General features: G+C 32.6%; 5 protein-coding genes and 1 pseudogene across 5 annotated transcripts in view; 5 read left to right on the forward strand and 1 right to left on the reverse strand.

The window, feature by feature from the left end:
- Nucleotides 1–5,437: 5,437 nt before the first annotated feature.
- On the forward strand, nt 5,438–8,007 carry LOC114754865 (cysteine proteinase COT44-like). The gene is made up of 4 exons (XM_028943704.1): nt 5,438–5,449; nt 5,804–6,013; nt 7,075–7,218; nt 7,690–8,007. The coding sequence occupies exons 1-4, from the start codon at nt 5,438–5,440 to the stop codon at nt 7,909–7,911; spliced, it is 588 nt and encodes a 195-aa protein (XP_028799537.1). The 3' UTR covers nt 7,912–8,007.
- Nucleotides 8,008–19,199: 11,192 nt separating this feature from the next.
- Nucleotides 19,200–21,050, forward strand: LOC114754866 (ervatamin-B-like). The gene is made up of 4 exons (XM_028943705.1): nt 19,200–19,665; nt 20,019–20,248; nt 20,339–20,473; nt 20,662–21,050. Exons 1-4 carry the CDS (start codon nt 19,200–19,202, stop codon nt 20,881–20,883), a joined length of 1,053 nt encoding a protein of 350 aa, XP_028799538.1. The 3' UTR covers nt 20,884–21,050.
- Nucleotides 21,051–28,183: 7,133 nt separating this feature from the next.
- LOC114754867 (uncharacterized) lies at nt 28,184–28,620 on the reverse strand. Its single transcript, XM_028943706.1, has 2 exons — nt 28,540–28,620; nt 28,184–28,405 (listed from the first exon to the last, which is right to left on the reverse strand). The coding sequence occupies exons 1-2, from the start codon at nt 28,618–28,620 to the stop codon at nt 28,184–28,186; spliced, it is 303 nt and encodes a 100-aa protein (XP_028799539.1).
- A 13,326-nt stretch (nt 28,621–41,946) lies between these two features.
- LOC114754871 (ervatamin-B-like) lies at nt 41,947–43,957 on the forward strand (annotated as a pseudogene).
- Nucleotides 43,958–66,520: 22,563 nt separating this feature from the next.
- LOC114754872 (zingipain-2-like) lies at nt 66,521–68,195 on the forward strand. The gene is made up of 4 exons (XM_028943710.1): nt 66,521–67,016; nt 67,110–67,339; nt 67,456–67,599; nt 67,772–68,195. The coding sequence occupies exons 1-4, from the start codon at nt 66,539–66,541 to the stop codon at nt 68,033–68,035; spliced, it is 1,116 nt and encodes a 371-aa protein (XP_028799543.1). The 5' UTR covers nt 66,521–66,538; the 3' UTR covers nt 68,036–68,195.
- Nucleotides 68,196–71,474: 3,279 nt separating this feature from the next.
- Nucleotides 71,475–72,089, forward strand: part of LOC114754869 (ervatamin-B-like) — a 1,097-nt gene continuing 482 nt past the window's right edge. The window contains exons 1-2 of the mRNA XM_028943707.1: nt 71,475–71,646; nt 71,736–71,968. Coding sequence (XP_028799540.1) covers nt 71,475–71,646; nt 71,736–71,968 — 405 coding nt within the window. The remainder of the gene's footprint in view (nt 71,647–71,735; nt 71,969–72,089) is intronic.

Genomic DNA, 72,089 nt, shown 5'->3' on the forward strand with positions numbered 1-72,089 from the left:
TGGCCTTCACTATTTAAAGATGCATATGCCTTTGTGATCCGATGTGATCGGTGTCAACGAGTGGGAAACATATCAAGAAGGAATGAAATGCCTCTGAATAATATTCTGGAAGTTGAACTCTTTGATGTATGGGGAATTGACTTCATGGGCCCGTTTCCAAAGTCTCTCAATCAAGAGTACATTCTGGTTGCTGTGGATTATGTCTCGAAATGGGTTGAAGCTACTGCATGTGTATCCAGTGATGCTAAAACGGTGATCAAATTCTTAAAGAAAAACATCTTCACGAGATTTGGAGCACCTCGGCTATTATTAGTGATGGCGGTTCTCACTTTTGCAATCATCAATTTCAAGCTCTGATGAAGAAATATGGTGTAAAGCACAGGGTAACTTTGGCTTATCATCCTCAGTCAAATGGCCAAGCAGAAATATCCAACCGAGAGATCAAAAGCATTCTTGAGAAGGTAGTAGGTGCAACAAGAAAGGATTGGTCATTAAAACTGGATGATGCTCTTTGGGCCTACAGGACAGCATATAAAACTCCGATTGGGATGTCTCCCTATCGGTTGGTGTTTGGAAAAGCATGTCATCTTTGTAGAATTGGAACATGGAGCTTACTGGGCCATAAAAAAGCTCAACTTTGACTTTCAAGCTGCTGGTGCAAAAAGGCTCCTTCAACTGAATGAATTGGAGGAATTTCGCCTTAATGCCTATGAAAGTGCAAGGCTCTATAAGGAACGAACCAAGAAGTATCATGATCAGAAAATTATCCCTAAGGTCTTTGAAGCGGGGCAAAAGGTGTTACTTCATAATTCCAAATTGAGATTATTTCCGGGCAAACTCAAATCACGTTGGTCAGGGCCATTCACTGTGGTACAAGCTGCTAACCATGGTGCGGTGGAGCTGGAAAATGAAAAAGGTGAAAGATTTCATGCAAATGGCCATCGTTTGAAGCATTATTGGGGTGGAAAGGTGGATCGTCAAGTTTCTACGATCTACTTTGCTGAACAATCATAACAGAGTGAAGAGTCAAGCTGAAGACTATAAACCAAGCGCTACTTGGGAGGCAACCCAAGCTCTAAACTTGCCTTTGATGTGTTTCTTTCATTTCGGTTTTGTTTTAGTGGATTTACGGTTGATCTTTGTTTTTGTAGGCCTTTTGGTTTATTCCTCAAACTTTGGAGCTTAGCAGGAGTGGTTGATTTCTAATTAGCGCAACCAGGGAAGTGCACCTAACCTTAATCTCCAGCAGTGGCATTGACCTTGATTGGTTTAAATTTGTGTTAAATTGAGACTTGTGGGTTTTGCTTTTATGTGGTTGTTTGTGTTGTGTTTGTTTTTATGCTTGTGCTTGTGTTTAGTCTTGTTTTATTGTGTGTAGGGTGTTTGATTGTGGTAGGTCCAGTTGTGTTCATTAATTTTTCATTTAGGCCTTCTCTGTGTGAGGCGCCGCGGCGCATTTGATCAGAAGCCGCGGTGCCTCGTCTGTTTCAGAATGCCCTTTCTGTAATAGGCGCCGCGGCCCCTGCGTTAATCCGCCGCGGCGCCTTCGTCCGTGGCTTTCGGTCCCCCTCGGTAAAAACCGCCGCGGCGTTTGGACATAGACGCCGCGGCGCGCTTACTTCAACTAGGTCTGCAGTTCTGTAAAAGGCGCCGCGGCGCCTTACTGAATCCGCCGCGGCGCCTTCTCGCAATTTCTCTGATGTTCCCCGTTTTAGCCTTACTCATTTGTCTCAATACCCACTTTGCCCTTAGTATCTGACCGGTTTTGAGGGTAGATTCATTGTTTTAATTTTAAAACCCTAACCCTTTGGTCTTTTCACTCCCCATCCCAAATTTCAAATCCCCCCTCCCCATTCGGTTTCCCCATCAGATAATCCCCTCCCCATTCGGTTCCCCCCATTCCTATTTGATAACTCCCTACCACTCCGTCTCCAGTCACCGGTCGTTTCACCTTCTCTCCCACCGTCGCCGGTCATCACCTTATCGCCGCACCAGTCATCGCCTCTCAGTCTCACCACCGTTCGCCTTTTCCCTCTCCCTTGTGAAACCAACCGCCTTTCTTTCTCTCCCTCAACGTCGGTGCCCTTCTTCTGTGTTTGTTTCGGCGTTTTCTCTCCCTTCTTCGTACATGGTAAGTGTGTTCTCCCTTATTTATTTATTTATTTTCTTCTAGTTTAGTTTTGCTGGAGATGGGTAATGCTAGGGTTGAGCATTGTAGTTAGATGATTTTAGAACTCTAGATGGGGGGATTTTGATTCTCTGAGGTTACATTGTGGTTAGGTGATAATTCCTTATTGCCCAACTATCTGTGAACATGTACTGATAAAAATGTGATACTTGTGAAATTGAGTGATCATAGCTTGGACCTATTTTGAGAAAATGAGGTCCTTGTCTAAATTTTCAAATAACACCGGTTCATTACCCAAGTTATGTTGTTCTTTTTCACTTGTAACTGATTTAGAAATGTTATTCTGATTTAGTGAAATTAGTTTAAATTGGTAGCCACTGATGATTGTCTGATTTTGAAATTAAAAGATAAAAGAGAACCTTTGTGAACTTGGTTTGAATTGGGAGTATTTTATAACTCAGGTTTAGAAAGGGATTAGGTAATGGTGAGATGGTGTTCTGGCTCCTTGATTTAAGTTTGGGGGATAGTTTTTCTTTATTTTTAGGTTAGTTTCCTTCTTTTTCTTTGTCGGTTGTTTCGTGATTGTGGTGTGTTATTTGCTTAGTTTGTGTGTGGTGTGCTTTGCTTTCTCTTTGCAGGTAACAATCCAATGGCCCCCAGGAAGAAAGCCCGTGCTACCTCCCCTGATCCTCCAATTAAAAGCTTATTGAAAAAAGAGGTTTGCATCAAGAAAGAGAATTTCCGTGCACAAATAAATTTGGATTTTATAAAAAAGCAAGAAAGCTCAACCTCTTAAATCTGATTGGTCCCAAAGGTGAAGGGAATGAGAAGCTGGTCAGAAAATTCTATGTTAGGGTGGCAACAAACTTGAGTAATGAGATGTTTATACGGTACCAGGTTTCCTCATTACTCCGGTGCGCATTAGAGATCACTATGAGCTTCCCGAGGTGGAAAAGTGCCAATATCAGTGGTATCTCAACAATCAGAAAGAGATTCCCCTCGATGCCATCTCAGCAACACTCACCGGTTCTGATGAGATGTGGGTGCGGCCTAAGAGGGGCCAGGCATATATTATGAGAAAAGACATGATACCAGAGGCCAGAATCTGGTTGCATATTGTCACAAGAAACATTATGCCAACCACGCATCTCAGTGAAGCCCCAAGGAATCTGGCACTCCTGATATATCTGTTTATGATCAAGGCGACAGTAGATGTAGGGAAATTGATTTTTGATGCCATCTGGGATGCCTGCAGAGCCCACAACACAAATCTCGTCATGCCTCATCATCTCGGATCTGCTATCTAAAGTGGGGGTAGAATGGAAAGACAAAGACCGAAAGTTCAAGCTGTTTCACCATTCAACTACTCTAATCTGGTTCCTGAACGAGAACAGCAAAGGATCACTGAAGCCATGTTTGCTGAACAGTTCCCCGAGGAATATAGGAGGCAACAGGAAGCTCAGCCAGTGCCAGTGTTGACCCTACCACTCAAAGCTTGGATCTCCTCCACGAGAAATTGGACAGAGAGATACGTCACAGGAGACGTAGACAAAGGCGCATGGAGGAACTATTAGTCCAGATTGCAAGGAAATTGACATTGATGCGCCGGATGTGGAAGATACAAGCACTGAGGCAGAGTCACCAGGAGATGAACATGAAGCTGGAACTTCTGGGGCTGGTATTGGCTCGGGCGATGATATGGCCGTCGATCCATTTGCAGAGGGTGATGAGGATCAGGGGGATCAGCATTCTGAGGAGGAGGATGACTAGTTGGGGCCGTTTCTGCTGCTGTTGTTGCTTGCTTTGTTGCTTTTGTCTTTATGTGTGTTTTTGCATTTTCTTGCATTTTTGGTCTATTTTTGTGTGTTGTTTTCTTCTATGATTCTGGCAAGGCTACTGATGGCCTATTGAACTGATTCTGACTGTTGAGCATTTTCTATCTTTGTTGATTTTCACTGTGTTAACTATTGCGAAATGATTGAACATGTGAATGGTTAACAGATCTTTTGATTGATTAATTTGTGGATGCGTTTAGTAATTGATGATTTCATTATGATTATCTGATGACGATACTATTGATAGTTGTGCATACTGATATACTTGTACAGGAAGAAAAGCGAAATTTTGACCTTTCATGCCCTGATCTTTACTTCCTCTTGTTGACAATGAGGAGACTGTCAATTTTAAGTTTGGGGGTGAGGATTGAAATTTTTGGATAATAGGATTTTTGTGGATAAGAGGATTAAATTTGAAAATTTTGTGGATAACAGGGTTATATTTGAAAATTTTTTTGAAAGGTCATTTTTTTGAGAAAATTTTGAAACAGCTGAAACAGTAGAAATTTTGTCAGCTTAAATTTTTGCTCAGTTGATTTTATGAAATATGAGCTGAAGTGGCAAGTTGTTAGTTGAGAATGTATGAATGGTCCAATGATTGAACAAAATGCTTAGTTACTATGCTTGATAGGAAGTTTTGATTTGCTCTTTGATGCTTGAATTGTGAGGTTAAAACCTATGTTTCTTTAATTTTGGAGAAACTAACGCACTAAAAGGGTCAAGACATTTCAAGTGGTTATGTTGAGGTGGAGTGGATAATTTAGCCTCTATACTTCTGTTTCAACTAAATTGTTTCAGAACCTTCTTCTGATTTCTCAAAGTTTATAGTTTGTTCTATATGAATTTGAAAAAGGATTAGGGCAGTTCTTAAATGCGTTTGAGCCTTTCAAGCTGACCTTATAAGTTTTGTCCTTTGAACCCAAGCTTTGAGCTTTGAAAAAAAGAAAAAAAAAAGAGTATATATGTTCAAGTTTTGTTTCAAACCCTAGCCTCTTCCTAACCCAAAACCAATTGAGAAAAACCATGAAATCCCTAGCTTTGAGATAAATGGAAGTTGAAAGGATAAGGGGTTTGATGAAATGTGGAGATTTTGAAAGGTTGGCAAGGGTAGTCAATTATTCTGAAAATTTAAAGTGCTAGGAGCTAAGCTGTAAATTTTTGTTTTCAGTGTTTTTGAAACAAAAAAAAACAAAAAAGAAGAAGGAAAAAAAAAGAAAAAAAAAGAAAATAATATATATATACATGTCTATATATAGATAATTGTGGTACAAGTTTGGGAGAATGAAAGTGGTTGAAGTAAGTTCTGATTATTGAATATCTATTTATCTCAAAGTATTTGTATGATCTATTTTCCCCTTTCTTTCCTAAGCCATTACCTCTTGGCCATGTTATAAGCCGAAAAGTCCCTTTGATTTCAAATGTATATGGGGTGAGTTGTAGACAGAGAGAGAGAAGAAATTAGGCTTATGAAAGGATGCGGTTGAAGGTTAGTATGTTAGCTAAAGTCTCTCATTCCACTGAAACAATATCTTAAGAGATGCTCATTGACTCTATACACACACTCACACTCCAAAATCATTGAAAGTTTGTTTTAAGTTCATGAAACTTGTTTCTTTGGGTGATTCAGTAATTTCCTATCCTGTATAGTTTCTTGAGCATTTGATGAGGATACAACTGTTCCTACAATCTTTAATGTGCAATTTGTTACTTAGTCGCTGGTTTGTTGTTTTACTCAGGACGAGCAAAAGTGTAAGTTTGGGGGTGTGATAACCTCTCAAAATTCCTACTGAGTTAAGCTGATTTAATGCTCTTTTATTAGGTTTAAAAGTCAATTTTGCAGGAAACAAAGCCTGAAGAGAGTAAAGAATGGAGAAAAGCTGAAAAGAAGTCATCCGCTGCAGCCTCTAGGATAAAATGCCGCGGCGGATCAAACAGAAAGGGAGGAGTGCGCCTCTGTGAAATTCGCCACGGCGCCTTGCTGAATCCGCCGCGGTGCCCAAGCTATCTCGGAGAAAACTGTTTGGTAAAATCCGCCGCGGCCGATTGTCACGTGCGCCGCGGCGCCTGAGCCTCAAAGTCATTCTGTAATAGGCGCTGCGGCGCTTGAAGGAATCCGCCGCGGCGCCTGGCCCTTTCGCAGCTGTGCGTTTTACGTTGTAACTTAAAAAATTAGGGCATATAGAGGTGGATACTCGGTTTTTCTGGAGAGTTCGACTTTTGGAGCAATTTTGGAGGCTGGCTCTGCTAGGGTTTGGAGTTTTGGAGGCTTAGAACCTTTGGGCTTGAAGCTAGAAGAGATTCAAAGCTTGTAACTCGAATTTTTTGGGTTTCCTTCTTCTTCCCTTCTTGTTTCTGCTATGACTACTAGATACTCTTATAGTTGTAGTTCTTTACTCGATATGTATAGCTAAATCCTTTTTTCTAGGGTTATTTTGATCTATTGTATGGATTGAGACTGGGTTTTACTATCTCTTTAGTGTTAATGATAATATTCAGTTGTTTTTACTTTGAGCTTAATACTTCCTTTTGTCTGGCCATCATTTGGATTGATTGATTGATTAGTTTAACTTGAGAAAGTTAAACTAATTCGTGAACTTTGGTAAAAACATGCTAGTCCAGAAATTTAATTGAGTAAATAGATGGTTTGTTGATGGAGCAGAGATGTATCTGTTGACCTAGCATAGACTAAATGGGTTTTGGTTTTTAAAGTGCAACCTTTTCAAACAAGTGCAAGAGATTGCTGTGTTTTAATCGTGATTGCAAACATTTGGTTTTGACTTGAGAAAGCTTAATCAATTCTGTAAACCCAGGCTAACTGAACTTTTTGTAAAGCACTACTTGAGAAGTAATTAATCCAGTTTCATGAAGTACTTTAGGGAAGAATAACCTTAGTCTCTTAATTGTTTCGAGGTCGATTTGATTTATTACTGCTTTAAACCATTGTTTTCTTAACTTTCATTTCACAAACTCTTTTACAACAATTGTTTCACTTGACCTAATCAAATACACAATTATGATTTTTCAACTCATCTAGCCTTAGTCTCTGAGGGAAAGATACTTTTTATATTACTTGCGACCCGTCCACTTGCGGTCAAGTTATTTGGTGAACAGTTTGTTAAGCAAAATGGAAGCAGAGTGGTGAAAATTAATAGCTATGGAAAGGTGCCTAAATCAGATGCGGCTCTCTTATGTGCCGCTACTCAGCAGCCCGTTACGGTGTCGTTGGATGCAACATATCTTCAACACTATCGGGATGTAAGTCTTTTTTTCTCTGTCCAGTCTGTAGTCTGTGTTTCTTGTTTGGTTTTATTATTCTACTTGATTGTTTTATTGAATTGATCTTTTGGGGCTTTCTAATATATGCTTCCTTTGGTCTTAGCCAGTTAGTTAACTAATGTGGAGAGATCAAAGAAGTTACTAAATTATTTAATTATAATATATGTTATATTATCTCTTTGAAATACTTATGTGTCTCATCAGATTATATGTCAATTTATGACTGAGGCAAATTAGTCTAGAGAAAAATAACAAATATAAATATTTTAAAGTAATTTAATAATTTTCTTAATTTATCTCAGTCAATTAGATTTTATATTAAGAACAGGAAGTAGTATAATTTTTTTTTTAATTTGCGTCCAAATATTTTTGGGTATAATTTAAGCCCACTATAAATTATCAATCATGATTTTGAATTTTTTCCCAATTAAATTTATTGTATTTTGCTAGGGAATTTTCGATGGAGGGGATTGCGAAAAGGATTCAACTTACACAAATCATGCAGTTTTGATTGTTGGATATGGTTCAAAAGATAGAAAAGATTATTGGATTGTGAAGAATTCATGGGGTGCAAATTGGGGAATGGACGGATACTTCTTGATGAAGAGGAATACAGATTCACCAAATCGAGTTTGTTCTATCAATACCAAGGCTTACTTCCCCTCCATATAGACTTCTGCATTAGCTAGCGAATCTATACTCAATCTCCCAGTGTTATATTATGATGAACTCAAGTCCATTATAAAGTTTAAATAAAAAGTCATGAATTATTAACTATAGTAAAAATATGTTGCTGTTATTTAGATTTATTAGCACAACTATAATAATTATAGTCAATTTATTAGCACAGCTATCATTGAACATTGACTCCACCGGATCAAAATGACATTGGGATTAGTATTCTGCGCATGACCCCAAAGTGTAATGCAAGTATATACGCGGGTTGGCTCAACATCAATTCGTTTCAATCACAGATAACGATTCTTCTGTTTTATTGAAAATGAATATAAGCTAAATAAATAGTTTATAAATATTAATTAAATTAGTTAAGTTAGTTTTTTGAAAAATGTATATTGGTTTTTCTAAAATAACTCATTTAATTGTTGCCCCTCCGCGCCATAGTAGAATTCAATCTTCTATTTTATGGACACATGACACATATTAAAAATTTAGGATCAGAAAAGGCACTATATATCATGTGGAGGGTTCCCCCTACCAAAACAAGAACGATATTCTCTTTATGATATACTACCTCTGGTCCTGATTGTACGAGCTAGTTAACTAATTCGAGGAGATTAAAGAAAGAAGTTAAGTTAGTTATTTGTTATAAATAGTTGTTGTCTTTCTTAAAATATCCTTGCTAATTAAGTGTATTGGCTAGTACTATTATTATTAGAAGAACTATCTTAGAAAAAATGCATAAATATTAGAGACAAAGTGGATTGGGGTCTTATATTTAGGACCAAAATAAAAGTCAAACAAGGTCCTATATTAAGGACTGGAGGTAGTATGTTAAATATTAGTATATATTGATATCTTCTCTTTGTCTAATGTAAGGTAGAAACAGGCATGCAGCAAGTTAATTACAAGAAAAATCAATAAAAACACTTTCACTCATAATAAATCATGGTATATATTGGAGCAAAATCACTAGGTGAGCTTATGTTACCGCTCAAATTATGAGATTTCCATACACACATACACGCTGCTTTTAAAAATCAGCAAAGCCCAATTGTGGTTTCATAGATTAAGGATGATAAAAAAAGGCATCAAACATGTTCGCATCATCTGATAATATAGATTATGGCAACATAAGTTCTATAAAATGAAATGAAAACTTGCGTGCCAACTAGGATTGGATTAATACACTTTCCTTTTAATTAAGCTCTAATTAATGGAATGCACCTAACATTAATATGCCACATCCTGATCTTTTAATGATCCTAATTAATGAAATATGTGTCAATACCCATTTTCGAGCAAGCACAATTCATAGAATTATTTCATAATAACATGCTAAATAGTAAATAACTCAATACAAATTAACTCAACTGAAATAGTGCATTAACATATTATAATCCTCAGAGAGTTGCCTTCAGCCATACCAAATCCAAATAGATGAAAGTTAGCTCAACAACACAAATGAAGTTTACTGCTCAGTTTCAACAATATATATAGACACATTCATGACAGGGAAAATATGAAAATATACTAGAGAACAAAACATAAATGGAACTAGAAACTCTTCTAATAAAAGATCATTGCTGAACCACCGCCTATCACCAAGAGATGATAAACTCAACCACGCACAGTCATGGAGGAAACTCTAGATAGCAGTATCACGTCCACCGCAGACATGGGTGGAGGAGGTGGGAAACAAAAGTGATGCCCATTTAGTAGCATGGAATTGGGGAAGGTGTGAAGTGAAAGTGCAACTAGAATCCAAAATTTTTTTTGTTTGGTATGGCTGAAGGCAACTCTCTGAGGAATTGAGTTCCATCAAAAATGATGGAAGTAGGTCCCATAGCCCCCCGAGAACTGGGTTCCACTTCTATGGAACTCCATTCTTTTACCATTTTACCCATGACTCCCCCCTCCCTCCCTAGAAAAATGAGGCTGACGAAGGACGACGACGAAGGCTGACGACAGTGATGGAGGATGACGACGAAGGCGAACGACATAATGGAGAAGTATTCAGCCTTGTTCAACTCAAATGAAGACTGAAGGCGAATGATGGAGGAGGACTCAGATCTGTGATGCCAAGTCATTTGAAACTCCATTGATCTTGGGTCTTTGGATTTGACTTTTTGGTTTCTTTTCTTGATTCATTGATCTTGGGTCTTTGATCATCGATGAAGATGGCGTTCACTCTTCAGGGAAGAGTTTTTTTTTTTCCTTTTGTTTTTAAGTTTCCTAATTCCTTGACGACCAAGATCTTTTAATTTTGGTCTTTCTGGTTATTTTTCCCTTTGGTCTCAATTTCACCTTAGTTCCTGTTCTTTATTTGCATAAAAATGCGCATCGATTTTCTTCAAGAAAAATGAAAAATGATTTAATAGAACCGAAGCATGAGTTCTGGTGTCATCTCCGGCAAAGGTGGGTGGGCAGTTGTGGGCAGGGTTGCGATTTTTGGGGAAAGGGCAAACTGGTAATTCAAAACAATAAATACAATTATTTAATAAAATAAATACCATACTTCCATGATCCCCACACCAGATATAAAACTAAGTACAATCAGTCGTGAAATTGAGGAGTAAAAATCAATTAATACTAGCTCAGATCCTTAATATAAGAGCTAGTTTGACTTTTAATTTAGTTCTAAATATAAGACTACAATCCACTTTGTCTTCAATATTTATCCATTTTTTCTCAAATAATCCCTATAGTAGTTTCATATGTTACGGAGTTACTATTAATTTGTAATTCAAACACACATGATTAATAAGGACATTTTAGAAAAAATAATATAGATTTATTACAAATAATTAATTTAATTAAATTCTTTTAATTTTTTCAAATTAGTCAATTAAGTTTTATATTAAGAAGCGGAGGTAGTATCTTATATTAAATGTATACACTCGCATCACGTGAAATCAAATGATAGACTCATTATGAGTTTATCTTTATTAGAAAAATAATTACTAATGTATGTAAATTTTAAAATTTATCCTTTGCTTCCATTTTATATATTATTATGATGACTTTTCTGTGCAAAATTAGCTCTTTTTCTTTTTTCATAATAAAATAAATCTTTTCTATTAATCTCATTTGAATAAAGAATATTATTTTAATATATATTTCGGTCGATAAGGTAGTCGGAAAAAGCTTTGGGAAATATAATATATTCTTGGCCACTTGAAAATCTAACCATATTAAAAGACTAAAATCTCATAAAATATATTAAATAACATAAACGTAATGAACAATATTTTATTATCAAAAAGGAAATAATCATTTTAAAGTCATGTTAAATTTTATAGTTTTTATAAAAGATAAAATAAAATATATTAACCACCCTTCTGTTTTAACCTAAATATATAAACCTCCCATAAAATTAAAATGTATGTTACACAAACCTATTTTATATTTTTAAGATTCTATTTTCATCTATTCACCTATTAGTCGACCATAAAGTTTAATTTTCAAACTTTTATTCTGACCAAAATATCCCTCTTAAAACGTTATTTAAACATTTATATCTATTAAAAAATAATTTTTGATAGCAAAAATAATTTATATACATGTATTTTCAAAATTTTCAATATCTTATAAAATTTTTAATTTTGATTATATTATAGAATTATATAATTTTAATTCTTCATGACATATTGGAACTTAAGGTTTCTTTTAAATGGCTAGAGAATATTTTAAATGCTTATTTTTTCATCATATAATATAAATTATGTGATTTTAGAAAATACATAAATCGTTTAAATTTATAATTAATTTTTTTGGAAAAAATTGTTGCAAACATTTATAACTTATTTAATTAATTTGACTGATTATACATTTATTTAAAGAATTAATCAAATTTCTATTCAATTTTTTTTATGTTTACATTAACTAAATTAATTAATTTTCTGGCCCAGTATGATAAAAACATAAAACAAACAACAATTTGTAACAATGAAAAATAAAATTAAGGTAAAGGAGAAAATCTTTTATTTAGTCAAAATTTAGGGATTTAGTATTATGAGGGGTAAATTAGTAAATCAAAAGTATTTCAACATAAATTTTAATTAATAAAAAATATTTTAGAATATTAATTCTTAATGGAATTAATGGTTTGGACTTAAGTATATCTTTTCCAAATAAAAGAGAAGTCCGTGTAATTAAGACAAAATATAAGGAAAGTTAGAGTATTTTACTTTTAAAGATAAGAATAGTATAAAAAACTAAAATCAACCTGTGGGGTTTTGAAAAAGTGGAGTTTAGGGTCGTCGCCCACCTCTCACATATGAGACCATGCAGGGATTACTTCATTATTAGTGGCCTTGGCTTCATTGTGTAGGTTCGAACTTTCGTAAGTGGAGGTTTTGGAAATAGATGTATCCATCAATTGTGGGTTTGAAAAATTTTTAAGTGGGCTTTTCCTGAAATAATTAATGCATCCATAAACTTTGATCATGTTTGAATTTATTATCATGTCCTCGTAATGCAGCTCATCCTACTCGCACTGAGATTTTGGATTTAAGGGATTCCAACTGAGTTTGTTTGAGTTAGTAAAGCATGCAAGCCTATCTAAGCTAGCCAATTGGTTTTCTTGTGCGCTTCAAGGTGGTGTTTTTTAATAGGAAAAATTCAAATACACACACACACATATCCTTGGATTTCAAAGTTTGGAATCCATTTTGTTTACTATACTTTAATAGCAATTGACTACATTAGAAAAGCAAATGAGTAAACAATGACACAGTTTTGTAGCAATTCACTACAAAAAAAAACTTATTATTGACGGAATTAATGATGAAAAATTATTCAGTCACTAATTTTTGATGAATTATGGATAAAAATTTTGTCACTAAATTTAGTAATAGATTAGGTATGGAGTATATCCGATGAAAAATTCGTCAGTAAATATTTAACGACAGAATTTTTTTCAGTCAAAAATTTCTATTGCTAATTGTAATTATAAAATTTTCAGCAATGGAATTAGCGATAGAAAATTCCATTGCTAATTTTTATTGCTAATCCGATCGCTAAATTGTTTGTCGTGAAAATTTTCATCACTAATTTTGTCGCTAAGTCTCTTTCATCATAATTCTGTCACTAATTTTAAATTCATTATTTTAGATTATAATCGTACAACAATTTATATAATAACATAATTAAGAATATAATAATTTAAATATACTTTTAATTATAAAATAAATTGATATATTTATAAAGTGTTAATGAAGGTATTATTATCATTCATCTCATCATTAGATACATACTAAAGAATAGGAAGACAATTTTTCAGATTGTTTATATCTCATTAAAATCAATTTCTCTTTATTATTGATAATAATTAAACAAATAAGATGAGAATATTAATAACTTTCTTATACAAATTGATATAAGAAAGAAATAATCCTATTACATGTACAATATATTGAAAAACCTAATATATGATAGAAAGTAAAGATGAATTTATATGAACACCTCAATTTATGATTATAAATCAAACTAATATTGAGGTGAATTTTGAATTTTAATCATTAAACAATAAAATTTAATCATGATATAATTAATACCCATGATATAGATTGATTTTGGTCTTCAACGCAAAAACAAATGATATATACACAAAATTTTAAGAAAATAAATTATATAGGATACATATATAAATAGGAGAATGTTGTTTATCATAATCTATTCAAATCATTAAAATTTCTTTTATAGAATAATTTATTAGATTTTATTATAATAGTTATTTTTTGAATAACAAGGTTTTTTTTTACTAATTATAAATAATTTTCATTAAATATATAAAACACATAAACATAATATAATGTAATCTAATAGATATATAATTAAATTATATATGTTATCAATGTTAACTGAAAAATTAAATTTAAAAAATATATTTATGAAAAAATTATTTACGATTTAAAATTCAAAATTAGTGTCATTGGAAATTAATATTAAATTAAAAATATTTTTTAAAAATAAAAAATTACAAAATAAATAGTAAAATAGATATTTAAAAATTATTTTGTCATAAAAATAGTTATGATTAAAATTATCATATAATTTTTTTTAATAAAATATATATGTGTGTCTATATAATTATTTGTGTAAAAGAATATTATATATATTTAATTTTGTGTAATAAGTCAACAGGTTTATTACAACTTAACTGATAAAACCTTGAGTGCATACAAATGAAGTCCTTAGTTTGAGCCATAGAGAAGTCACTTTGACAAGAAATTATGGCAACACGTGGCAGGTGGAGGTGAGGTGGTAGCGACACGTGAAGGTGAGGTGGTAGTGACATGGGGTGATGGAGGTGATGTGGTAGCGACACGTGGAGATAGCCAGTAATCATCAACAACGATGAGGTGATGGCTAGTGGAGGTGCCACGTGGCATTTATATTGTTTTAAAAAATCAGATTAGCAACAGAATCTTTGCTTCGCTGATTTGTGACGGAAAATTTCTATCACCGATTAGCAACGAATTAGCAATGAAAAATTTCCATCAGTAACTAGTGACGAAAAAATTTCATCGCTAATTAGCAACAAAATTCAAATTCCATCATTAATCCACTTAGTAACGGAAGAATTAATGTGATTTTGTCGCTAATTTGTCATTGATTCCGTCGCTAAATAAAAATTTCGTCACTAATTGCATTTTTTTTTGTAATGATTCCTCATTTGAGATTATGAAATTTAAGAGATATATATATATATATATATACATATTTGGGAATTTTTCCTTTCGGATATGCATTTTCCTTATAAGGATGTTAATGTAACAAAGACTTGAGTTAATGTAGAAAATTTCATATATGATGAATTAGATTTTTTTTTTTTGGTAAAATATGATGAATTAGATTTGATAATAGGTATATAATAGAGTGAGATTGCCTACTTAAATACTACTTCTGATCCTTAATATACTATTTAGTTGACTAATTTGAGAAAATTAAGGAGGTTACAAGATTGTTTAATTATAGCATATGTTACAAGATCTTTCTGAAATACTATCTCCGGGCCTTAATATGTGAACTTGTTTAATTTTTATTTTGGTTCTAAATATAAAACCCCAATTCACTTTATTTCTCATATTTATTCATTTTTTTCAAAATAATCCTTTTAATAATAGTAGTTCTAGCTAATAAACTTGATCAGCAAAGATATTTTAGGAAAATTAACACCTATTTATTACAAATAACTAGTTTAACTTATTTTTTTAATGTACTCAAATTAGGCAACTAACTCTTATATTTAGGACATGAGGTAATATTTATATATATTATCAGATTATATATTAATTTATAAGTTAGACAAATTAGTTTGGAGAAAAATATTAAATAGAAATACTTTTAAGTAATTTTTTTAATTTTCTTAATCTTTCCAAATTAGTTAATTAGGTAATATATTAAGAAGTAGAAGTAATATAAATTTGAATCTTTAATGTTTTGAGGTAAGATATGGTGCAAATTCTATCTGCTTTCTTCCCATGAGTGTTTCTCCCCAGTCCTCACACATCTCATCCAACTCAAATGCCAATAAACTTGGGTTGACTATACTAATCAACCAAAACATAATTGCGGGTTCTACATTGTTGGAGCTCGTGTGTTGGTCAAACTTGGTTGGCTGTGGAGTGTTCTTAAAAATGCCAAGAATTTTTCTATATTTTCAATGCTATCCAACCCACCACACTATCTCCATTTTCAATGCTATCTTCCACATACCCATATAAGTGTCTGTATCTCTGTTTACTTTCAAAATTATATTTTCATTTAAATATATATTTTAAAATAATCTTTTTAGATTAATATTTTAATTAAGACTATCTACAGGCCAGGCAGTTGAAACTTTAAATTCCTATTTGAAAAAAATTTCATAAATCAAACGGGAAGGCAACAGGGTTAATTAGGGAATTTCATAGTTTGAAAAACATCTAGTTTTCTTTTTATCTTTTTAAAACCCAATTCAGTATATATATGTGTATATGATTGGAACTTGGAAGGAGCAATTTATTAATTTCATCTGGTTTCTAAAGTGCTCATGGTTTTTTCTTCTTTTTTTAATGATCAAAACCTTATAATTTCACTTGATTTTAATTAAGTCCTTACAGTTATTTTTCCTTTTTATTTAGTCCTTATAATTTTATTTAATTTTTAATAAGTCTTTATGGTTATTGATAGCAAAAAGAAAAATCTAGAGAAACATGATTAAAAATGAGATAAAACAACTAAATTTGGTCATTAATATAAAAACTAGTCAAGAGGTTGAATTTAATCATATTTATAAAATTTTAATTTATTTTTTCTCTTATTTTACCTAAAATATTTCCATTCCTATTAATTAATTATAAATTATTCCTACCAAAAGATATCCCAGCGTATATAATTAAAGAGAATATCAGGCAAGGGGACCTTATATTAAAATTTTCCCGTACAAACATATACACACGCTTTGCACGACATGTGGACCCCACAAGCCTCTTCTCTGATAAAGTTATTTTAAGAGCACTTGAGTTGAAGTCTTCCTTTCTTTATTCATTTGCTTTTTGGGGGCCAATGCATTAAGCAATAATAGTGGCGTGTGTCCCCCCCCCCCCCAAGGAGACAATAGAGCTATTTGGAATAATTTATAAATAATTTTTCAGTCATGATTTACGGAATACGAAATAAGTATGTGAGAGAAGTTTTGTTTTGATTTACGTGAAATATGTTTATAATTGATTTCAATGTCGATGACAAATAGGGCTAGAGACTTCTTTCATTGGTTAGTGTCTTCATAAGGAATTTCATGCCATAATTTATTATGTGGTACATAAAACCCAGTTTATTAATAACCATTAACTGCAAGTTAATTGTTGTTTATTATCCCCCTGTCCCGTCTTATATATAAGAATTATTTTTAGACATGGTCTATTTTGCTTATAAAGGACATGAATAGTCTGTTTAAATGTTTTAGTATCATTTTTTATTTTTGTCCTCATTAATTATTGATTAGATTCAGTATATTAATTATCATACTTGCAACCCCTTTGGTAGATTGGAATTGAGTTTGATGGAAATTAAATGAATAGGAAGATGGACATGGAAATGAAAATAAATACAGAAATAGTGATTAAAATCATGTTTGGTGTTAGTATGAAAATCTAATTTAATTTTTAATCTGTATATATATTTAAAATGTGTAAATTCTAAAATACCCCCCAAAATTTAAGAAGTGGAAGAAGACGGAATCGGAGAATAAAGTGAAGATGGATCTACGAAGAATATGAAGTTGGAGATTCATGGAAATGTCACATTCATAATCATCATCGCATTTGAGAGCATAAGTCGCCAGGAGATCTCGCCGGTAGCTGAAGGACGAGGGAGAGGGAGATGGTATGGCATGACAGGAAGGAGAGAGGTAGAGGCTGAGAACGTAAACTGAAATATGAAATTAGAAATCTTGGGATCTCAACATGGAAGCCATTTCCATTTGTTTTGATAGATATGAGAATGGAATTCCATTCTGCCAAACAAGCTCAAAGCATGGAATTGGGTTCCATTTCCGTTTCCATGCTACCAAGCGGGACCTAATATTTGCTCATTCTCTTTCAGTCACTCACTTTCTCTCAGGTTGCATTTTTTTTTAAAGATAAGTTGTAATTTTTGTGTGTGTGAATGATAAGTTGTATTTTAATTTTAACTAACTCTGTAATTTTGATAACCTAGTTATTTTTTCTTCTAAAAAGAATAATAGAGAATAAGTCAAAATACATATATAGACAAGTTTTTTAAACAACTACTTTAAAGGGGGTCACGCTTTAGACTGGCTCTAAATGATTATTTCTGTTTGGATTGATTCCATGACAGGGATTACATGTAATCCTAATTTTGTGATGCTGCTTAATTACCTTAAATTACATTGTTGAGACATATAAATAGAGATAGAGACCTCTTGTAATCAAATGCAAAAGACACTTCTGCTTAATTATTTAATATAATACACATACAATTTTAATTCATAATAGATGTGCATATAGAGGATAATTTTATCTTTTAATTTATTATTTCTATTTATCCACACGTTCTCTGTAATCTAATCAAATATTTTTATACACATGCATCACCTTTTCATAATGGTATGCCCCATAAAATTATGTAAACATCCGGTCAAAGGAAAAAAATGTAAACATCACTACATTGCATTTTCCTATGATTCAACTAACCAAACGCGATATTAATAAAGACTGATATTATATGGACGACACAGTTATTCTTATCTGTCAACACATGATAGTCTAAACACAATAATGAGATGTCGACTATGCACGATTCCATTAGTCTATTCTTCTCGTCAATGTGATGGATTATGTTAATCAATAATGCTAAAGTCTGCCCAAGAATATGATTATTCAAATTCCCACATGGTTTGACTCCGAGGCTGTGTTTGGATGGAGCGGAAAACTAAAATAGGAGGATGAAATACTAGGAAGGGAAACTTTCAAAAATTGTCAAAAATAACTAATTTTGAGAGTTTTTCCTCCTGGTATTATTTTCTCCCCATCTAAACATACGTTAAGTTCCTCAAATTTCTTAAGCATCCATTAAGTGAACGCAAGAACTAATAGGTGGCTAATAGCTAGACTAGAACCATTATGAAATAAAATCAACGTGATCATATCCTGAATAATAAATATAAGGGGAAATACGTGTTCAATATATACAGGAGTCTAAGATAATCCTAAAAATAAGAGTTTAGCTAGTGAGGAAGAACAAGAAGATAGTGAAGGGAGGAACAAAAACAAACTTCAAATTTGGAGCCCCCAATGTCGTCGAGCCTTCAATATTCTCGCGTCGCAAAATTCACTTTTCCCAAGCCTCAGCATAAGTGGGCTGAAATTATCAATATAAAATATATGGTCAAAATATGAATCATTCCGATCAAAAATAAATGGGTTAATATTATTATTGTGATTTTGAATTCAGAACAAAATCTTTATAAAATTATAAGAACCAAGACCAATGATTTGAACCTGCATGGATCAAAATCAAAATTTGATTGAATTATAATAACTACCATTGTGACTAACCCAAAATAAATTCTATGGTGTTGCTGGGAAGATATATTTACATGAAATACAAAGGCATATATATTTCGTCTTTTTCCTTCACACCTAACATGAATCACGCTATTTGTTAAAAAAAAAAAAACATGAATCACGCTATAAATACCACATCGCTGGTCTCACTTCCATGCAAGCTTATTTGAAGTTTCATCTCTCGGTATCGGAAACTCCAAAACAAGCATGGCTCTCTCCATTTCTTCTAAAACACTGTTCCTTCATCTCTTGATCTTTTGTTCCATTCTCATGTATCTCTCTTCAGGATTTCGCACTGAAGAATCCGTTCTCCCTTCAAAAGGAGAACAAGAATTTGGAATATTCCGACAGTGGATGAAGGAGCATGGGAAAAAATACCCAAACTCTGAAACAACTGAAACCAGATACCAGATATTTCGAAAGAATCTCAAGTACATTGCTGAGACGAATTCCAAGAGATCTGGGTATCGTTTGGGACTCAACAAGTTTGCTGATATGAGTCCTGATGAGTTCAGGAAAGTGTACCTCCGTCAGCTACCGACACCGACCACCAACGACTCTGCCGCCGCCGCGACGTCCGGTTATGTGCAGAAGAAATATTGCGCACCACCTGCTTCTGTGGATTGGAGACAGAAAGGAGTGGTGACTCCAGTTAAAGACCAAGAGCAATGTGGTAAGTTGCTTCTATTCAAATTAATTGGCGCAATGCAAACAATAATGGTATAAAATCATCTTATTAATCAAAGAATTAATGATTATAAGAGAACAAAACAACGTTCTAGTGAGTGATTTACCCAAAAATTTTGCAGTAGTACATGAGTTGAGGACCTATATATGTTAACCTCCCTCTTCAGCGAGGATTAAAGCATTGCGCCCACTAGAATTAAACATATCCACAACCGAATCTTTACACTTGAGGCATACATAGTACACGCATATTACTGTCATTTACATCGTACGCGCATATTAGTCAAAAGTTTCTGGAACCTCAGTGGACTAATGGATTAATTTTTTCATGGTTCATAGGAAGTTGCTGGGCATTTGGAACCGTTGGAGCTATTGAATCAATAAATGCAATAGGCACAGGAAAACTTGTTTCCCTTTCAGAACAAGAACTCGTAGATTGTGACTCTGCAAGCGATGGTTGTTCAGGTGGATATACCGAAAGTGCCTTTGAATGGGTCATAAAAAATGGTGGCATTACTGAAGAAGCTAATTATCCTTATAGAGCTCGGGATGGTGTTTGCAAAGTTAAGGTTTGTTTCTCTCTCTCTCTCTCTCTCAAACTATAACAATGCTATCTTCTATATTGTCTAATTTGAGGTTTCTTATATGTGTTTGTTAAGCAAAATGGAGGCAGAGTCGTGAAAATTAATAGCTATGCAAAAGTACCTAAATCAGATGGTGCTCTTTTATGTGCCACTGCTAAGCACCCAATTACCGTGGCGTTCGATGCAACATATCTTCAATTCTATGAGGATGTAAGGCTCTTTATCTTACTTTATTATTTTGTTGAATTAATCTTTTGGGGTTTTCAAGTATATATAAAATCTTTCTTTAATTTGTATCTCCAAAAAGTTGTGTGTACATTCAAGCTTTTTGAAAAGTACCGCATAACGTTATGATAATGTGGTATATCTTTTAACTACTCCTATTTCTATGTTGTTAGGGAATTTTCGATGGAGGGAATTGTAAGAGGCGTTCAACTTATACAAACCACGCGGTTTTGATTGTTGGATATGGTTCAAAAGATGGAAAAGATTATTGGATTGTCAAGAATTCATGGGGAAAAGACTGGGGAAAGAATGGATACTTCCTGATAGAGAGGAATAAAAATTGGCCAAATGGAGTGTGTGCTATTAATTCCTGGGCTTCCTTTCCCACCATCTAGATTATGGAGACCAGAGCGCTCACTAGCATATCTATAGTAAACTTCTGATTCCAAGTTGTTATGAACTCATGGCCATTATAAATCTTAAATAAGAAGTCAAGAATTATTACCATAGTAAAAATCTTTGCACGTACGTGGACTTGCTCAATCCACGGACTCCTGTACCAAATTAGTGATCGTGTGAAAAACAAACTGTATACTACATTCAGTGTCTAATATATGAGTTAGTTATAATATCTCAGTTTATTTTGTTTTTCTTATTTATTATTTTTCATCAAATTAATTTACCTAATTTATAAACTTATGTATAACTTGATTTTATATATAGGTATTTTAGAAAAACATGTCATATTTGTTATAGTGAACTGTCTTACTAGTCCTCATATATATTTTCATGTTACTACATTTTGAAACCATATAATTTAGAGAAAAATATTTTTTTCAAGGTAAACAAAATAAAAAGTGAATAAAATTTTGAAATTAGATATTGCAAAAGAAAATAAATAATTAATACATTATTTAACATTATTAATAAATGTTAAAAATATAATATATAAAAATAAAAGATGGAGGGCATGAAGGTAAAATGAGTTTTCACTTTATTTTCTCTTCACACATGGAGAAAAAGGTTGGAGAGAAAATGGGACGGGTCTGAAACCCCATTTTTTCTCCAACTTTTCTTTCATTTTTTTTTCACCTTCTTTCCAAACAAGAAAAAACTCACTTTTCTTTCTTTTTTTTCCTTCTGATCTTCTTTCCTCCCTCATTTTCTCTCAAGGAACAAAAAAAGGGGACCAAGCACTAAATCGGTCTGCATAATAGTTCAAGAGTTAATGGGTTAGATCGGGATCAAACTATGGTCAGACTGGTAGTAATTAAAATAATGTAATTTAGTTAAAATAGGTACAAATATTCATATTTTCATGATAAAAATAATATTTAATTTTTTGATTGGTAGTCATGTTTTAAAAAATTAATATAATTATCAATTTCATGAAATTTAAATGTTAATTTCATATAGGGTTAAGATTTGTCCGACACTCTAAAGTATTTTCTTAAATGCATCCAGCACGTTAAAGTATTTTGTGATGCATTTAGTATTTTGAAGTATTTTTCAGATGCGTTCACAATCTTGAAATTTTTTTTTGTGTTAGATACACCAAAAAAATATTTTCCGATACTAGAATCACATCAAAAAATGCTCAAGGGTATTGGATACTCCAAAAAATACTTAAAAGTGTTGGTCGCACTTAAAAAACACTTCAAGTTTTTAAAGATACCACAAAATACTTTAGATTGTTAAATACACACACAAAAATATTTCAGAGCTTGATCCTTTTATACATACTGGATTTTTTTTTTATAGCTTGATGCTAAGGTTTATGGAAATGGCAAGGGACCGGGATAGCCCTTGCCCGTGTTCAGATTCATCTCGCAAACGTAAAGGGAGATAGGATGAGAATTCTGATCCAAAGCGCGTGTGTGTGATCTTGCCATTTGGAATTGATTTTTTTTTTTTTAATGTGGAGTGGGAAGGGACGAGAGATGGAAAAATATAGGAACATGTAAGAGGAGTTTTGTCTTGACTTACATGAAAAGTATTTATAAGTGATTTCAGTCATGATAGCAAACAGGGCCAGAGACTTCTTTCATTGGTTAGTTTCTTTATGAGGAATTTCATGCCATAATCTATTTATGTACTACATAAAACCCAGTTTATCAATAACCATTAACTGCAAGTTAATTGTTGTTTATTATCCCTCCTGTCCTGTCTTATATACAAGAAATTTTGTTTAGGCATGGTCTATTTTGCTTATAAAGGACATTAATAGTCTGTTTAAATGTTTTAGTATCATTTTTTATTTTTGTCCTCATTAATTATTGATTAGATTCAGTATATTAATTATCATACTTGCAACCCCTTTGGTACATCGGAATTGATTTTGATGGAAATTAAATGAATAGGAAGATGGACGTGGAAATGAAAATAAATATGGAAATAGTGATTAGAATCATGTTTGGAATGAGTATGAAAATCTAATTTAATTTTTAATTAGTATATATATTTAAAATGTGTAAATACTAAAATAACCCCCAAAATTTAAGAAGTGGAAGACGAAATTGGAGAATAAAGTGAAGATGAATCTACAAAGAAGTTGAAGATGGAGATTCATGGAAATATCGCGGTCACAATCATCATCGCATTTGCGAGCATAAGTCGCCTGTAGATCTCGCTGGTAATGGAAAGATGAGGGAGATGGAGATGATATGGCATGACAGGAAGGGGAGAGGTAGAGGCTGAGAATGTAAACTGAAATATGAAATTAGAAATCTTGGGATCTCAACATGGAAGCCATTTCCATTTGTTTCGGTAGATATGAGAATGGAATTCCATTCTGCCAAACAAGCTCATTCTCTTTCAGTCACTCACTTTCTCTCAGGTTGCTTTTTTTTTTCTCTAAAGATAAGTTGTAATTTTTTTTTGAATGATAAGTTGTCTTTTAATTTTAACTAACTCTGTAATTTTGATAACCTAGTTATTTGTTTCTTATAAAAAGAATAATAGAAAATAACTCATAATATATATAGACAATTTTTTTAAAATAGCTACTTTAAAGGGAAGTCCCCCTTTAGACTGGCTTTAAATGATTATTTCTGTTTGGATATTGATTCCATGAGAGGAATTAAATGTAATCATAATTTTGTGATGCTGCTTAATTACCTTAAATTACATTGTTGAGACATATAAATAGAGATAGAGACCTCTTGTAATCAAATGCAAAAGACACTTTTGCTTAATTATTTAATATAATACATATAAATATATAAAATTTTAATCCATAATATATGTGTATAGACAGGATAATTTTATCTTTTAATTTATCATTTCTATTTATCCACACGTTCTCTGTAATCTAATCAAATATTTTTATACACATGCATCACCTTTTCATAATGGTATGCCCAATAAAATCATGTAAACATCCGGTCAAAGAGAAAAAAAATGTAAACATCGCTACATTGCATTTTCCTATGATTCAACTAACCAAACGCGATATTAATAAAGACTGATATTATATGGACGACACAGTTATTCTTATCTGTCAACGCACGATAGTCTAAACACAATAATGAGTTGTAGACTATCACAATTCCATTAGTCTATTCTTCTCGTCAATGTGATGGATTATGTTAATCAATAATGCTAAAGTCTGCCCAAGAATATGATTATTCAAAAACTAAAATAGGACGATGAAATAATTGGAAGGGAAATTTTCAAAAATAGTCAAAAAAGTTACTAATTTTGAGAGTTTTTCCTCCTAGTATTATTTTCTCCCTAATTTTCTACCCATCTAAACATAGGGTAGGTTCCTCAAATTTCTCAAGCATCTATTAAGTGAACACAAGAACTAACAGGTGGCTAATAGCTAGACTAGAACCATTATGAAATAAAATCAACGTGATCATATCTTGAATAATAAATATAAGGGCAAATGCGTGTTCAATATATACAGGAGGGGAAGACTAAAATAGGAGGATGAAATACTAGGAAGGGAAACTTTCAAAAATAGTAAAAAAAAAACTAATTTTGAGGGTTTTGCCTCCTAGTATTATTTTCTCCCCATCTAAACATACGGTAAGTTCCTCAAATTTCTTAAGCATCCATTAAGTGAACGCAAGAACTAATAGGTGGCTAATTGCTAGACTAGAACCATTATGAAATAAAATCAACATGATCATGAAGTTAATTGCCTTTAATTTGTCGCTTTGGGGTTACTCCAAAAATTAACCGAATTAATGCAATATAGTGTACAATCCGGGTTGTATTCACTTTGAGGAGCCGAAAATAAAATTAAATCATAGTAAATAAATGCAAGTAACCTAAACTATAAAAAGAATTTTTGATTTGGTAATTTCTAATTAAACACCATGAATTAAATTGAAATTAAAATACTTTTTTTTTTTTATATAAAAATGATCAAAATGAATGAAGATTAAAGAAATGAAAATGAAACACACAAATAACAATGATAATAATCAATCCTCTCATTCAACAACGCAAGCAATCCTCACTCCAAAAGATACGAGAGTTAAAATAATGAATTAAGAATTATAATTAAGCTTTTAATCCAACAACCGAGCCACCTCGAATTGTCACAAAATATTTTCCTAAAATCCCAACTTACTAACTGCAACCAGAATAATAAAATGGGATTAAGGATGCTAAAAACCAATGCTTAATTAGAACTCTTAAATCCAAAACAATAGAATTAAAGTTAACAAGAGACAATATGATCCAAGATGCCAAGTCACCTTAGAAAATCACAATATATTAACTCCAAAATCAATACAAATGTCATAACCACAACATTATAATTGAAATTAAGGCTATAAACAGTCCAATGTCAAATGCTAAACAATAATCCAGTCACAATAATCTCCAAATATAAGCAGATTAAATAATAAAAATTTTCTAATAATCAGAATAACTATCCTAAGACCTAGGAATTGCTAAAGAACTATTAGACAGGAAATTAAAGCAACTAAAACTCCCCTTTGATGATCCGAGCTCTTGCCATTATTGTTGAATTAGAGAATTATGAAGTTAGCCACGGCTTGCCATCAAAAATGCCATAATCAATATTCTGTTACGAGCTTCCATAGAGAAGACAATGAAGACGCTACTGTCGCTCCAGGTCCCTTAGCGCTCGTGCTTCCTCTGCTTGTCTCTCTTGTGCCTGTGTTATGCCGAGAAGGGAAGGAAGAAGATGATGAGTGATGCCGTCGAGCTCCTGCTTCTCTTCCTCTGGCTCGTCGTCCAGCTCCCCTCTTCGCCCCTGTTTAGTGTTTCTATTTTGTCTCCCCCTCGTCAGCTCTCTCTTCTCTGTCATTCTTCTGTGTTGCTCGCACCTCTCTCGCCGTTCTCTTCTCACTGCCACCAATAAGAAGTCGATAATGATGATGGTTTTGAACGGAGATGGGAGAGGTGATGATAGGGATGGATGAGTCTGCCTCTCCACACCGTCGAGCTCCTGTTCTCGCATCTGCCTTGCCCCTCTCTGTTTTTTTCCTTCTGCCGCCCCTCAGCTCACTGGCGTCCTCGTCACCAAATGATGATCATGTGAATAATAGGTTATTAGTGGGGTGGGGGTGCCCCCTTCTTTTTAATTATCTTTTTATTATATTTTTTTCTTTTCTTTTTTTTATTTTTCATTTTCATTTTTAAATATTTCAAAAACTTGCAAATAAAATTAAAGAATAAGGTAGCATTAATTGTCCTAAAAAAATCTATTACTCACAATTAAACCAAAATATGACAATTTTGCCCCTATAAAATAATAATTCAAAATAAAATATATTAAATCAATTAACAATCAATTAAGGTCAAAAGGGACTAATTAAGTTGACAAAACCCATATAAAAGATATCAAAATATATATAAATAATTGAGTTTGTCAACTCCCCCACATTTAGCCTTTTGCACTCCTGGGCAAAACATCAATAAAGAAGAATCTAATAGAGAGACTCAATACAAGCAAACATAAAACTAACTAAGCATGAATGTACAATTAACTCAAGCAACCTTTATTCCTAATCAATCAACATTACAGAATACTTCAGTGCAAAGAAATTAACACAAGAAATATAGTAGGATAAAGGAAGAGAAACACAATAGAGCTCACATAGGGTACAAGTGTTTCACTTATCTCTCAAATGGGAAAAATTTCACTCAATCCACCTAGATTAGCACCTACCATAAGCTTGTAGAGATTCTAATATCTCCACCACTAGCATACCTTAGATTCATGATCAAGGGGACTTGAAGGGTTGTAATGTCGAAAAACAAGGCCAAATGAATGCAATGGACTAATAAGTGAAATGCATGAGTAAGAAAGTATCAACTCAAAGTGAGCTAAAGTACAATCATGAACAATACCAATGTGCAGATTTTACCTTTTGAGATAGAAATCCTTGCTCTTCAAACCACCATTGAATGCCTCATTTCAAATTTATTCTTTTATTGCAACTTATTTTCTTTTCTTTTTTTTCTATAACTTTCTTTCTTTGGCTTTTTCTAAACATTTTCTTCTCTTTATTGCCTTTTTCTATTTCTTTTTTTTTTGCTTTTTTTTCTTTGGCATCCAAACCCAAGAAGGCAAAGTTATGGACATTAATGATGTACTTTTCAAAATGAAAAACCAAATGTAACTCATGCAAAACACTTGCTAAAAAGCAATGAATGGAATGAAAGTGAAGGCTCAAAGGGGTGAATAAAGGTTAAATGAAGTGATTTGTGTTTGGGTAAAGGTTTAGAAATGAGTGCCCCTATCATCTTCATAAACCTAGGTATTAAAGTAGCTTTGAAAAAGAATCTAGACAAGTTCTAGAGATTAACCAAAACTAGGTGAAAATCACACAAGATGAGAAAGAATACATGGCTCAATAATCCTTCTATGAAGGCTTTCTCCAAGATGTTTCCTCCTTAAGGATCAAGCTATGAAACAAGGTTAATAACATTGCACCAAAGGAATTCTACTATGCTAACCAACTAAGAATAGAAATCACTCAAATCAAATGCAGTCAAACTCAACCGTGCAACATTCACAGGCATTGTGCAAAAGGATTTTAAAAGAAATGCCCAAGGATTACAAAAGTCAAAAGTCAGCAACAAAGAAAACAGCAACTCGCCCATACAGCAGTGCAGAACACTAAGGCGAATGAAAGCAAGAGGACGAAGAAACTAGCAGCAAAATTCCTAAGCAAGAATCACTCTCAAATCATGCATGCAATTCAGAAATCAACCAATAAGGCAAAGAAGAGAGCAATTATAGCAGCAATACTTAGGAAAAGGCGCAAATCCAAAGGCAATTTTTTTTTCAAAAAAAAAAACTCAACTCAACAACTCAACAACAATCCCTCCCCCACACTTGATCAATACATTGTCCTCAATGTAAGAAAAACAACATTATCTTAACTTAAACTCTCGGGTGAAGTGGAAGTTGTGAAATCCGATTTGAAATCAGAGCACAACACATCACTATCACGAAGAAGAGAGAAGGAAGAGATAGGATAAGATAATGTGAAAAGAAAATGGACAAGCATAAATCAAGTGATCAAAAGAGATGGCAGAATCAAAAGGAAACAAAACAAACAACTACTAAACAGAAATAAACAGCTACAACTACAACTACTAGAGAAGTTCCCTCCCCCACACTTACTCCTAACTATCTTAGCAACAGATATCACCAGCAATACAACAGAAAGTAAAAGAGTAGGGTGGAAGGGAACAACCGTGTGATCAAGAAGGTCTTTGATTCTCGTGGTAGTGCTTCAGCAAATGGCTGTTGACTTGTGAAGTTATATCGGTCTCCTCATCTATGACCTCTATCATGCCAAAGGGATATACTTTAGTAACCCTAAACAGACCTTCCCACTTGGCGACAAACTTCCCAAGCATCAGCTTTAACCAGGCTTTAAACTTTAGAACCTTGTCACCTTCATGAAACTGCTTCCTCAGAATCTGTTGTCATGAATAATTTTCAGCTTGTCTTTGTAGATTCTGGCATTGTCATAGGATTCAAGTCTCATTTCTTCAAGTTCTTGGAGTTGCATCTTCTGATTGACTAGTAAAGATTCGAGATCTGCATCACATGCCTTGATTGCCCAATAAGGTTTATGCTCGATCTCCATAGGTAGATGGCAAGCCTTGCCATAGAGCAACCGGAAGGGGGACATGCCTATAAGGGTCTTGTAGGAAGTCCTATGAGCCCAAAGAGCTTCCTCAAGCCTTTCACTCCAGTCCTTACGGGATGGTTTCACGATCTTCTCAAGTATTCGTTTCACTCCCAGTTAGAGACTTCAGCTAACCCATTCGTCTGAGGGTGATAAGGAATGGCCAGCTTGTGATTGACTCCATGTTTAGCCAATAGAGACTTGATGGTCCTGTTGCAGAAGTGTGTTCCTTGGTCACTGATGATTGCTCTTGGAATTCCATACCTGTAAAAGATATGAGAACGTAAAAACTTAACAACAGTAGAAGCATCATCTTTCCTAGTTGGCACTGCCTCTACCCATCGAGACACATAATCTACTGCAAGTAATATGTACGAAAACCCAAAAGACAAAGGGAAGGGACCCATAAAATCCATACCCCATACATCAAAGATTTCACAAAAATGCATAGGTCTTAAAGGCATCTCATGCTTCCTACCCAAACTCCCAAACCTCTGACACTTATCACAAGACTTGTAGAAAGAATAAGCATCCTTAAATAGAGAAGGCCAATAAAAAAACATACTCTAAAACCCTCTTAGCAGTCCTATTAGCACTAAAATGCCCCCCGTAAGATAAAAATGTGCAAAGGTAATGATAGAGTGGATCTCATTATTTGGAACACAACATTGATAATCTAGTCGTTGCATTGCTTCCACAAGATTGGAGTATCCCAGATATAGTATCTTGCCTCCCTCTTCAGCTTATCAATCTGAAATTTAGACATAGAAGGAGGTACAAGGTCAGTGACAAGATAATTAACTATATTAGAGTACCAAGGCTTATGAACAGCCAAGGCAAAAGTGCAGAATCAGGAAATGAGTCAATAACAAGATCAAAAGAGTCAACTCCCTGTGTGCCTTCAGGTAACCGACTAAGGTGGTCAGCTACATGATTCTCCACTCCAGCTTTGTCTCTAATCTCAATATCAAACTCTTGTAGCAGTAAAGCTCATCTCAGCAGTCTAGGTTTAGACTGAGGCTTCTTAAATAGGTACCAAACCGCTGCATGATCTGTAAAAACAACCACTCGATAGTTTATTAGATATTGTCTAAACTTATCCAAAGCAAAAATAATAGCAAACAGTTCCTTCTCTGTGGTGGTGTAATTCACTTGAGCAGAATCAAGTGTCTTGGAGGCATATGAGATGACTCTAGACTGTTTCTCCTACCTCTGTCCAAGCATGGCACCTACTGCAAAGTTAGAAGCATCACAAGATAACTCAAAATGTAAATTCCAGTTAGGTGCAGTGAGAATAGGAGGTGAAACAAGCATAGATTTCAAAGTGTCAAAAGCATGCCTACACTTGTCATCAAATTTAAATTCAACATCTTTCTTCAACAAGGTAGAAAGAAGTAAAGCAACTTTACTAAAATCCTTAATAAAGCACCGATAGAAACCTGCATGCCCTAAGAAAAACCTCAAATCCTTTAAACAAGTAGGATAAGAAAGGGATGAAATAAGTTCAATTTTGGCTCTATCAACCTCAACCCCTTTTTGAGAGATGAGGTGACTTAAGACTATCCCTTTATCAACCATGAAATGACATTTTTCAAAGTTTAAAACCAATTTCTTATCGATACACCTCTCAAGAGCCTGCTCTAGGCTATTCAAGCACTCGTAAAAAATCTTACCGTAAATAGTGAAGTTATCCATAAAAACCTCCACGTTTTGCTCTAGAAGATCACTAAATATCACCATCATACACCTTTGAAAGGTGCCTAAAGCGTTACACAACCCAAATGGCATCCTTTGACAAGCAAAGGTACCAAAAGGGCATGTAAAAGTAGTTTTGTCCTGATACTTAAGAGCAATAGGCACTTGAAAATAGCCAGAAAAACTATCCAGAAAACAATAGTGAGACTTTCCTGAAATTCTCTCCAACATTTGATCTATAAAAGGTAATGAAAAGTGGTCCTTTCTCATGGCATCATTCAACTTCCTATAATCTATACACACTCTCCAAGCATTTTGAACCCTAGTTGGAATCAGTTCATCATTTTCATTTCTCACTACTGTGATATTGCTCTTATTTGGTACTACTTGTACTGGACTTACCCACTCGCTATCTGATATGGGATAGATGATCACAGCACTCAACAACTTTGAGACTTCCTTCTTAACCACATCCAAAATGAGAGGATTCAATCTCCTCTGTGGTTGCCTAACTGGCTTGGACCCTTCATTCAAAAGGATCCTGTGTGTGCAAACTGATGGATAATTCCCTGGAATGTCCCCTAAAGACCATCCTATAGCCCCTTTATGACTCTTCAACACAGAAATCAATCTTTCTTCTTTAGAACTACTCAAAGAACTGGAAATAATAACAGGCAATTCAGAATCAGCAGCAAGAAAGACATATTTCAAATTAGGGGGGAGGGGTTTCAGCTCTAAATCAAGAGGTTGCACAACAGAAGGAACTAATTCTTTTATGTCAAGTGCATTCAATACAAGTGGCATGTCCATGTGGCTTGGGGAAGGAGATATAAGCTCATCATGATGTGTGTGTCCTCCACTTTCCAGCTCAGTGCCATTCTTGGATGACCTATAAAAAAGAGGATCGGTATCAATTTTATCATTAGAAACATTAAGAAAATCACAAGGAAGAGTGGGATTAGAAGTGACTAAGTGAGTAGCAATCTTGTTGCTAGCCTCTTCTAATGTTCCAGCACCACTCAAAGGAGAAGCTACTAGTGTAGCTTGCGTAACAACTCTTTTATCATCAGTACCTACAGAATCAGCAAACTCGCCTTTCTCAAGGCTATCGTCAAGTGTAACGTTCAAGGTAGAATCACAGTTAAGACAAGATGATGCATCAAAATCATAAGAGATGGAAAGGAGGTGATCAACTTCTAAACAATTAACACACACCACGTCACCATAACATGCGCAAAAAGAAGAAGAATGAGGGGTAGATAAACAAGTAAATGCATCATCATACTTAGCAATCTCGTCATACCAGTCATGTTCATGCATCTCAGATTTATACAAATCATCAACATCATTAATAGCACAATCAATCAAATTAACACCCCAAGTACGAGCAATCTGCATAACCTTGACTCATAGCATCAGAAATGTTGAGGGTAATCTGTTGGTCCCCAAAGCCCATGGTAATGACCTTGTCTTTCACATTAATTATGGTTTGGGCTGTTCTATGAAAAGGTCTTCCTAGAATCAAAGTGCTATCAGCTTTAATCTCATCAGTCATATCTAGCACATAGAAGTCAGCTGGGAACACAAGACCCTTCACTTGCACAAGAACGTCCTCAAGAAAGCCTTAGGATGTCTCATAGTCCTATCAGCTAGACCTAGCACACACTAGAGGTAGGCATAACATTTATGGCTGCACCTAAGTCTAGTAAGGCATGTGAAATGCTTGTTTTGCCCATGGTACAGGGAATAGTGTAAGAACTCGGGTCTTTACACTTAATAGGTAGCTGTGGCTTAAAGATAGCACTAACACTAGATCTCAGTTGGATTCTCTCACTATGCCTATACTTCCTCTTGTTTGTACATAGATCTTTCAGAAACTTGGCACACTTAGGCATCTTCTTAATCAAATCAAGTAATGGCACATTAACCTTAAGTTTGCTAAACATTTCAAAAAACTCATCATTATCTTTTTTTTCAACAACTTTCTTACTTGTGAGATATGAATAAGGAAAAGGCAAGTCAGAAATCTTTATCTTATCACCTTTGGAAGGTGATCCTTTCTCTATTGGCTCTTTGGATTGAATGGAGGTCTCTTGAGTAGCCTTAGGAATGTCTTGAGTGGTTTTAGAAGGAGAAGACTCAACTTCTATCTCTTCATTTCTTCATCCTCTTCATCTTTTTTGAATTGTACTTTCTTAGCACCAATTTCCTTACTGCTTCTCAATGTAATTGCATTTAAAGATTTAGGATTTATCACCGTGTTGGAAAGCATTGAACCACTAGCCTTAGCTTGCTGTTCACTCATACCATTTGACAACTTAGTGACATAAGAAGTCAAATTAGAGGTTCTAGTTTCCCATTGCTCCATCCTATTCTCTAGGGCTGCAAATCTAGCTTCAGATTTAGCTTCAGACTTAGATATGTGCTCAGTCATTGCCTCAATGCCCTTGAGTATTGGAGAGAATCGCTCATCATCCTTAGACTGTGGTTGTTGTGGGGTAGACATGGCTCTAGAAGATTCTTCTTGTAACCCTCCATGATAAGATTGCCCTTGAGGAACCATATTCCCTTGAAACCCCTTCTGAACTTGCCTATTGTCACCTTCTTCCCATCAGAAATTTGGATGAGCTTTCCATCCTTCATTATATGTGTTTGAGTATGGTTCCATTGCTTAGATTAATTGGCCCTTCCTTGATACATGGTAGAAACTTCCTTATATCTATGAGGGCAAGCAGCAGAGATGTGCATAACAGAGTTACAATGCTCACAACTAGGTATAGTCATCTCCATAGAATTAGGATTCTGAGTGTCAATAGGGGGAGTGTGAGATGCAAGCTTATTCAATTGTGTAGTCAAAGCAGCAATTTGAGAAATGAATGTGTCCAATTGAGGAATGTGGATTGGAGAAGGATTAGTATGCATTGCATTGACATTTTTAGACTCCCTGATGTTATACTGTTGATGGTTCAAGGCCATTTTCTTGATAAGTTCCCATGCCTCCTCAGCAGTTAAATCAATAAAAGAACCTCTAGAAGCAGCATCCAACATCCCCTTGTCTTGGGTCTTAAGTCCGTCATAAAAGTATTGGACTAACTGCTTATCTAGAATCTGATGGTGTGGACATCTAGAAAGTAAGTCCTGAAAACAGTTCCAGTAGTCATAAAGTGACTCATCATAATCTTGCTTTGCAGAGTAGATCTCTTTTCTCAATGTGGAAGTTCGAGAAGCAGGGAAATACTTCTCCAAGAATGCTTTTATGAGGTTGTTCTAGTTATGGTAGGCATCTGCCATATGCCTAGGCAAGCTCATCTACCATTCTCGCGCTTTACCCTCCAGAGACAAGTGGAATACCTTCCAAAGAACCTCATCCAGATTAGTCCCAACCAGCTTTATGCTAGAACATACCATAGAGAGAGATTTTAGATGATTGTACGGGTCCTCACCTATCAAACCATAGAATTTAGGCAAATAATTAAGCAGTGGACCTTTAATCTCAAAATTGACATTAACATTAGGGCATGCAACATTAAAAGGATCATAATTTGCGTCAGAAGTAGTGGCTTCCCTAATAGTTCTTCTTCTAGGGTTACCTCCATTATTTTCTCCTACTCTATCATATTCCCCATTATGTCCATTGCCCCCTCTATCATTACCACCATTGTTGTTACCGTTAGGATTGTTAACAGTTTCCATTATGTCACCTAAGTCAACCATCAAATTTAGACCAATTAAATTGTCTAGTTCAACCTCACTAGTCCTTTCTACCCTTTGGTCTTGTCTAACTTCCCTTAAAAAACTTTGAAGCTCAGGATTGAAAGGAACTAGGGTTTTAGACCTATCCCTTCTTGGCATAAACAATCAACCAACCAAAAGCAATTAAGCAAAAGAAAACAAATGAATGCAGTGCAATGCAAGTGTATGTGTATGAGAATGAAAATGCAAGAGGTAAAATGAAAATGAAAATGAAAAATGCAATGAATGAAAGAACCTATATGCTTCTTTATTTAAGTTTTCAATGCAATTATATGATGCCAAACACTAAAACTATGCAATACTAGTTAAAATGCAAATGAAGGACAAATCAAGATATTTAGTTGTGTTTTTGAAAAAATTTCTATGCAAATTGAAGAAATGCCATGAAAAACCAAAGACAAATCCAAACTATTAAAAAAATGCAAAAACTAATAAAAATAAAAACTAAAAAGACTCAACAAATGAACCCCAGTCAACGTTACTTGACACTTAATTACTAGGGAACCAATTTCTTGGCTCCACGGCAACGGCGCCACTTGAAGTTAATTGCCCTTAATTTGTCGCTTTGGAGTTACTCCAAAAATTAACCGAATTAATGCAATATAATGCACAATCCGGGTCGTATTCACTTTGAGGAGCTGAAAACGAAATTAAATCCTAGTAAATAAATGCAAGTAACCTAATCTATAAAAAGAATTTGATTTGATAATTTCTAATTAAACACCATGAATTGAATTGAAATTAAAATACTTTTTTGTTTTTATATAAAATGATCAAAATGAATGAAGATTAAAGAAATGAAAATGAAACACACAAATAACAATGATAACAATCAATCCTCTCATTCAACAACGCAAGCAATCCTCACTCCAAAAGATACGGGAGTTAAAATAATGAATTAAGAATTATAATTAAGCTTTTAATCCAACAACCGAGCCACCTCGAATTGTCACAAAATATTTTCCTAAAATCACAACTTACTAACTGCAACCAGAACAATAAAATGGGATTAAGGATGCTAAAAACCAATGCTTAATTAGAACTCTTAAATCCAAAACAACAGAATTAAAGTTAACAAGAGACAATATGATCCAAGATTCCAAGCCACCTTAGAAAATCACAATATATTAACTCCAAAATCAATACAAATGTCATAACCACAACATTATAATTGAAATTAAAGCTATAAATAGTCCAATGTCAAATGCTAAACAATAATCCAGTCACAATAATCTCCAAATATAATCAGATTAAACAATAAAAATTTCCTAATAATCAGAATAACTATCCTAAGACCTAGGAATTGCTAAACAACTATGAGACAGGAAATTAAAGCAACTAAAACTCCCTTTTGATGATCCGAGCTCTTGCCATTATTGTTGAATTAGAGAATTATGAAGTTAGCCACAGCTTGCCATCAAAAATACCACAATCAATATTCTGTTGCGAGCTTCCATGGAGAAGACAATGAAGACGCTATTGTCACTCCTGGTCCCTCAGCGCTTGTGCTTCCTCTACTATTTTCTCTCCAACCTTTCTCTCTATGTGTGAAGAAAAGTGAGTTTTTTCTTGTTTGGATAGAAGGTTAAAAAAAAAAAAGAGGAAAGAAAAGTGAGAGAAAAAATGGGATTTCAGACCCGTACTATTTTCTCTCCAACCTTTCTCTCCATGTGTGAAGAGAAAATGAAGCAAAAACTCATTTTACCTTCATGCCCTCCATCTTTTATTTTTATATTATATTTTTAAAATTTATTAATAATGTTAAATAATGTATTAATAATTTATTTTCTTTTTCTCTATCTAATTTTAAAAATTTATTCACTTTTTATTTTGTTTACCTTGAAAAAACATTTTTCTCTAAATTATATGGTTTCAAAATGTAGTAACATGAAAATATATATTAGGACTAGTAAGTCAATTAGCTATAACAAATATGACATGCTTTTCTAAAATACCCATATATAACATAAAATTTTACATAAGTTTATAAATTAGATAAATTAATTTGGTGAAAAATGATAAATAAGAAAAACAAAATAAACTGAGATATTATAACTAATATATTAGGCACTGAATATTAAGGTTTCTATCTTTTCCTAGCATCACACATCTCAACCGAATTTCTCAGAATTTTCCAGCATTTTCCCAAACAAAAATCCTTGTTTAATTAATGTAAATCTTAGAGATATTGATGCTTGGACATGCCTTAGTGTTTTCTTGAAGTAAGTTGGATGATTCCTTGCCTAAAACTCCTCAAAATTTCGTGCAAGAGTGGCTGGATGAGCAGTAGCAGAGTTTCCCCTTATTATTCCCAATTTTCTAGCATTTTCTTTGTATTTTCAAGGGGTGTTTATAGAAAAATTCCATCTGCCCTCTCCCTCCTGATTTGCACGCCCAAATGATAGATAAGGAGGTGTGTTGGCAGCCATCAAGTGTCTCAAATCTTCATATCTCACCGTGTGGCATTTCTCTAGATTTTCCCACACAAATATCTCTTAATTTTGCATTTTATTTAATAAAAACAGTGAAATCTGAAAAGTGCATGAAATTAGGCCTTTAATGGGTCCATTGTGGGCCCCAAAAATGGTTTGGTCTAGCCCAAAAATATGGCTCACAAACCAAATCACTATCCCAAACCGATTTGAAACTTTATCGGTTACTATTCACTAGTAAGATTTCATAATTTTTCCAGACCTCCAAAAATTCATTCTCTCCATGATAATTCACCTTTTAATATAAAATCATGATCTGGAAAGTTTCAGAATTTTTCACTAACTCTAGGTATTTATTTTGAATTTTCTCCGATTAGGCCTTTATCGTAAATTTGAGGGAAAATAAATTCTCTAAAATTAATTCCTAAGCCTCCAAGCCTAAAAAAACATTTTATAAATTCAAAAAACACATTTAGATGAATTTTACATTAATCTCCAAATTTATTGAGGCCTCTAAACTCATTAAAATAATTATTTTCTTTATCTCCAATAATTTCCTGAAAAGCCTCCGTTTACGGAAAATTCCGTAATAATTCATTTTCACCAAAATTCCACCTTTTGGGCCTCACCTAGTTTTCAAAACTTCTACTCTATACTTTTTCTATTTTTCAGGTATTTTATGGAATTTTTCTCAAATTTTTTCCGGTTTGCCCTTCCTAGACCGACAATTACGAAAATGCTAGTCTGGACCTTTTCGGGGTTTCATATCAAAGTTGTTTCATCTTCCCGTCTATTTCCTACATTGACCCTCATCCCAATTGTGAAGAGAAAATGAAGCAAAAACTCATTTTACCTTCATGCCCTCCATCTTTTATTTTTATATTATATTTTAAAATTTATTAATAATGTTAAATAATGTATTAATAATTTATTTTCTTTTGCTCTATCTAATTTTAAAAATTTATTCACTTTTTATTTTGTTTACCTTGAAAAAACATTTTTCTCTAAATTATATGGTTTCAAAATGTAGTAACATGAAAATATATATTAGGACTAGTAAGTCAATTAGCTATAACAAATATGACATGCTTTTCTAAAATACCCATATATAACATAAAATTTTACATAAGTTTATAAATTAGATAAATTAATTTGGTGAAAAATGATAAATAAGAAAAACAAAATAAACTGAGATATTATAACTAATATATTAGGCGCTGAATATTAAGGTTTCTATCCTTTCCTAGCATCACACATCTCAACCGAATTTCTCAGAATTTTCCAGCATTTTCCCAAACAAAAATCCTTGTTTAATTAATGTAAATCTTAGATATATTGATGCTTGGACATGCCTTAGTGTTTTCTTGAAGTAAGTTGGATGATTCCTTGCCTAAAACTCCTCAAAATTTCGTGCAAGAGTGGTTGGATGAGCAGTAGCAGAGTTTTCCCTTATTATTCCCAATTTTATAGCATTTTCTTTGTATTTTCAAGGGGTGTTTATAGAAAAATTCCATCTGCCCTCTCCCTCCTGATTTGCACGCCCAAATGATAGATAAGGAGGTGTGTTGGCAGCCATCAAGTGTCTCAAATCTTCATATCTCACCATGTGGCATTTCTCTAGATTTTCCCACACCAAATATCTCTTAATTTTGCATTTTATTTAATAAAAATAGTGAAATCTGAAAAGTGCATGAAATTAGGCCTTTAATGGGTCCATTGTGGGCCCCAAAAATGGTTTGTTCTAGCCCAAAAATATGGCTCACAAACCAAATCACTATCCCAAACCGATTTGAAACTTTATCGGTTACTATTCACTAGTAAGATTTCATAATTTTTCCAGACCTCCAAAAATTCATTTCTCTCCATGATAATTCACCTTTTAATATAAAATCATGATCTGGAAAGTTTCAGAATTTTTCACTAACTCTAGGTATTTATTTTGAATTTTCTCCGATTAGGCCTTTATCGTAAATTTGAGGGAAAATAAATTCTCTAAAATTAATTCCTAAGCCTCCAAGGCCTAAAAACAATTTTATAAATTCAAAAACACATTTAGATGAATTTTACATTAATCTCCCAAATTTATTGAGGCCTCTAACTCATTAAAATAATTATTTTTCTTTATTTCTCCAATAATTTCCTAAAAAGCCTCTCGTTTACGGAAAATTCCGTAATAATTCATTTTTACCAAAATTCCACCTTTTGGGCCTCAACCTAGTTTTCAAAACTTCTACTCTATACTTTTTCTATTTTTTCAGGTATTTTATGGAATTTTTCTCAAATTTTTCCAGTTTGCCCTTCCTAGACCGACAATTACGAAAATGCTAGTCTGGACCTTTCGGGGTTTCATATCAAAAGTTGTTTCATCTTCCCATCTAGTTCCTACATTGACCCTCATCCCAATTTTTGATCCTTTATTGCAAATGAAAATTTTTGGGACGTGACAGCAAGCATTCAAGAGTTAGATTATATGGTCAACTGCAAAATCTATGTCGTGAGAGAGAGGTAAATATAATTGAAACCAAATTTATATTGATTAAAAATCTAAACAAATAGTTATGACAGAAAAGTAGAAGTTTAGTCCCTCTCAGTTAGGCAACATTTCGCTATAATCCCAAATGATGAATTATAAATCACAAGGAAACTAATAAATATATATCTTGTTAAAACTTCTATTAAATATGTGCACCCGTAGTATAAACTCATATGGTAAGCTTTTATAACTTTATCTTTATTACAAAATAACTCATAAAATATAAAATTTTTAAAATTTATCCTTTGCTTCCATTTTTATACGATGATTTTCTATGCCAAATAACTCTTTTTCTGGTAATTAATCTCATTTGAATAAAGACATATCCAATTTAACATATTTACCGTCGGTAAAGAAGTCCGAAAAACTTTGGGCAAGACATAAGTAATCTTTAATAAAAGCTAAATAACTAATTTTCAGATATTAAAAAAAATTAATTAAATTAGTTATTTGTAATAAATATGTGTTAGTTTTCTTATAATATTTGTTGGTTTTCTTATAATATTATTTCTAATCATGTGCATGATAACAACCTGTTGATAAAAACACCTTCCTATTTGTCATGAATAGGAATACCTTGAAAAACAATTATAAAATTAAATAACAAATAATATTAAACAAAAAAGAGAACCAGGTGTAGTATAATATTTAGGACGGTAGTATGACTATGTTGCTCATAAAAATAAAAATAAAAAATGAAGTATGACTATATTATATTGTTAGCCACTTAAAAACTAACCACATTAAAATAATACAATCCTATATTAAATAATATAAACGTAACGAACGATATTTTATAACTAAAAATTAAATAAACATTTTAACTTCACGTTAAACTTAATTATTATTTTTCTTAAACAAATAAGAATAGAAAAAAATTAGAATCAACTGTGTGGTTTCGAACTTTGACTTAATTGGAATTTATGGTTGGCCACCTCTGACATATGAGAGCATATGGGCATTAGTGGCCTTTTGCTTCTATGAATCACGTGTTAAGTGGAGATTTTGGAAATCAATGCATCCATCAATCGTCGCGGGTTTGAACATGTTTAAGTGTTTTTTTTTAAATTAATTAATAAATGCGTCCATCACCTTTTGATCATGTTTGAATTTCTTATTGTGTCTTCATAATGCAGCTTGTCCTACTCGCACTTAGAATTTTAATTTAAGCTACTCCAAAACCGAGTTAAGTCTCTGCTAAAGCATATACTCCTTTAGTTTTAAATGTAAGACTCATTTTATATTATAGTATAATTTATATTAAGAGCCAAAGGAAGACAACTCCAAAAGCTAGCCAACTTGTTTCTTATACCCAAGGATGTGGATTTGGTTGACTCAACAACTAACTCGCGTTTTTTAAGTGGAGTTTTTGGATACACATTTTCCTTGTAAAACAACTTATTAGGGCACATATATCTATTTCCTAATCAATGGGAATTGATATATTAAAAGTCTCAATCAGATGAATTGAATTTAATAATAAATATATAATATGATGAAAATACTTCTAAATTTAAATTTTAAAATTTGAAGTTGAGATATGATGTCTATTTAATTATTCATTCTCCATTTATTTTCTTCCCACGAACGTGTTTCGTGGGATAGCCCTCCAATTCCTTACCCATCTCATCTGATTCAAAAGCAAACTTGGTTGACTATGCGATCGAGTCAACTCAGACATAATTGGTGGTTCTACGCAAATAATATACTTGTAGCTCATTAATTTGTGGGTCAAACTTGGTTGCCTTTTGAATGTTATCAAAAGTTTTGCTTATTGGAAAAAAGGCATGGTAATTGGAGGATTAATCTGGCCAAGTTGCTTAGGAAATTATGCGGGGAATTTTTCTATATTTTTAATGCTATCCAACCCAACACACTATATCCATTTTGGATTTTCATATCAAATCCTTTTACATACCCATATAAGTGTCTGTGCGTCTGTTTTCTTTTAAAGTTATATTTTAATTAAAATATATATTTGAAAATAATTTTTTTAGTTTAATATCCAAGTTAATACTACCCGATGTAAGTTGATACTCCAAATTCCTATTTGTAATTATGTTGAAAATTAAAATTTTCATAGATCAAGCGAGACAAAAGGTTGGAGAATTTCATAGCTTAAAAGACATCTAGTTTTTTTTTTTTTGGGGGCAAAGTAGCATCCAATACTTTGGTATTATTTCAAGTACATCCAATATTTTAATTTTATTTATAGTATATTTAGTACCCTGATATTATTTTACTGTCAATCCATCATCCTAATATTATTTTTCAGTTACATCATCACTCTAATCTTATTTTATAATTTAGGATGCTCACTGCACTATAAATAAGAATAAGATATTGGAACCACTGAAAAAAATATATTAGCATGTTGAATGGATTATAAATAAGATTAGAGTATTGAATATACCAAGAAAATAATATCAGAGTTTTTTACAAACTCAATTTAGTGTACATATATGTGTGTGTATATACTACACCTGATCCTTAATATAAGACCCAATTAACTAATTTGGAGAGCTTAAAAAAGTTAAATAAATTATTTTAAAATATTATATTTATCGTTTTTTCCAGACTAATTTACTCAGCTTATAAGCTGATATATAATCTAATAATACATATAAGTATTTAAAAATATTTTAGCATATACTATAATTAAAATACTACCTTTGGTCCTAAATGTAAGACCTATACGTAGTGCAATTCACACTACAAATTAGGTTTATATTTAGGAGTAGAGGTAAAAATGTTTAACTTCGTTAATTTTTTTAAATTAGTTAACTAGGCCTTATATTAAGGATTGGGTAATAATTAAGTTGCTATAGTTGTTTTCCTGTTTATCAAGTGCTTATCAATATTATACCTACGCATCATATTTTTATAACGATATACCAAATAAAATCATATAAACTGATGAAGGAGCATGGGAAAAAATACCCAAAAACTCTGAAACTACCGAAACCAGATTCCAGATATTCCGAAAGAATCTCAAGTACATCACAGAGACGAATGCCAAGAGATCTGGGTATCGTTTGGGACTCAACCATTTTGCAGATATGAGTTCCGAGGAGTTTAAGAGAGTATACCTCCGTCATCTACCGACACCGACCGCCAACGACTCTGCCGCCCCGCCGCCACCACGAGGTCCAACTTTGTACTGCAACTGGACTCCTGTACACCGCCTGCTTCTGTGGATTGGAGACAGAAAGGAGTGGTGACTTCAGTTAAAAACCAAAAGAGATGTGGTAAGTTGCCTTAGTTCAGATTAATTGGTCGCATTAATTTTCTCTGGAACCTGAATGGACCAATAATGGATTAATATCTGATGGTTCATAGGAAGTTGCTGGGCATTTGGAACCATCGGAGCAATTGAGTCAATAAATGCAATAAGAACAGGGAAACTTGTTTCTCTCTCAGAACAAGAACTCGTAGATTGCGACTCTGTAAGCTATGGTTGTTCAGGTGGATACACCAGAAGTGCCTTTGAATGGGTTATAAAAAATGGTGGCATTAGTGAAGGAGATGATTATCCTTATACGGCTCGAAATGGTATTTGCAAAGCTAAGAAGGTTCGTTTACTCTCTCTCTCTCTCTCTCTGTCTCTGAAACTATAATATTGACGATTTCTTTAGGGCATCTGTTTCAAGGCTCATCATCTTAATGAACGTCATAAGCTCATCAGATGTGTACTGTCGTTATCTGATTTAAATAGTTCAGATTTAAAATCTTTAATTATTATTTTTATATAGAAAATTAGTTTTGAAAGAATAATAATTAAGAGATTATCTCTGTTTTGATCCTATACACATTAAAATAATTATTTTGAATAAAAAAATAATAAAATAAATTCGGATCATTCAAATGAGATATAGATGATTTAAATATGATAAGTTTGAAGTGCTCATTACACCGTAAGTGGTTCTATATCTTCGGTGTGTCTAATATGAGATTTCTTCTATGTGTTTGTTAAGCAAAATGGGGGCAGAGTGGTGAAAATTAATAGCTATGGAAAAGTACCAAAGTCAGATGCGGCTCTCTTATGTGCCGCCGCTCAGCAGCCTGTTACGGTGTCGTTGGACGCAACAGATCTTCAACACTATCGAGATGTATGTCTTTTTTTCTCACTCCTCATCCAAGTTTTAGTCTGCGTTTCTTTTTCGGTTTTATTATTCTACTTGATTATTTTATTGAATTGATCTTTTGGGACCTTCTAATATATGCTACCTTCGATCGTAACCAGTTGACTAATTTGAGGAGATTAATAAAGTTATCAAATTATTTAATTATAATATATGTTATATAATCTCTTTAAAATACATGTGTCTCATTAGACGACATGTCAATTTATAAGTGAGGCAAATTAGTCTGAAAAAAATAAATATAAATATTTTAAAATAATTTAGTAACTTTTTTAATTTATCTAAGTCAATTGGGTTTATATCAAAGAGAGGAGTAGTATAGTATTTCTTTAATTTGTCTCCAAATATTTGTGGGTATAATTTAAGCCCACTATAAAATATCAATCATGGTTTTGAATTTTTTTTTCCCAATTAAGTTTATTGTATTTTGTTAGGGAATTTTCGATGGAGGGAATTGCGAAAAGGATTCAACTTACACAAATCACGCAGTTTTGATTGTTGGATATGGTTCAAAAGATGGGAAAGATTACTGGATTGTGAAGAATTCATGGGGTGAAAATTGGGGAATGGACGGATACTTCTTGATGAAGAGGAATACGGATTCACCAAATGGACTTTGTTCTATCAATACCAAGGCTTACCTCCCTTCTACATAGGCTTGTGCATTAGCTACTAGCAAATCTATAGTCAATCTCCTAGTTTTATATTATGATGAACTCAACTCCATTATAAAGTTTAAATAAAAAGTCATGAATTATTAACTATAGTAAAATATGTTAATGTTATTTAGATTTATTTGCACAACTATAATAATTATAGTCAATTTAGAGTTGCATCCGGTTAGTGATCCTATCATTGAACGTTGACTCCACTGGATCAAATAACATCAATTAGTGGGATTAGTATTCTGCGCGTATATACGCGGGTTGGCTCAACATCAATTCATTTCAATCACAGATAACGATTATTCTGTTTTGTTGAAAATGTACAGAACCTAAATAAATTGCTTATAAATATTAATTAAATTAGTTAAGTTAGTTTTTAAAAAAAATGTCTTTTGGTTTTTCTAAAGTGCCCCTCTGCACCATAGTAGAATTCAATCTTCTATTCGATGGACAAATGACAAATATTAAAAGTTTAGGATCAGAAAAGGCGCTAGATATCATGTGGGGGGTTCCCCCCACCAAAACCCCTGTTTGGGGGGCGGGGGAGCCAACATGGTCTGTAATTATATTCTCTTTATGGTATATGTCAAGCATTAGTATATAATTGATATCTTCTCTTTCTCTAGTGGGAGGTCGCAAAGAAAGGAAAAGTGGGAGCGGACATGGAAGAAACATGCATGTAACAATTTAATTGCAAGAAAAATCAATTAAACCACTTTCACTCGTAATAAATAATGGTATATATTAGAGCAAAATCACTCGGTGAGCTTATGTTACCGCTCAAATTATGAGATTTCCATGCGCACATGCTCGCTGCTTTTAAAAATCAGCAAAGCCCAATTGTGGTTTCACAGATTAAGGATGATAAGAAAAGGCACCAAACATGTTCGCATCATCTAATAATATAGATTATGGCAACAGAAGTTCACATGATATAAAATGAAATGAAAACTTGCGTGCCAAGTAGGATTGGATTAAAACACTTTCCTTTCAATTAAGCTCTAAGTAATGGAACGTACCTGACATTAATATGTCACATCCTCATCTTTTAATGATTTTAATTAATGAAATATGTATCAATACCAACTTTCGAGCAAGCAAAATTCATAGTATTATTTCATAATAACATGCGAAATAGTAAATAACTCAATACAAATTAACTCAACTGAAATAGTGCATTAACATATTATAATACTTAACTACAATAATCCAAATCCAAATAGATGAAAGTTAGTTCAACAGCACAAATGAAGTTTACTGCTCAGTTTCAACAATATATATATAGACACATTCATGACAGGGAAAATATAAAAATATACTAGAGAACAAAACGTAAATGGAACTAGAAACTCTTCTAGTAAAAGATCAATGCTCAACCACTGCCTACCATCAAGAGATGAAAAACTCAACCACGCGCAGTCATGGAGGAAACTCTAGACAGCAGTATCACGTCCACCATAGACATGGGTGGAGGAGGCGGAAGAAGGTGGGAAACAAAAGTGATGCCCATTTAGTAGCATGGAATTGGGGGAGGTGGGAAGTGGAAATGCAACTAGAATCCAAAATTTGTTTGTTTGGTATGGCTGAAGGCAACTCTCTGAGGAATTGAGTTCCATAGCCCCCCGGGAACTGGGTTCCACTTCTATGGAACTCAATTCTTTTACCATCTTACCCATGACTCGCCCCCTCCCTCCCTAGAAAAATGAAGATGACGAAGGCTGACGACAGTGATGGAGGATGACGAGGAAGGCGAACGACATAATGGAGAAGTATTCAGCCTTGTTCAACTCAAATGAAGCCTGAAGGCGAATGATGGAGGAGTACTCAGATCTGTGATGCCAAGTCATTTGAACCTCCATTGATCTTGGGTCTTTGATCATCGATGAGGATGGCGTTCACTGTTCAGGGAAGAGATTTTTTTTCCCCCCTTGACGACCAAGATCTGTTAATTTTGGTCTTTCTGGTTATTTTCCCCTTTGGTCTCAATTTCACCTTAGTTCCTGTTCTTTTTTTTGGCATAAAAATGACCATTGATTTTGTTCAAGAAAAATGAAAAATGATTTAATAGAACCAAAGCATGAGTTCTGGTGCGATCTCCGGCAAAGATGGGTGGCCAGTTACGACCTGTGGGTAGGATTGTGATTTTTGCGGTGAGGGCAAACTGGTAATTCCAAACAATAAATACAATTATTTAATAAAATAAATACCATACTTCCATGATCCCCATACCAGATATAAAACTGCGTACAATCAGTCGTGAAATTAAGAAGTCAAAATAAGTTAATATTACCTGTGATCCTTAATACAAGAATTAGTTTGACTTTTAATTTAGTTCTAAATATAAGACCCCAATCTATTTTATTTTTAAAATTTATCCATTTTTTTAAGTAATCCCTAAGATAGTTTCATATGTTACGGAATTATTATCACTTTGTAATTCAAACAAACATGATTAATAGGAATATTTTAGAAAAGAAACATCTATTTATCACAAATAGTTAATTTAACTAATTTTTGTAATTTTCTCAAATTAATCAATTAGATTTTATATTAAGAAACAGAGGTAACATTTTATATTAAATGTATACACTAGCATCACGTGAACGAGAGACTCAGTAGGAGTTTATCTTTATTAAAAATGATTACTAATTTATGTAAATTTCAAAATTTATCCTTTGGTTCCATTTTATATATTATTATGATGAGTTTTCTAGGCAAAATTAACTCTTTCTCTTCTTTTCATGATAAAATAACTCTTTTCTAGCAATCTCACTTGAATAAAGACATATTCAATTTAATATATATTCCGGGCGATAAAGTAGTCGGAAAAAACTTTGGGACATATAATATATTCTTGGCCACTTGAAAATCTAACCATATTAAAAGACTAAAATCTCATAAAATATATTAAATAGTATACCCGTAACAAACAATATTTTATTATTAAAAACGAAATAATCATTTTAATGTCATGTTAAATTTTATAGTTTTTATTAAAAATAAAATAAAATACATATACGATCCTTCTGTTTTAACCTAAATTATAAAAACTTCTCCTTTATTCTGAAAACATATATAAACCTCCCTTAAAATTAAAATTTATGTTACACAAACTTCTCTTATATTTTTAAGATTCCATTTCCATTCATTCAACCATTAGTTGACTGTTAAGTTTAACTTTTAAACTTTTATTTTGACCAAAATATCCCTCTTTAAATATTTTTATCAATATAAAATATTAGTTTTGATGCAACAAAAAATAATTATAATTCATGTATTTTTTAAAATTTTCAATATCTTATATATAATTTTAATTCTTCATGAAATATTGGAACTTAAGGCTTCTTTTAAATGGCTAGCGAATGTTTTGAATACTTATTTTTTCATCATGTAATCTAAATTTTGTGATTTTATAAAATTATATAAATCATTTAAATTTATAATTTAAATTTTTTTAAAGAAAATTGCTGCAGACATTTATAACTTATTTAATTTGACTGATTATATATTTATTTAAAGAATTAATTAAATTTTTATTCAATATTTTTTATGTTTACGTTAACTGAATTACTTAATTTTCTGGCCCAATATGATAAAAACATTAAACAAACAACAATTTGTAAAAATAAAAAATAAAATTAAAGTAAAGGAGAAAATCTTAAATTTTTCAAGATAATTTTTTAGGATATAGTATTATGAAGGGTAAATTAGTAAATCAAAAGTATATCAACATAAATTTTAATTAAAAAATATCTTTTGGAATATTCTTAATGGAATTAACAGTTTAAACTTAAGTATATGTTTTCAAAATCGAAAAGAAATTCGTGTAATTAAGACAAAATACAAAGGAAGTCAGAATATTTTACTTTTAAAAATAAGAATAGCAACAACAAAAAAACTAAAATCAACCTGTGTGGTTTTGAACCTTTTTAAGTGGAGTTTAGGGTCGTCGCCCACCTCTCATGCACATATGAGATCATGTAGGGATTACTTCATTATTAGTGGCCTTCGCTTCATTGTGTGGGTTCGAACTTTCGCAAGTGGAGGTTTTGGAAACAGATGTATCCATCAATTTTGGGTTTGAAAAAAAAAAATTTAAGTGGGTTTTTCCTGAAATAATTAATGCATCTATAAACTTTGATCATGTTTGAATTTATTATCATGTCCTTGTAATGTAGCTCATCCTACTCGCACTGAGATTTTGGATTTACGGGATTCCAACTGAGTTATGTTAGAGTTTGTTTGAGTTAGTAAAGCATGCAAGTCTATCAAAGCTAGCCAATTGGTTTTCTTGTGCGTTTCAAAGTGGTGTTTTCGAATAGGAAAAACCCAAAAAAAAAAAAAATTCCTGAATTTCAAAGTTCCGAATCCATGTTGTTTACTACACTTTAATAGTAATTGACCACATTTCAAAAATAAATGAGTGAACAAAAACACATTTTGGTAGCAATTCACTAAGCAAAACAGCTTATTATATACGAAATTAGTGATGAAAAATTATTACATCACTAATTTTCAACAAATTACCAATAGAAATTTCGTCACTAAATTTAGTGATGGATTATTTCGTTGCTAATCTATTGAAAAATTTGTTAGTAAATACTTAGTCACTGAATTTTTTCTGTCAAAAATTTTTGTTGCTAATTCCATCACTAATTATAATTATGAAATCTTTAGCGATGGAATTAGCAATGAAAAAATTATGTTGCTAATTTTCATCGCTAATTTTATTGCTAAATTGTTTGCCACAAATATTTTATCACTAATTCCGTCACTAAGTGCAATTCCATCACTAATTTTAAATTTATTATTTCAGATTATAATCTTACAACAATTTATATAATAACATAATTAAGAGTATAATGCTTTAGATATATTTTTAATTGTAAAATAAATTGATATATTGGTGGAATTGATGTTAATGAAGGTATCATTATCATTAAATACATACTAAGAATAGGGAGATAATTTCCTAGATTGTTTATATTTCATTAAAATCAATCCCTCTTTATTATTAATAATAATTAAACAAATATGATAAGAATATTAATAACATTCTTATACAAATTGATATAAGAAAGAAATAATCCTATTGCATGTACAATGTATTGAAAGATGTAATATATGATAGAAATTAAAGATAAATTTATATGAACACCTCAATTTATGATTATAAATCAAACTAATATTGAAGTGAATTTTGAATTTCAATCATTAAATAATAAAATTTGATCATGATATAATTAATACACATGATATAGATTGATTATAGTTTTCAACGCAAAAACAAATAATATATACAAAGACGTTTGAGAAAATAAATTATAGAGGACACATGTATAAGTAGAAAAATATTATTTATCATAATCTATTCAAATCATTTAACTTTTTTATATAAAAAAATTTATTTTATTTTATTATAGTAGCTATTTTTTGAATAAAAATATTTTTTTTACTAATTATAAATGATTTTCATCAAATATATAAAACACATATAGATAATATAATATAATGTAATATAATAGATATATATTAAATTATATATATTATAAATGTCAATTAAAAATTAAATTTAAAAATATATTTATCAAAAAATATTTACAATTTAAAATTCAAAATTAGTGTAATTGGAAATTAATATTACATTAAAAATAATTTTTAAAAATTAAATATTATAAAATAAATAGTAAAATAAATATTTAAAAATTATTTTTTCATAAAAATAGTTATGATTAAAATTATCATATATTTTATTTTTTGTTTTTAATAATATGTATGCATATATATAATTTTTTGTGTAAAACAATATTATAAGTATTTAATTTTATATAATAAATCAACAGGTTTATTATAGCTCAACTGGTAAATTTGTAATGGAGAAGTCATTTTGAGAAGAAATTGTGGTTGCGACACATGGAGATGAGGTGGTGGTGACACATGGTGATGGAGGGGATGTGGTAGCGACACATGGTGGCTACTAGAGGCACCACGTGGCATTTAATATTTTTTTAAAAAAATCATATTAGCAACAAAACTTTTTCGTTGCTAATTTATCATGGAATTTTTCCCTTTGGATACGCATTTTCCTTATAAGGATGTTCATGTACCAAAGACTTGAGTTAATATAAAAAATTTCATATATGACGAATTAGATTTAATAATATATATATATATATATATAATGGAGTGAAATTACGTACTTAAATACTACTTCTGATCCTTAACATGTAACTTAGTTGACTAATTTGAAAAAATTAATAAAGTTGCAAGATTACTTAATTATAGCATATGTTATATGATCTTTTTGAAATATTTCTATATATTATTATATTATGTATTAGTTTATAAGTTAGGCAAATTAGTTTAGAGAAAAACAATAAATATGAATACTTTAAAATAATTTTTTAATTTTCATAATCTTTTTAAATTAGTTAACTAGATAATATGTTAAGAAGTGGAAGTAATATAAATTTAAATCTTTAATGTTTTGAGGTAAGATATGGTGTGAATTCTATCTGCTTTCTTCCCATGAATGTTTCTCCCCATTGCTTACACACCTCATCCAACTCAGATGCCAATAAACTTGGGTTGACTATACGAGTCAACCCAAAAATAATTGCGGGTTCTATATCGTTGGAGCTCATTTGTTGGTCAAACTTGGTTGGCTTTGGAATGTTCTCAAAATTGCCAAGAATTTTTCTATATTTTCAATGCTATCCAAGCCAACACACTATCTCCATTTTCGTTTTTCTTATATCTAATCTTCCACATACCCATATATTTTAACTTAAAAATATTTTTTAAAATAGTCTTTTTAGATTAATATTTTAATTAAGACTATCTAGAGACCGGGCAGTTGTAACTTTAAATTCCTATTTGAAAAAAGTTTCATAAATCAAACGAGAAGGCAACAGCGTTAATTAGAGAATTTCATAGTTTGAAAAACATCTAGTTTTCTTTTTATTTTTCTAAAACTCAATTCAGTATATATATGTGAATGTGATTGGAACTTGGAAGGAGCAATTTATTAATTTCATTTGTTTTTTAAGTACTCATGGTTTTTCTTCTTCTTTTTTTCCTTATGATCAAAACCTTATAATTTCACTTGATTTTATTTAAGTCCTTACGGTTATTTTTCTTTTTATTTAGTCCTTAAAATTTTATTTAATTTTTAATAAGTCTTTATGGTTATTGATAATAAAAAGAAAAATCTAGAGACACATGATTAAAAATTAGATAAAACAACTAAATTTAGTCATTAATATGAAAACTAGTTGAGAGGTTTAATCTGATCATATTTATAAAATTTTAATTTATTTTGTCTCTTATTTTACCTAAAATATTTCTACTCCTGTTAATTAATTATAAAAGATTCCTACCAAAAGATATCCCAGCGTAGATAATCAAAAAGAATATCAGGCGGGGGCACCTTATGTTAAAATTTTCCCGCACAAACACATGCACACGCTTTACACGACATGTGGACCCCACAAGCCTCTTCTCTGATAAAGGTAAGGGAAAATGACATTGAGGTCCCACACAAGCAAGTATATAGCAAAAAAGTCCCTTCAAATCTAATAATTCTTTTGAAGTCCCAAAGGGACCTTAATGCAATTCAGTAAAGCGTGGAAAGACGTTTCTACCCTGGAAAGAAGCAAAAAGTAAGAGGGAAACAAACAAAAACTTCATCGGTGCTTCTTCCCCATTCAAAGCTAAAAATCTCACCCACTCTACTTACATCAACCATTAGCAAAAATTGACTAAAACTTGTGGCCTTTTTGTTCCCATTTCCTTCCAATTTCTGCTTCGAAAGCTATCAGTGAAAGTGGTGCTCGTCGATGTCATCGCGACCTGTTGTTGAAGGGGTTGGTGGTCGGCGTCCAATTTTTGGTGTGATGCTAACTTTTTCTTTTTGTTAACTTGATACCTCGTTGCCTTTTGTGTTCCATTTATGCGATTTGTCCATTTGGGTGGCTATCATCTATTATAATGGGTAGCTGAAGGATGAGAAAGACAAGTTTGTGTGTGTCGGTTTTAGCTTGTGACCAAGAAAGAAAGATGAGAATGCATATTACCTGAGGAGGTAGTTTCTATTTTGGATTTAGATTGCAATACTATATTAAAAAAAAAAAAGTAGACACTCGTCCTTCCTTCATCTTTCCTATGCTTTCATTTAATTATGATTAATTATAATTGCAATTCTTAAACCAATTAATTAATTAGGTGATTTCTTTTTCATGCATATATAAATAGTTGTTAATCTTTCATGTCCCCTTTTCCTTGCTAGTTGTCTTCTTCCTCCTTTGTCATAAACTATTTAGATTACTATTAAGTAAAGAGGCAGAAAGTTCAATGGGATGACCCATAAAGCAAATATAGGCAAAGAGACCGTCAATAATTTCTTTTGGTTTTTATTGATAAAGTATTGTGTTTGATATTGTATAATCGATTGTCAGAGCTATGCAGTGGAAGGAAAAAATTTGATTAAGGTAGTTATGTGAAAATTGCTTGACAAAACTCGTGAAAACCATGACTTAAGACTACTGAATCATCTAGATATGCATGCTACTCATGAAGACAATATAATTATTAAGTGGATATGGATAATTGATACCAAAATGTTTTTTTTTCATATTTATTTTGATAATAGATAGGATAAAATCACTCCCTGCTTTTAATAGTATGTTTCTTTATAATATATACGTCTTTTGCTTAATTTAAGGTGTTCAATACTCACTTTTACCTCATGGCTTATTACAATAGCTCCAAGTTTTAGGTTTAATATATATTATTTATTGCTTTTGTTGGAGTTCAAAATAGTATAGTTACTAGACCAGTAATTGAACTAATTAAATCTAATATTGTTGTAAATGCGATCTGCAAGCTCTATATCTCTTATCTACACATACACATATGAACTGGGCGGATGTATTGGCAAGCGGAAGAAAAGTAACGTTCTTTGCATAGGAATCAAAAGAAAAGAGAGAAAAAAGAAAATAAAGGACAAGATACAGAGGAATGAATGAGAGGGGAAAGAAGGGAAAGAAAAGAGATATGACTTAATAGAGAATAAATAAACATACCTGCAGGAGTAGTGGACATGTGATATTTATATATCAATATATCATTTGTTGTTATGGGTACTAATTTCATTGAACTTGTCTAACTATTATAAGCATCAGGTTATTTCAGTTGGTGTAACTTATTTGTTTTGTGTATTCAATATCAATTACATTGAATGAGATTGCATCAATGTTTTAAAATGAGGATAGTAAGTCATTCTATTTTCTCATTTATTTATATTTTATTTCTTCCTGGTGGTTTAGTTCCTCTTGAAGTATGATGATTATGCTCACTTCCTGGGGCTTGACTGAGTAATTGAATGTGCATAGATATCTCTATGGTTGTTCTATGAGAGCCAATATTGATGATAGAGTAAATATTAGATCCAGTTTAGTGTCACTTCAGAAATTGTCACTGAAATTTTATATATATTTCTGATAGTTTTTTGGTTTGCCAAGTTCTATTCTTTTATGATAGGAATTAGAGAAAACCTTAGACAAGACTCCACGTTTTGACTTGCCTTCTATATCATGCAGAAATAGTCATAGTTTTCCCTTTTTTTTTTACAGGTTAAGAAGATGGGGAAGGATGAAAGTAATAAAGTGGACAAAGGAGCTCTAATTTTTCTAGCTTTGCCTTGTTCACAGAGAATTTCTATAAGAAAAACTCAGAAAAGTACAAATCACTTGACTCAGGGAATCCATATGTGAGAAAAGCTTGATATAATTACTTGAGAAGCAAAGAGAGGAATATTGTAGAAGGGCTAAGGAATATTGGCTATTTGTGGTGGTTGGTTACCCATCCAAATAATGAATATGGGGATGAAGTGATGTTGATGCTATCGGATTACAACAAGAGCAAGAAGAGGAGATAGAGTAGTCAATTAACTTTTTGTTCTATTAGGCCATGATATGTGTTGTAAGATAATTGGTAACTAAGGGTGTTAGCAATGAGTAGTAATAGCTTAATGGTCAACAGGTCATTTTGTAACAAACTGATCAAATTATACTTATAATATTATTACCTTTGTCATCACATGTTATAATACCAAATTTCTTAGGGGTTTATTACATGTTTATTTTTATTGTTTTATATCTTTATTGATATTAACAAATTTATGTAATATTAATATTGTAGGGATTATGTTACCAAATTTAGGTGTTGTTTATTTATAATGTTCAATTAAGTAATATAATCAAATTAAAATATAATTAGATTAAAATATAATTATTAAAAAGAAGTTGTTGATCAAATTTATGTTAAATTGACAAAGGAGAATGCCATCATTAACAGGTCATAGTACTACTATTGACAAGTCACAGTGCCACTATTAACAAGGGACGGTGCCAACATTGACAAGTCGCATTGCCACCATTGACAAGAGACGGTGCCACCATTGACAAGGGACGGTGCCAACATTGACAAGAGACGGTGCCACCATTGACAGGGGACAGTGCCACCATTGACAAGTCACAGTGCCACCATTGACAAGGGAAGGTATGGCCATTGACAAGTCACAGTGCCACCATTGACAAGAGACGGTGCCACCATTGACAAGTCACAGTGCCACCATTGACAAGAGACGGTGCCACCATTGACAAGAGACGGTGCCACCATTAACAAGGGACGGTGCCACCATTGACAAGTCACAGTATCACCATTGACAAGAGACGATGCGGTTGATGACAAGTGTATTTGCATTTTGTTGATCTTTGTTTAAAAGTAGTTAACAAATCTCACATTAGTCTAGATGATATATCAATAGTAAATGATATTATATAACTTTAAATCACAAGTGATATTTTCACTATTAGTATAGTTATTGACAGTTCATTAATAATGATTATATATAACAATATAACCAAAATATAATATGTCATAGTGATTGAAAATATCATATGATATCAAAACAGGTTATGTAACTTGAATTCATATTGTTGATAACTTACATTAGTAAATTAATTGACAAGTCATACTGCAATGATTGACAACTCATTATAGGTCTAATGACAATGTAGGGTGTAGATAATTACAACTGAAATGATAGTAGAATTTAACATGTCAGTTTATAGCTAACTTTTATTTATACCTTCATATACATGAAACTACACTTATTTCACAACCCATTCCAAAAAAACATAGGGGTTACATGCAATTAACAAACTAACTATTGATGTGTATCTATTTACAAAATGAAATTTAGGTGGCGACATAGACAATCCATCAAACAAGGTAGGTGGTGGCTTGAAGTTGTACTGCCCTTCATTGTCGCTTTGGGGTTACTCCAAAAATTAACCGAATTAATGCAGTATAGTGCACAACTCGGGTCGTTTCACTTTGAGGAGCCGAAAACGAAATTAAACCCTAGTAAATGAATGCAAGTAACCTAAACTATAAAAAGAGATTTTTGATTTTGAAAAGCTATTAATTAAATACTACGAATCAAATTGAAATTAAAATACTTTTTTTTGTTTTTATATAAAAGTGATTAAAATGAATGGAGATTAAAGAAATGAAAATGAGACACACAAATAACACTGATAAAAGTCAATCCTCCAATTCAACAACGCAGGCAATCATCACTCTAAAAGATGTGGGAGTTAAAACAATGAATTAAGAATTATAATCAAGCTTTTAATCCAACAACCGAGCCACCTCGAGTTGTCACAAAATATTTTCCTAAAATCCCAACTTACTAACTGCAACCAGAATAGTAAAATGGGATTAAGGATGCCAAAAACCAATGCTTAATTAGAACTCTTAAATCCAAAATAACAGAATTAAAGCTAGTAAGAGACTATATGATCCAAAATTCTAAGCCACCTTAGAAAATCACAATATATTAATTCCAAAATCAATACAAATGTCATAACCACAACATTATAATTGAGATCAAAACTATAAACAGCCCAATGTCAAATACTAAGCAATAATTCAGTCACAATAATCCCCAAATAATAAACAGATTAAGCAATAAAATTATCCCAATAATAAGAAAAACTATCCTAAGACCTAGGAATTATTAAACAATTATTGAGTAGGAAATTAAAGCAACTAAAACTCCCCTTTGATGATCTAAGCTCCTGCCATTATTGTTGAATTAGAGAATTGTGAAGCTAGCCACGGTTTGCCATCCAGTTTGCTGCCACCAGCAATTCACCGTATCCAGCCATGAAGAATATCGAAGGAAGAGTGGAGAAAACCGTCAGCTCCCCTGGTCTGCTCTCTCTCAGGTTCACTCGGCGCGTTCGTGTGTGTTCTGCTCGCTTGCGTCTCCCACTCCTGCTTCGCGTGTGCTGCTGGTTCGCCTGGTTTTGCTGCGCCCAGGAGAAGAAGAAGATGAATCCGTCGGTGATGATGGGTGCTGTCTCTCTCTTCTACTCCAGGTCCGTGTTCGCCGTCCAGCGTCCCCTTTGCTTCGGTTTGCTCTGTTTTGTGTCTTTGCTCTGTGCGGCGTGCTCGTGTGTGTGTGTGTTCGGCCGCCAGCACGCTCCTCCTTCCACGCCTAATTGAAGAAGATAATAATATATATTAGGGGTGGAGCAAAACGCAACGTTTTGCTCCCCCTTTTATTATTTTATTATTTTTTTCTTTTTTTTTAATTTATTTTTTTCTTTTTTCTTTTTTTATATTTTTGAATCTTCCAAGAACCTGCAAGCAAAATTCAAGGATAAGGTAGCATTAATTGTCCTCAAAAATCAATTAATCACAATTAAATCAAAATATGACAATTTTGCCCCTATAAAATGATAATTCAAAATAAAACAAAATAAATCAATTAAGGCAAAAAGGGACCAATTAAGCTGACAAAACTCATATAAAAGATACCAAAATATATAAAAATAATTGAGTTTGTCATGGCTCTCCAATCTGATCAAGCATCTTGCACATCTTGATGGTGGCTCTCCAATCTCATCAAACAAGATAGGTGGAGACACAAACAATCCATTGACATCTCCAAATAATTGATCAATCCTGCAAGAAATAACAAGTCAGGGTGCATGGATTGACAAGTTGGTAGAAAGACAGTAACAACTGACATACCGAGAAATGATAATAACATATTTGTTAAATTAAACTTACATATCTTGCTCCTCTATTATATTATCTCTTGTTGTTTCTATATGGTCCTTATTTCCATTCTCTTCTACATACACATGACCACTTCTTTCATTGAACTTTATCAAATGTTCTACCCTATCATCATCTACCAACTCCACAAATATTTCTTTTTTATCAAACATAAGTAAAAATTTCAAAAGAAATGAGTTACTTTCTTTTCTAATAATTGATTATATAATTTCCTTCAATTCTTCATAACTTGTGCCCTTCTTTATACTTGTTGTCTTACACTATCTCCCATATATCTCATATCATCTTTTCTATCATTTATAAACTTTCCCCTATATGAACAAAGCAAAATAGATGCTTTTTTGACGTACTCGCAATTAATAATATACACTTGCATCAAGAATCACGCAACTATAAAAAAAGGGAGTGATTTTATCCTATCTATTATCAAAATAAATATGAAAAAAACATTTTGGTATCAATTATCCAAATCCACTTAATAATTATATTGTCTTCATGAGTAGCATGCATATCTAGATGATTCAGTAGTCTTAAGTAATGGTTTTCATGAGTTTTGTCAAGCAATTTTCACATAACCACCTTAATTAAATCTTTTCCTTCCACTTCATCACTGTGACAATCAATTATATAATATCAAACACAATACTTTATCAATAAAAACTAAGAGAAATTATTGACGGTCTCTTTGCCTATATTTGCTTTATGGGTCATCCCATTGAATTTCCTGCCTCTTTGCTTAATGGTAATCTAAATAGTTTATGACAAAGGAGGAAGAAGACAACTAGCAAGAAAAAGGGGACATGAAAGATTAACAACTATTTATATATGCATGAAAAAAGAAACCACCTAGTTAATTAATTGATTTAAGAATTGCAATCATAATTAATCGTAATAATACGAAAGCACTTTGGTGATAATAGGAATGATGAAGGAAGGACGAGTGTCTACTTTTTTTTTTTTTAATAATAAAAGGAAACCTCATCAGGTAACTACAGGATCGCTACCAACAGTATTGCAATCAAAATCCAAAATAGAAACTACCTCCTCAGGTAATCTGCATTCTTATCTTTCTTCCTTGGTCACAAGCTGAAACCGACACACACAAACTTGTCTTTCTCATCCTTCGGCTACCCATTATAATAGATGATAGCTACCCAAATGGACAAATCGCATAAATGGAACACAAAAGGCAACAAGGTATCAAGTTAACAAAAAGAAAAAGTTAGCATCACACCAGAAATTGGACGTTGACCACCAATCCCTTCAACAACAGGTCACGATGACACCGACGAGCACCACTTTCATTGATAGCTTTCGAAGCAGAAATTGGAAGGAAATGGGGAACAAAAAGGCCACAAGTTTTAGTAGATTTTTGCTAATGGTTGATGTAAGTAGAGTGGGTGAGATTTTCAGCTCTGAATGGGCAAGAAGCGCCGATGAAGTTTGTGTTTGTTTCCCTCTTACTTTCTACTTCTTTCCAGGGTAAAAACGTCTTTCCACGCTTTACTGAATTGCATTAAGGTCCCTTTGGGACTTCAAAAGAATTATCAGATTTGAAGGGACTTTTTTGTTGTATACTTGCTTGTGTGGGACCTCAGTGTCATTTTCCCTAAAGGTAATTTTAGAGCACTTGAGTTGAAGTCTTCCTTTCTTTATTCATTTGCTTGTTGGGGGGCAATGCATTAAGCAATAATAGTGGCGTGTGTTCCCTGCAAGGAGACAGACGGTTTATTTAGAATAATTTATAAATAACTTTTTAATCATGATTTACAGAATACAAGATAAGTATGTAAGAAGAGTTTTGTACGTCTCGACTTACATGAAACGTATTTATAAGTAATTTCAATCATAATAGCAGACAGGGCAGAGACTTCTTTCATTGGTTACTTTCTTTATGAGGAATTTCATGCCGTAATTTATTTATGTGCAAGTTAATTGTTGTTTATTATCCCTCCTGTCGTGTCTTATATATAAGAAATTTTTTTAGACATGGTCTTAACTATTTTGCTTATAAAGGACATTAATATTCTGTTTAAATGTCTTAGTATCGTTTTTATTTTTGCCCTCATTAATTATTGATTAGATTCAGTGCATTAATTATCATACTTGCAACCCCTTTGGTACACTGGAATTGATTTTGATAGAAACTAAATGAATGGGAAGATGGACATGGAAATGAAAATAAATATGGAAATAGTGATTAAAATCATGTTTGGTGCGAGTATGAAAATCTAATTTAATTTTTAATTAGTATATATATTTAAAATGCGTAAATACTAAAATACCTCCAAAAATTTAAGAAGTGGAAGAAGACGAAATTGGAGAATAAAGTGAAGATGAATCTACGAAGAAGATGAAGATGGGGATTCATGGAAATGTTGTGGTCACAATCATCATCGCATTTGCGAGCATAAGTCACCGGGAGATCTTGCCGGTAGCTGAAGGATGAGGGAGAGGGAGAGGGAGATGGTATGGCGTGACAGGAAGGAGAGAGGTAGAGGCTGAAAATGTAAACTGGATCATGGAATTAGAAATCTTGGGATCTCAACATGGAAGCCATTTCCTTTCTTTTTTCACAGATATGAGAATGGAAGTCCATTCTACCAAACGAGCTCAGAGCATGGAATTGGGCTCCATTTCCGTTTCCATGCTACCAAGCGGGACCGAATATTTGTTCATTCTCTTTCGGTCACTCACTTTCTCTCATGTTGCTTTTCTTTTGTTTTTTTTTTCTTTTTAAAGATAAGCTGTATTTTTTTTTTGGTGAATGATAGTTGTATTTTAATTTTAACTAACTCTGTAATTTTGATAACTTAGTTATTTGTTTCTTATAAAAAGAATAATAGAGAATAAGTCAATATATATATTGACAATTTTTTCAAACAACTGCTTTAAAGGGAAGTCACGCTTTAGACTGGCTTTAAATGATTATTTCTGTTTGGATTGATTCCACGAGAGGAATTACATGTAATCCTAATTTTGTGATGCTGCTTAATTACCTTAAGGACCCGTTTGGTTCAATTGCAAGCATTATTAACAGTGCAATGCAATGTAATCTTTATTGCTATTAATGTGTTTGGTTTGTTAAAAGAAATCATGCACTGATATGTATTTTTAAGTAGAAGAAAAAACAAAAAATGATTAAATTACTCTTTTGACCCTTCATTTTTGTCGTATCTTCTTGGTGAGATTAGAGGGGAAATTTCTATAGATCGAAGATCACATCACTTGTGCTCACAAAAATGAGACACCATGGCAGTCTTGGTAAATAACAGTGGTTCCTTCTCTCATCCTCGTAGCGATGTTGTTGTGTCATATCCATCGCCATTTTTTGTTAATTCTATTGGGTATAAGCTTTATGTATTTTCCAAACGAGTAAGTCAATGACATGATGGAAAAGGAGGAAGGAGGGGAGAAAGAGACAGAGGAGGCAAATATGAAGAGGTTGAAGGAAAAGTTCATGGCTTCCAACTAGGTCAAGGAGGAGATGGTGAGCGACGGTGTCGACGCTGGTGAGGTGGAGAAGGAGGGGGAGGAGAGAAAAGGAGGCAGAGATAAAGAAGTTGGAGGGAAAAATCCATAGCTTCAAACTCGGTGGTGGAGGAAGAAGTGGTGAGCGGCAGCGTCGACGTCGGTAAGGTGGAGAAGGAGAGGAGAGGAGGCAGAGATGAAGAAGTTGAAGATAACATTCATGGCTTTAAAGTTGATGGAGAAAGAGGTGGTGAGTGGCGGTGGCCGGCAAGGTGGAGAAAGAGTGGGGGAGCGAGAGGAGGTAGAGATGAAGACGTTGAAGGAAAGATGGGGGGGGGGGGATTTGATTTGGATTATTTTGTGTCTTTCATGTTAGATTTTAAGGATAGAAAAGACATTCCAAATATTGCAATGGATGGTAATACCCATTCATATGGGGGGAGGTATGAATGGGAATTGCCAAATTTTTGGTAATCTTCATTACAATGGTAAACTTTATTACCAAATTAAAAAGCAACCAAACATTATTATTTTGGTAATGCAATCTTTATTACCATTACAGGTCTATAATGGAATTGAACCAAACAAGCTCTAAATTACATTGTTGAGACATACAAATAGAGATACAGACCTCTTGTAATCAAACGCAAAAGACACTTCTGCTTAATTGTTTAATATAATACATATAAATATATACAATTTTAATTCATAATATATGTGTATAGACAGGATAATTTTATCTTTTAATTTATTATTTCTACTTACCCACACGTTCTCTGTAATCTAATCAAATACTTTTATACATATGCATCATCTTTTCATAATGGTATGCCAAATAAAATTATGTAAACATCACTATATTGCATTTTCTTAAGATTCAACTAACCAAACGCGATATTAATAAAGACTGATATTATATGGACGACACAGTTATTCTTATCTGTCAGCGCACGATAGTCTAAACACAATAATGAGTTGTAGACTCACAATTCCATTAGTCTATTCTTCTCGTCAATGTGATGGATTATGTTAATCAATAATGCTAAAGTCTGCCCAAGAATATGATTATTCAAAAACTAAAATAGCAGGATGAAATAATTGGAAGGGAAATTTTCAAAAAAAGTCAAAAAAGTTACTAATTTTGAGAGTTTTTCCTCCTACTATTATTTTCTCCCTAATTTTCTACCCATCTAAACATAGGGTAGGTTCCTCAAATTTCTTAAGCATCTATTAAGTGAACACAAGAACTAACACGTGGCTAATAGACAAGACGCATTATAAAATAAAATCAACGTGATCATATCTTGAATAAATATAAGGGGAAATACGTATTAAGTATATGCAGGAGTCTAAGATAATCCTAAAAATAAGAGTTTAGCTAGTGAGGAAGAACGACAAGATAGTGAAGGGAGGAAGGAAAACAAATTTCAAATTTAGAGCCCCATATGTCGTCCAGCCTTCAATATTCTCGCGTCGCAAAATTCATTTTTCCCAACCCTTAGCATCAGTGGGCTGAAATTATCAGTATAAAATATATGGTCAAAATATGAATCATTCCGATAAAAAATAAATGGGTTAATATTGTTATTGTGATTTTGAATTCAGACCAAATCTTTACGAACTTATAAGGACCAAAACCAATGATTTGAGCCCACGTGGATCAAAATCAAAATTCGATTAAATTATAAGAACCACCAATGTTATTAACCCCACATAAATTCTATGGTGATGCTGGGAAGATACATTTACATGAAATACAAAGTTATCTATATTTTGCCTTTTTCCTTCAGAGCTAACATGAATCACGCTATAAATACCTCCTCACTCGTCTCACTTCCATGCAAGCTTATTTGAAGTTTCATCTCTCAGTATCTGAAACACCAAAACACGCATGGCTTTCTCCATTTCTTCTAAAACGCTGCTCCTTCATCTCTTGATCTTTTGTTCCATTCTCATATCTCTCTCTTCAGGATTCCCCACTGAAGAATCCGTTCTCCCTCTAAAGGGAGAACAAGAATTTGGATTATTCCGACAATGGATGAAGGTGAGGACCTATATATGTTAACCTTCCTCTTTAGCGAGGATTAAAGCATTGCGCCCACCAGGATTAAACATATCCACAACAAAATCTTTATGCTTGACGCATACATAGTACACGCATATTAGTCTTAATTGAAGTATGTCATTTACATCGTACGCGCATATTAGTCAAAATTGTCTGGAACCTCAGTGGACTAACGAATTAATATTTTCATGGTTCATAGGGAGTTGCTGGGCATTTGGAACCGTTGGAGCTATTGAATCAGTAAATGCAATAAGCACAGGAGAACTTGTTTCCCTTTCAGAACAAGAACTCGTAGATTGTGACTCTGCAAGCGAAGGTTGTTCAGGTGGATATACCGAAAGTGTCTTTGAATGGGTCATAAAAAATGGTGGCATTAGTGAAGAAGCTAATTATCCTTATAAAGCTCGAGATGGTGTTTGCAAAGCTAAGGTTTGTTTCTTTCTCTGTGTCTTCGTGTCTCTCTCTCTCTCTGAAACTATAACAATGATATCTTCTATATGTGTCTAATTTGAGGTTTCTTATATGTGCTTGTTAAGCAAAATGGAGGCAGAGTCGTGCAAATTAATAGCCATGCAAAAGTACCTAAATCAGATGCTGCTCTTTTATGTGCCACTGCTAGGCAGCCAACTACCGTGGCGTTCGATGCAACATATCTTCAATTCTATGAGGATGTACGTCTTTTCTCAGTCCTCATTCAATCTTTAATGCGTTTTTATTATCCTACTTTATTATTTTATTGAATTAATCTTTTGGGGTTTTCAAGTATATATAAAATCTATCTTCAATTTGTGTCTCCAAAAAGTTGTGTGTACAATTCAAGCTTTTTGAAAAGTACCGCATAACCTTTGACAATGTTTTTTTTTTAACTGCCCAAATATCGATCATGGCTTTGAAATTTCTCCTAACTACTATTTTTATGTTGTCAGGGAATTTTTGATGGAGGGAATTGTAAGAACCGTTCAACTTATGCAAACCACGCGGTTTTGATTGTTGGATATGGTTCAAAACATGGAAAAGATTATTGGATTGTGAAGAATTCATGGGGAGGAGACTGGGGAAAGTAACATGCAGATTATAGAGACTAGAGCACTGACTAGCAAATCTGCAGTCAACTTCTGATTCCAAGTTGTTATGAACTCATGGCCATTATAAATCTTAAATAAGAAGTCATGAATTATTACTGTAGCAAAATCTTTGCACCTGGACTAGCTCCATCTACGGACTACAGTGCCAAATTACTGATCATGTGAGAAACAAACTATATATATTCTACATCAGTGCCTAATATATGAGTTAGTTCATAATATCTCGGTTCATTTTGTTTTATTTATCATTTTTCATCAAACTAATTTACCTAACTTATAAACTTATTTATAATTCGATGTTATACACAAATATTTTAGAAAAACATGTCATATTTATTATAATTAACTAATTTACTAATCCTAGTATATATTTTCATGTTACTACATTTTGAAACCATATAATTTAGAGAAAAATGTTATTTTCCAAGGTAAACAAAATAAAAAGTGAACAAATTTTTGAAATTAGATATAGCAAAAGAAAATAAATAATTAATACATTATTTAACATTATTAATAAATGTTAACAATATAATATAAAAATGAAATATGGAGGGCATGAAGAGGAAAATGAGTTTTTGCTTCATTTTCTCTTCACAACTAGAGAGAAAAGTTGGAGAGAAAATGGTACAGGTCTGAAATTCCATTTTTTCTCTGATTTTGCTTTCCTCTTTTCTTTTTCTTTTTTATCTTTCATCCAAATGAAAAAAAAAAAAACTCGCCTTTTTTTCCTCCCTCATTTTCTCTCCACCCAACTAAGTGAAAATCACAAATAATGAATTAAAATGCAACTTGTCACTCCATCATATTGGGTAGGGTAAAGTAACATGCAGCACTCATGCAGCACTCCAATATTATTTTAGAGTTGCATCCAACATCCTAATCTTATTTATGGTGCATCCAACATTAATATACCATAAATATGAGAGGGTGCTAGATGTATTAAAAAAATAACATTAAAGTGTTGGATGCGCCGTAAATAATACTCCTCCGGTCCTTAATATAGGACCCAATTTTTGAATTGGCTTTGGTCCTAAATATAAGACCCATTTCTCATATTTATCAATTTTCTCTAAATTACCCCTATGAATACTCCCTCAACTATAATCAAGTAGAAAAGAGAGAGGGGGTACTAAGAAAGATGATTATGGTGTTTTAGGAAAAATGTGTCACTTTTCTTATAATTAACTAATTTACCTAACTTCCTTAATCTAATCAAATTAGTTAAATGGGTCTTACATTAAAGACCGGAGGAGTATCATCATATTAAATGTTACTGAGAAATAACATCAGGACGCTAGATGCTACCTTGCACTATTTCAATTCCACTATATTTTTATTTACGAACGCATTGTTTCATTCCATACTATCCTAATAACTCCCAGATTACGTCCGCGATTTTTGAATCATCTCACAAAAAGTCTTTTAAGTGAAATTTTTTAATGCAATCAACTAGAGCAAACACACGTATTTCTTTTTATACACACAACACGCTATACCTCTAGTCCTTAATATATAAAAGCTACTTAACTAATTTGAGTAGATTAAAAAAATTAGTTAAGTTAGATATTTATAGCAAGTATGAATTGATCTTCCTCAAGTAACCCTTTTAATCATGACTACCCTTGAATGAAAATCCCTTGACACATGTAATTAATAGAGATACTTTAAAGAATAAATTACAAATTTGGGAGGAAAGAGTGGATTGAAGTCTTATATTTAGGACTAAGTTTAATTCTTAATTAGTTCTTATGTTAAGTACCCAAGATAGTATAACAAGTATAAAATGTCCAGAGTCTCAATCCAGCGAATTAGTTCCCAGCAAAATATTTTAAGCTTCTAGTTTACGTGTTTATTATCACAGCCAATCTGTTAAAATTTTGACAGATTTCAATTTATTTTATATTAAAATAATATACTAAGGAAATCCCAGTCCGAAACCAACGAAATAGTCCACCGAGTAGTGTAAGAGTTTATTACGTTTACGCGTTTGTTTTCGGGTTTTTAAGTTTCATGACATTTGGATTCTCTTAACGAATTCTTAATTAATTCTCATTAAATTCCCAGTTTCTAATGGTCGTATTTTATAGCACTCCTATTGTTATCATAGTGAATCTAGTTGCTCCATAGTTGTATAGAAAAATGAAAATCTCATTGATTAGAGTCATGGAATAATATTATCATTACTTGCAATAATTGCGCCTTGAAAATATCCTATAATACGATTAAAAGTATGACAAATAATTCCCTGTAAAAACGGTTAGTGACTTGTGATTTCTAATAATAAAATGAGGAAAGTACGACGCAGCGCTTTATTTTATAGAGATAGGCTAATTATACAATCTTCTTTTTAATCATAAAAGAAGAATTCCTGCTGAAAAAAAGCCCTAATTTAAATATATATATATATATATATTAACTCAAATACCTTAAAGATAACATTGTTTAATGACATATACCTCATCATATAATATATTCCCTATGCATTTCCTTCGGTATTACGTGAAAGAAATATCATTTAACAATTTGAAGATAATGCATGGCCTTCAAAAAAATTACTCAAGGATATTATTCATAAAAATAATTGAAAGTTGTATTTATTTTATTTGAATAGAAATCAACAAATTTATCTCAAAATAAAAAAATTAAAATATGCAACACACTGCTATATCCGAAAAAAGAGTATCTTGTTTTCTTTTTTAATAGTATCTAGTGGCTGAATACAGATTTAGTACATAGGAAATGTAACTTATTCAACATTCGCGTTCCACTAATATACGGAGTGTTAAAATATAAATAATTTAATAATTTTATTACTAACTTGTCAAATGTCACCTACCAATGATAAGTGATTGTGTCTCTATATATTTGGGACGATGCTATCGAAGAAGAGCAATCCCAAAGCTTAATATCACCTTTAAGTCAACAATGGCTTCTCTCATCACTAGGTTGCTCCTCCTTCTCTTTCTCTGGTATTCTCTCATTTGTCTATCTTCTGGTGCTTCCAATGATTATTCCGTTTTGAACCAAGATCTTGACAAATTCAATTCTGAGAAGGAAGTCTTCCATCTGTTCCAAGAGTGGAAGCAGGGGAATGAACGAGAATACCAAACCCTAAATGAGGAGGTAAAGAGATTTGAGATTTTCAAAAACAACTTGAAGCATATCAAAGAGAGAAATGCAAAGAGAAAGTCATCAACCGATTATAGTTTGGGTTTGAACAAGTTTTCAGATATGACTTACGAAGAGTTTAGCAGAATCTACTTACGTGAGATGAAAGAGCCCATAATTGGAAGTAACAAAGGCAAAATGGTGTCAAACAGTGAATCCTGTCCCGATGCGCCTTCTTCCTTGGATTGGAGGTTGTCTGGAGCTGTAACTTACGTTAAAGACCAAGGCTCATGTGGTAAGTTTAAATTAACCACGGTTTTTTTTCCACAACCTATATGTAAAAAGTATATATAATAATGGTAACTCAAATTCATCTATATATATATAGGTTCGTGTTGGGCATTCTCTGCAACTGGAGCCATAGAAGGAATAACTCAAATAGTCACACAAAATCTTCCGTCTCTTTCTGAACAACAACTCATATCTTGTGATACGAATAACCATGGTTGCCAAGGAGGGTGGCACTTTAAGGCATTAGATTATGTCATGAACAAGGGTATTGACACTGAAAGAGATTATCCTTATACAGCTAGCGATAGCGCATGCAATTCTACACTGGTTAGTTTTTATTCTTTCCTTTGATTTCTTTGCTTTTGTCGATTGTGTAATTAAAATCTTGTATGATCTCATTCTCGTTTAACCATCTTTTCCTTCTTATTATTTATATAATTCAGGAACAAATGACATTTGCTACTATTGATGGCTATGGCTATTGGTGGAAGACACCTATCTCAGAAGATTCTCTCTTTTGTTATGTTTTCAAGCAACCTATTAGTGTTTCCATATATGCAAGTCCCAATTTTATGTCTTACAACAATGTAAGTTATTACACATATTGATCTTCATTATCTATGCATCGAACTGATTACCCAAACGCATACATTAACTAAACAAGCTATATATATATATGTATGTATGTTGCATGACTCTTAATTCCTTGTGATATATTTGACAAGTGGTTGTTTAATTTCTTAATTTTTTTTTGGGCAGGGAATCTTTAGCGGGGATGATTGCGCTAACATTTCGTCATGTTATCATAATCATGCTGTATTAATCGTGGGATATGGTTCGTCGGGTGCAAATCAAGATTATTGGATTGTCAAAAACTCATGGGGACCTTCTTGGGGACAATGTGGTTACATTTTGGTGAAAAGAAACACAGGGACTGCTCAAGGAGTATGTAACATAAATTGCTCTGGTTCTTTCCCAATGAAAGCAAGTAAAGAAGCTTTGAAGTTTGCATCCTCTATGTGAAGACCAGTAGTAGTAAATAAAGCCAAGGATTGGGCATGAATAAATGGAAAATGATTTTCCTTTAAATGAAACTTATGTAAGCCCTAGTATGAATAAAAGTTTCTATGTGGTTCAACCTTATGTAAGCCTTAGTATGAATAAAGTTTCTATGTGGTTCAAACTTTTATCTTCAAAATGGAAGACAGTGTATTGCTCAGATGAAAGCTATCACTGAAATGCTCCTTCAGTCCTAAATATAAGACCCTTATACACACTAGTATAAAGATTTTATATTTAGGATTGGAGGAGTAATTTTCTTGATGCAAAATTGGGGCCATAATTAATCTTAATTAAGGAAAACCAAGAGTGAGTTGGAAATCAATCAAAATCAAAAAAATAAAAATGACAAACCAAGTTACGGAGAAACACTGTTTTGAGTTATACTACCTCTGATATTTAATACAAGAACTAATTTGACTTTCTATTTGGTCATAAATATAAGACCCTAATCCATTTTGTCTCTCATATTTATCTATTTTTTCAAAAGTAGTCTTTGTAGTAGTTACACATGTTAATAGTTTCATCAAATAGTAGTTGTACCTAATATACTTGATTAATAAGGATATTTTAGGAAAGACAACATCTATGTATTACAAATACTTACTTAACAAACTCTCTTAATCTACTCAAATTAGTCAACTAGCTTTTATACTAAGGATCAGAGGTAATATGGCCTCTCTTTATCATGCTCCTAATGACAGCCTATGAGTACTCTAATTTTCCTACACGCATCTCTTAAATCAACAATAGACATTCCCTTTAAATTTATTCATAAATCCTGAGGTTTTAGGACTAGTCCATCATCGATTATTGGATTTTGTGAAGTAATCAACCAAAAAAAATGTTGGGTGGATTATTTCGACTAAATCGATATGTTCGCACATCATTTATTATTATACCAACACTTATATAAATATCACATTTATAAATTGGTACAAGAGAACACATTACAGTAAAAGTTAATAAATCCCCAACAAATCTCAATCAGTTAGTTGAAATAGTAATTATTAAGATCCTTTTCAAACAAATATTCATGGCAAAACAAAAAAGTAATATGTAAGGAAACAATTATAAAATGCTCAGAGTCCCAAACCGACGGACTACGTCATAGCATACTTTGGTGACGGGTTGGATAATAATTTCATGTATTTGATTAATACTTCCTTCCAGCCCTGAATATAAGTCACTTGAAAGATTGTTAATTTTGTTCCCGCAATTAATGTTATTTTTTTTTCTTTCCTTCACAACCTCATTTACATGGATAAAATTGGAAAAAATTAATTTGAAATAGATTTAATAAGTTAACTATCATCTATTAATTCTGATAAATTAGATAAAGTGGTTGGCAAAACAAATAAGTTAATTAAAGTGACTTATATTGTGACAAGAGGAAGTAGATAATAAAATAACCTGGTCCCCATAAGTCCGAACGCCGAACCCAAGGAATCAGTCCACGGCATATAGCATAATTATTATATCCGGAGTAAATAAAAGAAGAATGAAAAAAATACTACTCCACCAGTCTTTAATATATGACCTAATTGTTATGTTAATTTTGGTCCCAAATATAAAACCTATTTCTCATATTTATCAATTTTTTCTAAATTATCCTTATGGATACTCTCTCAATCATAATAAAGTAAGTGAAGGAGGAAGGATATTAAGAAAAATGATTATGGTGTTTTATGAAAAATATTTCATATTTCTTAGAATTAACTAACTTATCTAACTTCCTTAGATCAAAAAAGTATTCTTAGTTCTTAATATAAAAGTTAGTTTGACTTTTAATTTAATCTTAAATATAATAATTACGGATCCAAAATAGTTCACCCAAAGAAAAAAAAGGAGTTACTCCAAGAAGGAAAAAAAGCTAACTCATTGGATATTAACAATTACGTATTTTCCACATGCTTGATGTGTTTACTTTAAGATTTTTGTCGACTTAAAAGTCCAAAACTGACGGAACAGTCCACTGCATGGGATTACTTTAGAGTAGAAGTGTAGAACACTTTTGCCTGTTTTACGTTTAATGGCAGTTGGGTTTTTCTCAATAAATGTTAATTACTTATCAAATTTCGTAGTTTTATACTCCCTCCACTTCTTTTTATAACATCCAAATTTTTTAATTGGTCCATTTTTTTTTTGTAAGATACAATTTGCGGTCATCTGAATATTAAATATATTTTTACCAATACTCTCAATTACTTGCATTATGCTTTTCGCATACCTTCTCTTTCATATTTTTTCTTCACTATTTCTCTCTCAAACTTATCTTCTTATCAATAAGGGCATATTTGAAAAAGCAAAGTACATTTTTTATATATTTATTACTTTCAACTGATACTAACAGATTTCTTAAATCTGTAAAGATGAAGCTTTTAATAATTAGAATTTTTTTTTGTATTGATTTCTTCGTCAAGAACAAGAATGCAGTTGCTCGAATCACCTAATCGTGAAAATTAATTAGCATTTATTAAGAGAATCTAAATGCCGTAAACCTAAAAACTGACGACAAATGTTGTCCTCAAGCATAATCCTATGGGTGCACTGTTCGCTGGTTTAGGACTTGTAAGTAGACAACAATCTTAAAAACTAAAAATATAATGCATGTGGCAAAATACGTAATTGTTAATATCCCACAAGTAAAAATTAATTATTTTCAGGGTCCACCACTACCAAAAAATTGACTTTCAGTGGTGACTTGTTTTAGGGACGACTTGTCGCCACTGAAAAGTTATTACCGTAGTGACTGTGGTTGAAAAGTCATGCACCAATTTCTTGGAATATCCATTCTACCCTGGATTCAGAGATTGAGTACATTGGAAATGTAATTTATCTAACATTTGAGAACCTAGGTATAAGATGTTGGATATAATAAATATGAACATTTTATATATGTATTGTACGCGTTCAATCAATATACGGATGTTAGGTTTTTTATTTCTTTGTATTAAACTCAAATTTTATTTAATAATTGTCAACTATGACTAAGGGACTCTATATATATATATATATATATATATACACACATATGAAACAATGCCATGCAAGAATCACAATCCAAACGCTTGATAACTATCTCCTTCTAGTGCACAATGAGTTCACTTGCTATTAAATTGCTCCTCCTTCTCTTTCTCTGGTATTCTCTCATTTGTCTCTCTTTCGGTGTTCCTAATGATTATTCCATTCTGAACCAAGATCTTGAGAAATTCAATTCTGAAAAAGAAATCTTCCACCTGTTCCAAATGTGGAAGGAGGAGACCGAACGAGAATACAAAACCCTAGAAGAGGAGGTGATGAGATTTCAGGTTTTGAAAGAAATTTGAAAAATATCAAAGAGGAAAATGCAAAAAGAAAGTCACCCTATGAGTATTGTCTAGGGTTGAACAAATTTTCAGATATGAGCTACGAAGAGTTCAGTAAAATCTACTTCCATGAGACAGAGGAACTCATAATGGGAAGCCACAACAGCAAAATGGTATTGAATGATGCAGCCTGTCCAAATGCACCTTCTTCTTGGGATTGGAGGACCAAAGGAGCTGTAACTTATGTCAAAGACCAAGGCAAACGTGGTAAGTTTAAGTTTACTTATTTTTTTCATTGTAAACTAATAGTAGCACATAAGAAAAGAATAATAGCGAAATCAAATCCATTTTTACAGGTAGTTGTTGGGCATTCTCTGCAACTGGAGCCATAGAAGGAATAAATAAAATAGTTAAGCAATGGCTTCCAGTTCTTTCTGAACAACAACTCATATCTTGCGATAAGAATTACAAAGGCTGTGATGGAGGATGGCACAGTAATGCATTTCAATACGTCATCAACAATCGTGGTATAGCGTCAGAAAGGGATTATCCATATAAAGCTAAAGATAGTGCTTGCAATTTCACACTGGTTAGTGTTTATCTACTGCCTAAACTTGTGTCTACTAATTGGCTAGTTTAAATATATGCATCTTTTTTAATTATAGTTTTACTCTAATTATTGTTATTTTATTTTGATGCAGGAACCAAAA

Source organism: Neltuma alba, unplaced genomic scaffold (genome assembly GCF_004799145.2).
Source record: "Neltuma alba isolate B1F8T4 unplaced genomic scaffold, ASM479914v2 tig00010221_pilon, whole genome shotgun sequence".
NCBI lineage: Eukaryota > Viridiplantae > Streptophyta > Magnoliopsida > Fabales > Fabaceae > Neltuma > Neltuma alba.

What these genes read in the sequence shown, in the direction of transcription:
- LOC114754865 (XM_028943704.1), top strand. An exon ending in CCGCCGCGGCCGATTGTCAC is followed by an intron (nt 6,014 to 7,074) that starts GTGCGCCGCGGC and finishes TTTGGTGAACAG; the next exon opens with TTTGTTAAGCAAAATGGAAG. An exon ending in ATCTTCAACACTATCGGGAT is followed by an intron (nt 7,219 to 7,689) that starts GTAAGTCTTTTT and finishes GTATTTTGCTAG; the next exon opens with GGAATTTTCGATGGAGGGGA.
- LOC114754866 (XM_028943705.1), top strand. Translation starts at nt 19,200, where the DNA reads ATGGCTCTCTCCATTTCTTCTAAAACACTGTTCCTTCATCTCTTGATC. An exon ending in ATGGTGTTTGCAAAGTTAAG is followed by an intron (nt 20,249 to 20,338) that starts GTTTGTTTCTCT and finishes GTGTTTGTTAAG; the next exon opens with CAAAATGGAGGCAGAGTCGT. An exon ending in ATCTTCAATTCTATGAGGAT is followed by an intron (nt 20,474 to 20,661) that starts GTAAGGCTCTTT and finishes CTATGTTGTTAG; the next exon opens with GGAATTTTCGATGGAGGGAA.
- LOC114754867 (XM_028943706.1), bottom strand. Translation starts at nt 28,620, where the DNA reads ATGTCCCCCTTCCGGTTGCTCTATGGCAAGGCTTGCCATCTACCTATG. An exon ending in AACCTTATTGGGCAATCAAG is followed by an intron (nt 28,406 to 28,539) that starts GCATGTGATGCA and finishes TCATGACAACAG; the next exon opens with ATTCTGAGGAAGCAGTTTCA.
- LOC114754872 (XM_028943710.1), top strand. Translation starts at nt 66,539, where the DNA reads ATGGCTTCTCTCATCACTAGGTTGCTCCTCCTTCTCTTTCTCTGGTAT. An exon ending in TAAAGACCAAGGCTCATGTG is followed by an intron (nt 67,017 to 67,109) that starts GTAAGTTTAAAT and finishes ATATATATATAG; the next exon opens with GTTCGTGTTGGGCATTCTCT. An exon ending in ATTTTATGTCTTACAACAAT is followed by an intron (nt 67,600 to 67,771) that starts GTAAGTTATTAC and finishes TTTTTTGGGCAG; the next exon opens with GGAATCTTTAGCGGGGATGA.